This window comes from Colobus angolensis, unplaced genomic scaffold, assembly GCF_000951035.1.
Source record: "Colobus angolensis palliatus isolate OR3802 unplaced genomic scaffold, Cang.pa_1.0 Scaffold11, whole genome shotgun sequence".
Taxonomy (NCBI): domain Eukaryota; kingdom Metazoa; phylum Chordata; class Mammalia; order Primates; family Cercopithecidae; genus Colobus; species Colobus angolensis.
In genome coordinates this window covers 12252979-12325067 of record NW_012112030.1, presented here as the reverse complement: position 1 = coordinate 12325067, position 72089 = coordinate 12252979, and the positions used below count along the sequence as shown (strand labels likewise).

The 72089-nt window shown below is 38.1% G+C and overlaps 1 protein-coding gene across 4 annotated transcripts; it reads right to left on the bottom strand.

The window, feature by feature from the left end:
• Positions 1-26029: 26029 nt before the first annotated feature.
• On the bottom strand, positions 26030-47489 carry MGST1 (microsomal glutathione S-transferase 1). Of its 4 annotated transcripts, XR_001003172.1 has the most exons (5): positions 47399-47489; positions 40583-40730; positions 36971-37065; positions 30419-30924; positions 26030-26058 (listed from the first exon to the last, which is right to left on the bottom strand). XR_001003172.1 is itself a non-coding variant. In XM_011954517.1 (4 exons), the coding sequence occupies exons 2-4, from the start codon at positions 40706-40708 to the stop codon at positions 30678-30680; spliced, it is 468 nt and encodes a 155-aa protein (XP_011809907.1). In that variant the 5' UTR covers positions 40709-40730; positions 47399-47489; the 3' UTR covers positions 30308-30677. The 4 variants fall into 4 exon arrangements, 3 of the variants coding, with proteins under 3 accessions (XP_011809907.1, XP_011809929.1, XP_011809920.1); XM_011954517.1 differs by lacking the exon at positions 26030-26058 and having other exon boundaries at positions 30308-30924; XM_011954539.1 differs by lacking the exon at positions 26030-26058 and having other exon boundaries at positions 30308-30924; positions 40583-40723; positions 47399-47460.
• Positions 47490-72089: the final 24600 nt, after the last annotated feature.

Sequence of the window (72089 nt, the reverse complement as noted above, 5' to 3'; positions counted from 1 at the left end):
AGTTTTACTTTTAAGTCTTTAATCCATCTTGAGTCGATTTTTGTATATGATGTAAGAAAGGGGTCCAGTTTCAATCTTCTGCACATAGCTAGCCAGTTATCCCAGCACCATTTACTGAACAGGGAGTCCTTTTCCCAATGTTTGTCAGCTTTGTCAAACATCAGATGTCATAAGTGTGAAGCTTTACTTCTGAGTTCTCTATTTTATTCCATTGATCTGTGTGTCTGTTTTTGTACCAGTCCATGCTGTTTTGGTTTCTGTAGCCCTGTAGCATAGTTTGAAGTCCAGTAGTACAATGCCTCCAGCTTTTTGCTTAGGATTGCCTTGGCAATTCACGCTCTTTTTTTGGTTCCATATGAACTTTAAAACAGTTTTTTCTAGTTCTGTGAAAAAAAAATTATTGATAGTTTGATAGGAATGGCATTGAATCTATAAATTGCTTTTGGCATTATGGTCATTGTAATGATATTGATTCTTCCTATCCATGAGAATGGAATGTTTTTCCATTTGTTTGTGTTATCTCTGATTTCCTTGAGCAGTGTTTTGTAATTCTCACTGTAGACATCTTTCACCTCCCTGGTTAGCTGTATTCCTAGATATTGTATTATTCTGTGGCAATTGAGAATGAGATTTTGTTCCTGATTTGGCTCTCAACTTGGCTGTTACTGGTTTATAGGAATGCTAGTGACTTTTGTACATTGATTTTGTATCCTGACGTTTTGCTGAGATTGTTTAAGAGCTTACTGAGCTTTTGGGCTGAGACTGTGGGGTTTTCTACATGTAGAATTATGTCAGCTGCAAACAGGGATAGCCAGTTATTTGGATGGCTTTCTATTAGGATGTCCTTTTTTCTTTCTCTTGCTTGAATGCTCTGGCCAGGACTTCCAATACTACGTAAAATAGTAGTGGTGAGAGAGGGCATCCTTGCCTTCTACCAGTTTTCAAGGGGAATGTTTTCAGTTTTTGCCCATTCAGTATGATGTTGGCTGTGAGTCTGTCATAGATGGCTCTTATTATTTTGAGGTATGTTTCTTCAATACCTAGTTTATTAAGAGTTTTTAACATGAAGGGATGTTGAATTTTATCAAAAGCCTTTTCTACATCTATTTAGATGATCTTATGGTTTTTGTCTTTACTTCTGTTTATGTGATGAATCACATTTATTGATTTGTATATGTTAAACCAACCTTGCATCTCAGAGATACAGTCTATTTAATCGTGGTGGATTGGCTTTTGGATATGCTGTTGGATTTGGTTTGCTAGTATTTTGTTGAGGATTTTTGCTCAATGTTCATCAAGGATATTGGTGTGAGGTTTCTTTGTTTTTCCTTCTGTTTCTGCCAAGTTTTGGTATCAAGATGATGCTGCACTCATAGAATGATTTGGAGAGGAGTCCCTCCTCCTCCTCAATTTTTTGGAATAGTTTCAGTAGGAATGATACCAGCTCTTCTCTGTAGATCTGGTAGAATTTAGCTATGAATCCCTCTAGCCTTGGGCTTTTTTTAGTTGGTGGGCTGTTTATTACTGATTCAATTTTGGAGCTCATTATTGATCTGTTAAGAGATTTAATTTCTTCCTGGTTCAGTCATGAGAGGGTGGATGTGTCCAGGAATGTATCTATTTCTTCTAGATTTTCTAGTTTGTGTGTGTAGGGGTGCATAGAGGTGTATCTTATTAATTTCTCCAGAAAACCAGCTCCTAGATTTGCTAATCTTTTTAATTTTGTGTGTGTGTGTGTGTGTGTGTGTGTGTGTGTCACAGTCTCCTTTGGTTCAGCTCTGATTTTGATTATTTCTTCTCTTTTGTTAGCTTTGAGGTCGGTTTACCATTGGTTCTCTAATTCTTTTAGTTATGATATTAGGTTGTTAGGTTGAGATCTTTCTAACTTTTTGATGTGTATGTTCTATTAATATAAACTTCCCTCTTAACACTGCCTTAACTGTGTCCCAGAGATTATGGTATGCTGTATCTTTGTTCTCATTAGTTTCAAAGAACTTCTTGATTTCTGCCTTAATTTCATTATTTACCAGACAGTTCTTAGAAGACAAAAACTGAGAGAGTTTGCCACCAGTAGATCCACACTCAAGGCAACTGTAAAAAATATATCTCAGAACCAGAGGAAAGCAATTCCATCTGGAAGGTCTGAGAAAAATGAAGAAATAAAGAGCAAAATAAAGTGGCAATGAGGATGCAAAGCTAGAAGACCACTGATTGAATAAAATAATATCTCTAGAGTTTTAAAAAGTATTAAAATAGACAAAGACAATAACACAAAAATAGGGAAATGAAAAAATGAAGCAAAATCTCCTATGGTCCTTGAAATGTCCCAGAGAAGGTTAAAAATATTGGTTAAATTCAGACTTTGATTAGTTAAGTGTGCCTGTAGAAATTTACAGAATAACTATCTTAAAATATCGTATAGTATATAGTTTCTATACTAATAGAGAAAAAAGAACAAATAATTAATAATACAAAAAGAAAACTTGAATTATAGGTATAAATTCAAGTATATCAGCAGTTGCATTAAATAAAAATGAACTAAATGCACTGTAAAAGACAAAGACTGCCATACTGGGCCAGGCGCGGTGGCTCAAGCCTGTAATCCCAGCACTTTGGGAGGCCGAGACGGGCGGATCACGAGGTCAGGAGTTTGAGACCATCCTGGCTAACACGGTGAAACCCCGTCTCTACTAAAAATACAAAAAAAAAAAAACTAGCCGGGCGAGGTGGCAGGCACCTGTAGTCCCAGCTACTCAGGAGGCTGAGGCAGGAGAATGGCGTAAACCCGGGAGGCGGAGCTTGCAGTGAGCTGAGATCCGGCCACTGCACTCCAGTCTGGGCGACAGAGCGAGACTCCATCTCAAAAAAATTAAAAAAAAATAAAAAAATACAAAATAAAAAAAATAAAAAATAAAAAAAAAAGACTGCCATACTGAATTTTTAAAAAGAATCTAATTATATGCAATTTATTAGAAATAGATCTAACACATAATGATTTAGACAAGGTGAAAGTAAAAGAATGGAAAAAATATATCAAGTAAACCAACTAAAAGGAAGCTAATGTCACTTTATTAATATTACACAAGATAGACTATAAAGCTGAAATAATTGCTTGGGAGAAAGAGGATCAAGTTGTTAGGACAAAAGGTACAATTCAAATAGATATACTTGTAGATATTATTTTGTATCTATCTAAAACATGACTTCAAAATGCATGACATAAAATTAATTGAATTATAAGGAGAAAAGAACAATTCTACAATCAGAGCACTAGACTTCAACACGTTTTTCTCATAATTGATATTAAAAATCAGACAAAATATTTACAGCATTGATATAATTAGGCTTAGTTCCACCCAAATCTCATCTTGAATTATAATCCCCATAATCCCTATCTGTCAAGGGAGAGATCAGTAGGGGTAATTGAATCATGGGGGTGGTTTTCCCCATGCCGTCCTCATGATAGTGAGTGAGTTCTCACAAGATCTGATGGTTTGATAAGAGGCTCTTCCTCCTTCGCTCAGCATGTCTCCTTCCTGCTGCCTGTGAAGAAGGTGCCTTGCTTCCCCTTCACCTTCTGCCATGATTATAAGTTTCCTGAGGCCTCCTTAGTTATGCTGAACTGTGAGTCAATTAAACCTCTTTCCTTTATAAATTACCCAATCTCAAGCAGTTCTTTATAGCAGTATGAAAACAGACTAATGCAAGCATAATGAAAATTTTGATATTAGGCTGGTGCAAAAGTAATTGCAGTTTTGACATTAAAAACAATGACAAAAACAGCAATTACTTTTCACCAATCTAATACATGTAGAACATTCTATCCAATAATTGCAAAACACACCTTTTCAAATACCTTTAGAACATTTGCAGAACATTTGCAAAATAGACTACGCAATGGTCAGTAAAGAAAATTTAAATACACATCAAAGGACTGAAATCATACATGGCATATCTTCTAACCTCAGTGCTCTTAAGCCAGAAACTTAAAAAAAAACAACAAAGCAGACTAAAAAGGGGAATAACTTCACACATTTAGTGTTTAACAACACATGTCTATATCATCTATGGGTCAAAAAAAGTTGAATTAAAATTTAAACCATTTAACTAAATTTTTAATATGCAGGATAATAAAAATCCTACATGTTAACACTTGTAGGGTGCAGCTAAAGCTGTACTTCTTGGAAACTTATAGTCTTAGATATTAATATTAGAAAGTTGAAAGGATAAAAATGATTAAGTCAAGGATAAAAATGATTATATCAAATCAAAGTTGAGAGGATAAAAATGATTAAGTTGAAAGGATAAACATGATTAAGTTGAAAGGATAAAAATGATTAAGTCTAACTACTAGATAATTTATTTGATAATAATAAATATACAGAGAATATATTAAATATATTTTATTTTTATTTTTAAATATATATTAAAAAGTAGAAAATAAAACCCACAATAGTTCTTTCTATAAGGGAAGAAGAAAGGACATAGTGTAGCAAACAGTGGAAATTAATAATATAAATAACATATATATAATGAAGGAGATGAATACAAGTGGAAGTTGGATTTTTAAAAGAACAAGAAAAATACAAATGTCTGGTTAGACTAGTCAAGAAAAAGCTGAGAAGGTGAAAGTAAATGGAAAAAGCAAAAGAATCTGTTGTATTAATAGGGGACATAAGCAACTTTTCTAGATGCCAAATTATATATAAAACGCAACTCCAGTTATGTAACTCAGCAAACAAACAGAAAAATTAGAAAATGGTACTACATAATTTATGGTAGCATAAGAAGTGTTAGTAGCTGATTATAAATCTCATCAAGAATGGAAAAAAAAAACTCTATAAGGAAAGTAAAATATACGTGAAAGATGTCGGTGCACATGTAAGTAAATGGAGAAATCATTGTGATCATGAATTAGAAGACCGAGCATGTAAAGATATTTACCTATAGATGTATTATAATCCTAATCAAAATCTTAATAAGTGTGTATGTTTGGAACTAAATATATACATATTTAGTTTAGTTGACAGTAAAATATATATTAAATATTATTAAATATATATTAAATATTTTAGTTGACACTAAAATATATACAGTGATAACAACAACAAAAAAGATACTCTTGATTAAGAAGTTCAGGGTAAAGGAAAATGCCCAAATATATATAAAGACATTTCCCTGATCATTAGTGATGTTGAGCATTTTTTCAGATGTTTGTTGGCCATTTGTATATCTTTTATTGAGAATTGTCTATTCATGTCCTTAGCCCACTTTTTGATGGGACTCTTTGTTGTTTGTTTTTTTGCTAATTTGTTTGAGTTCCTTGATATTAGTTCTTTGTCGGATGGACAGATTGTGAAGGTTTTCTCCCATCCTCTGGATTGTCTGTTTACTCTGTTGATGGCTCCTTTAGCTGTGGAGAAGCTCTTTAGTTTAATTAATTCCCACCTATTTATCTTTGCTATTGTTGCATTTGCTTTTGGGTTCTTGGTCATAAAGTCTTTGCCTAAGCCAATGTCTAAAAGGGTTTTCCTGACATTATCTTCTAGAATTTTTATACTTTCAGGTCTTACGTTTAGGTCCTTGATCCATCTTGAGTTGATTTTTCTGTAAGGTGAGAGATGAGGATCTTCTTTCATTCTCCTACATGTGACTTGCCAATTATCCCAGCAGCATTTGCTGAACAGGATGTCCTTTCTCCACTTTATGTTTTTGTTTCTTTTGTCAAAGAGCAGTTGGCTTTAAGTATTTGTGTTTACTGGTGGGTTTTCTGTTCTGTTCCATTGGTGTATGTGTCTATTTTTATACCAGTACCATGCTGTTTTAGTGACTATGGCGTTATAGTATAGTTTGAAGTCAGGTAATGTGATGTCTCCAGACTTGGTTTTTTTTTTTTTTTTTTTTTTTTTTTTTGTTTTGTTTTGCTTTGGTTATGCAGGCTGTTTTATGGTTCCATATGAATTTTAAGATTGTTTTTTCCTAGTTCTGTGAAGAATAATGGTGGTATTCTGATGGGAATTGCATGGAATTTGTAGATTGCTTTTGGCAGTATGGTCATTTTCACAATATTGATTCTACCCATCTGTGAACATGGGATGTGTTTCCATTTGTTTGTGTTAGCTATGAAGTCTTTCAACATTGTTTTGTAGTTTTCCTTGTAGAGGTCTTTCACTTCCTTGGTTGGGTATATTCCTAAGTATTTTTTATTTTTTTGCAGCTATTGTAAGAGGGATTGAGTTCTTTTTTTGACTCTCAGCTTGGTTGCTGTTGGTGCGTAGAAGAGCTACTGATTTATGTATATTAATTTTGTATCCTGAAACTTTGCTGAATTTATGTATTAGTTCTAGGAGCTATTTGGAGGAGTCTTTAGGATTTTCTAGGTATACAATCATATCATTAGCAAACAGCTACAGTTTGACTTCCTCTTTACCAATTTGGATACCCTTTATTTCTTTCTCTTGTCTGATTGTTCTAAGATTTCCAGTACTACATTGAATAGAAGTGGTGAGAGTGGGCATCTTTGTCTTGTTCCAGTTCTCAGAGGGAATGCTTTCAACTTTTCCCCATTCAGCATTATGTTAGCTGTGGATTTGTCATAGATGGCTTTTACTACATTGAGGTATGTCCCTTCTGTGCCAGTTTTGCTGAGGGTTTTAATCATAGAGGGACGCTGGATTTTTCAAATGATTTTTCTGCATCTATTGAGATGATCAGAGAAATGCAAATCAAAACCACAATGCAATACCACCTTACTCCTGCAAGAATAGTCATAATAAAAAAATAATAGACGTTGGTGTGGATGCAGTGAAAAGGGAACACTTCTGTTGGTGGGAACATAAGCTAGTACAATCACTATGGAAAACAGTGTGGAGATTCCTTAAAGAACTAAAGGTAGAACTCCCGTTTGATCCAACAATTTCACTACCGGGTATCTACCCAGAGGAAAAGAAGTAATTATATGAAAAAAGATACTTGCATGTGAATGTTTATAGCAGCACAATTCTCAATTGCTTTCTCCTTGCACCTTTGCTGCTACTACTGTCACCACAGTGGCAGTGATCCCAGACTCACTGCTTTTGTGTGAGCAGCCTCTCATTGCAGGTTTTGCCTGCCCTGAAAGGCTCTGAAAGCGTGGGTTATTCCTCCCATAACCTCCTCTTTTACTTTACTCTTTTGGGAATGAGGAAGGAAGCTGCAGGAAGCTAAAGCTGCTTCTCTTTCATATGACAGGGTAGGTTTCTCTACTCTTGACATTTTTGGGGAAAACTCTCCTACCGTTGTCACCATTCACAGATTGACTGTGAAGCTGAGGAAGCAAAAACATCAGGGCCCCCTTATTTGCACAGGCATCTTCCAAAGACCTGGCAGGGGCTCTGGCAATGTGTTTATGTGGTCATATGTCTCTATACAATTTACAAAACTAAAAACAGGAGCGAGTTAAGACCACTGTCTGTTTTCATTTTAACTCCCCCCTTATAAAACTTCAACTCATGACGAGTGACATTAGAATGGCCAAGAGCATTTTCTATATATGGTTAAGGGGAAGTTGAGCTGGGAGTACGTTTCTAAGGGGTTTTAGTGGGATATAGATAAATATCTATAGCTATCTACCTACTATCTCTCTAGGTCACTCTAGATAGATACCGATATAAGTAATTATATAATAGATATAGACAGTTATATATATATATATATATATACAAAAATGTATATTTCAATCTATCTATCCATGTGTATACAGATATATCTTTGTGTATATCTCTTTAGATAGACATATCTTTGTATATATTCAGATAGATATATCTTTGTATATATCTAGATAGATATAGAGGCATATAGAGATATAGAGACAGGAAAATAAGTTGGCCATATCCCAAAATGACTGTAAGACCGTAAAGCCATATCCCAAAATGACTATAAGACTATAAACAATATCTGTTTTTCTTATTTCTGGAACAAAAGTGAAGGATTGGAGTTGAGATTATGACTTGAACATATATGATTGTGTTAGGCATTCAGACTATGTACATACTGGGAGAAAAATGAAGCTGAAATGTATGGAATTACCAGTTAGTCTGGGGAACATTCTTCCAGAAAGTTTATAGATAAAGAAATTTGATAGAAATATTTCTAAATTTGTCAACAGTCCTAAAAGTTTGCATGATATTACTGAGAAAGTAATAAAACAAAACTTTGTGAAAGTATCAATGAAATTTTTTAATTAACCATGCTAGAGGCTAGAGGAAAGTATTATCTTGTTCTCACTATAGGAAATCAAATTACACAATCATTGTCATGTGAAGAGGTAATCAAAGAAAATGCAATGGAAATATGCAAAAAAAAAAGTATAGGGATAAGATTGACAAGTAAAAATATTGTTCTTCAAAGCATCACATCACCCGACTTCAAATGATATTTCAGGGCTACAGTAATCAAAACAGCATGGTACTGGTACAAAAACAGACACATAGACCAATGGAACAGAATAGAGAGCCCAGAGAAAAGGCTGCACACCTACAACCATTTGATCTTTGACAAAGCTGACAAAAACTAGCAATGGGAAATAATTCCCTATTCAGTAAATGAGGCTAAGATAACTGGCTATCCATATACAAAAGATTGAAATTGGACCCCTTCCTTATGCCATATACAAAAATCAACTCAAGATGGATTAAAGATTTAAATGTAAAACTCTAAACAATGAGAACTTTGGAAGACAACCTAGGCAATACCATTCTGGATATAAGAACGAGCAAAAAATTTCATGACGAAGATGCCAAAAGCAATTGCAACAAAAGCAAAAATTGACAAATTCGATCTAATTAAACTTAAGAGCTTCTGCATGGCAAAAGAAACTATCAACAGAGTAAACAGACAATTTGCAGAATGGGAGAAAATATTTGCAAACTGCATCTGACAAAGGTCTAATATCAAGCATCTGTAAGAAACTTAAACAAATTTACAAGAGAAAAACAAACAACCCCATTAAGAAGTGGGTAAAGGCATCAGTGATACACTGGATAAAGAAAATGTGGCACATAGACTCCCATTTGATCCTCTGTGGAATACTATGCAGCCATAAAAAAGAATGAGTTCATGTCCTTTGCAGGAACATGGGTGAAGCTGGAAACTATCATTCTCAGCAAACTAACACAGGAACAGAAAACCAAACACCACATGTTCTCACTCATAAGTGGGAGTTGAACAATGAGAACACATGGACACAGGGAGGGGAACATCGCACACTGGGGCCTGTCGGGGGTTGGGGGAAAGCAAAGGGGAGGGAGAGCATTAGGACAAATATATAATGCATGTGGGGCTTAAAACCTAGATGATGGGTTAATAGGTGCAGCAAACCACCATAGCACATGTATACCTATGTAACAAACCTGCATGTTCTGTACATGTATCCCAGAACTTAAAGTAAAATTTAAAAAAAAAAGTGGGCAAAGGACATGAACAGACATTTTTTAAAAGTAGACATACATCTGGCCAACAAGCATATGAAAAAAAGCTCAATATCACTGATCATTAGAGAAATGCAAATCAAAACCACAATGGGCTATCACCTCACACCAGTCATAATGACTATTAATAAAAAGTCAAAAAATAAAAGATGCTGGAGAAGTTGTGGAGAAAAAGGAACACTTATGCGCTCTTGGTGGGAATGTAAGTTCAACCATTGTGGAAAGAAGTGTGGCACTTCCTCAAAGAGCTAAAAACAGAAATACCATTTGACCCAGCAATCCTATTCCTGGGTCTATACCCAGAACAATATAAATAATTCTACTATAAAGACATACATGTGAATGTTCTTTGCAGCACTCTTTACAATAGCAATGACAAGGGATCAACCTAAATGCTCATCAATGACAGATTGGATAAGGAAAATGTGTACATATACACCATGGAATGATGTACATTATGTAGCCATAAAAAGGAATAAGAACAAGATTATGTCTTTTATTGGCACATGGATGGAGCTGGAGGCCATTATTCCTGTCAAACTAGCACAGGAACAGAAAACTAAATACCACATATCCTCACTTATAAGTGGGAGCTAAATGAGGAGAATACGTGGACTCATAGAAAGGAACAACAGACACTGGGGCCTACTTGAGGGTGGAGGGTGGCAGGAGGGAGAGCAGCAGAAAAGAATAACTATTGAATACTAGGTTTAGTGCCTGGGTGACAAAATAATCTGAACAACAAACCCCCAAGACATGAGTTTGCCTATATAGCAAACCTGCATATGTTTAAAGTTAAAAAAAATACTGGCTTTTTTCTATAATTTGTAGCATGTGTTAGCTTTTTAAAACGGATAATTTAAAAAAAATTTTCTCTACCCAATTTAATATTTTAAATTGTTCCCTTTTTCTCCCCTGAGGTACCCTCAAATTTTAAGGTTTAGGCCCCAGAAAACCTGTATATGCCCCTGCCTCTATTACATTTCCCAACCGGAGAAACAACATGTAAATGTCAGTCTTTGCTGGAGTTATTCTGAAAAGATGTATTTAGGACCTCCCTTTTGGAGCCCTTGCCACATAAATGTGAACATGTCAAAATGAGCCTTCATGTGTGAAATTTCAACCCTCTGACTGATGGAGCTGCAGTCTGTATTGCACTTCAACTCCCTTTTCACAAGAGCATTGCTCTCTTTCTCCTTTTCTGCTTATGCAATCCTGCCTCACTCTTCATTACAACTTCCCATTGGGAGCACCTGATCCAGTGCTTCTGGCTCTCATCACTCTATTTTGCCTTTACCAAGAGATCTCATGCCTCACTCCCAGTCACCTTTGTAAGCTCTTACTACAAAAATTCCAATATTGCTCACTAAACATGTGTTCATACTTCAAACCCCAATGAATCATCATCAGCTAATGACACCCTTCTTTCACATTCCAAACTCTTCCTCCATCTGGAATCGTTGCTTCTCTGTAGTCCTTCCTATGAGATACTCATATTACTGCACCTACCAGACCAAGGAAATCTGGGGAAACCCCATTTTTTCTACTGACTGTCCTAAGAAGGGCAGGAAAAACCCAACAGTATTTGAACTTGAAATGTCAAGAGTTTGGAATTTCAAGAGTAAGCAATGTTCTGTGCAGTCAATTTGATCTGACCCATGGAATCATAAAAAAGAGAAAAAGAGAGCTTACTTATTTTCATTCAACTATAGTCTGGTTTAAATGGTTTTCTATAAGCAAACAGGACACTTAACCACTATTCTCAACATTAAATTTTAGGCAAGTTGTGCTCTTGCATTACAAATATCTGGCTCAATAAATGACTGTTGAGACACAAACTGTTGATGCATCGAGTAAACAAACTATTTCTTTTCAGTTTGTGAAGCTAAAATTTCCTTCTGTTATTTCTGTAATTGGAGCTGGTTGCTGGGTGAGCCATCACATTATCTATCACCTAGGTGTCACTATGACTAATTATTAAAACGAATCCAAGTGCAAGGTATTTACCATCCATATGCCACCTTTATTTGTCTTCAGATATGCAAAGTGGCACTTTACAAGATTAACTTAATTTCCCCAAGAAGGTTCAGAAGCTGAAGTTCAGGAAGCATTCCTTCTCCACTGCTGTTGCTTCCTGGGATCATCCATTGTTTTCTGTTTTAAAGTAGCCTTCATCTGAGATTCAGTGTAGCTACTCAGTGGAAGCTCCAGGCCTGGCCTAGAGTAGGAGTTCTGGAAGGACATAGTACAGCTTCTGCCACATTGCAAGAGTCTCCATTCAAGTCTCCTAAAACTGCCTTAGGCCTCTCCAGTTCCTCATGGTCCATTAGTTTTAATTTAAGGATGTAGAACTCAGCCTGTGATAATGCCTAGGCCAGTGTCTCTGGAAGGGTAATTAATTCTCAAACCAGTGCTAGTCCACTAAGTGTTTCCAGTGTGTAACAAAATAAATACAGAAATTGAGAGTAAGCATTAAAAGGACACTTATAGTCAGCTGACATTGCTGTGACAACCAAGCATATAGTTAATTAACTGGTTTTATTAAACAGGGAATACAGTAGATGCCAGTTATCTGCAAGTGTATATTTCAAGAGCCCGACTGATGCCTGAAACTGTCAATAGTATCAAATCCTACTGGTAACAACTGGCCCCTGTCAGCTAGTGTGAGCCACCTTCAGCACTGTGACGATGCTGGTGTAAACCAACCCACTGGGTTGCAAGTCATAGGAAAGCGAACAAGTAATGTCCTAGGCCTCCACATTTACTCCCCACTCACTCACTGACACCCACGGCAACTTCTAATCCTGGCTCCATTCGTGATAAATGCCCTATACAGGTATACCATTTTTAATGTTTTCTACTGTATTTCACTGTACCTTTTCTATGTTTAGATACACAAATACTTACCACTGTGTTACAATTGCCTACAGTATTCAGTGTAGTAACATGGTTGGTGCAAAAGTAATTGCGATTTTTGTCATCACTTTTATGGCAAAAACCGCAATTACTTTTGCACCAACTTAATATGTCTATACACAGTCGTGTATTGCTTAACAACAGAGATACATTCTGAGAGATGGATTGGTAGGTGATTTTATCTTTGTGAAAACATCATGGTGTGTACTTGCACAAACCTAGATGGTACAGCCTACCACATACCTAGGCTATATGGTATAGGCTATTGCCCTTAGGCTACAACTCTGTAGCATGTTACTGTCCTGAATACTGCAGACAAATTATAATACAATGGTAAGTATTTGTGTATCTAGACATAGAAAAGGTACTGTGAAATACAGTAGAAAACATTAAAAATGATATACCTGTATAGGGCATTTATCATGAATGAAGCTTGCAGGATTGGAAGTTGTTCTGGGTGAGTCAGTGAGTGAGTGGTGAGTGAATGTGAAGGCCTAGGACATTACTTGTTCACTTTTCTATGACTTGCAATCCAGTAGGTTGGTTTACACCAGCATCGCCATAAAGAGGGGAGTAATGCTTTGCACTACAATGTTAGGACAGCTATGATGTCACTAGGTGATAGAAATTTTCCAGCTCTATTATTATCTTATGAGTCCATCATTGACCAAAATGTCATTATGCAATACATGACTGTACTGTTTTTTCCCATTTATACATGTATGTCATGCACTATGATAAAGTTTAATTTATAAATTAGGCACAATAAAAGAAAGTTTATAAAGTTTGTGAAGTTTAATTTCTAAATTAGGCACAGTAAAAGATTTAACAGCAATAACTAGTAACTAACAATAAAACAGAACAATTATAATATGCCAGCATTACTACTCTTGGGATTTGGGGCCATTATTAAGTAAAATACATGAACACAAACTGCAATGCCACTCCAATCGATCTGATCACCAAGCTGGCTACTAAGTGACTGACGGGGCAGACAGGATATATTGTGCAGAGACGCTTGATAAAAAGACAATTCACATCCCAGGCTGGATGGAGTTGGAGGTGAGATTTCATCACACTGCTTAGAGTGGCACACAATTTAAAACTTATGAGTTGCTTATTTCTGGAAATTTCCATTTAATATTTTCGAACTGCAAGTGACCATAGGTAACTGAAATTGCAGAAAGCAAAACTGAGACAAAGGGGGCCTACTTTACGCAGTTTGGATGTTATCATACTCACACAGTGAGTGGCATACTGGTCATATGCAGTAATATCAGGCATTGGCCTGCAAAAGATTAGAAGTGAAAACATATTTTTTTAAAAGCTAGTTCATAATTCTTCATGAGAGATTGTTTTAGAAGTTTTGGTCTCAGTATTAAGAGTAGGCTGGGAGGCAGGAAAAGTTTAATGATGCAAGTTGGAAAGACCCCGGGACCTCCATAGAGATAATTCTGATTTCTGCACAGTCTCAGAGTAATTTTTGGTTATTACCATACCCTTGTACTCTAAATCCACGTGCTAGGGTTAAGTTGTGCCGAGTCCCAGCTTGGATGACATGCTGCTATAAACTGCTTCTTCAGAGCCTGCGGAGCACTTTCCTTCTATCCAGCAGCGTAGAAATAACTTGCCGCGTGTACAGCACTGATGTCCAAAAGAAAAGCCACACAGGGACATCTAGTGGCAATGGGAAATCACCGATCTTCTTCGAAAGAGTCAAGAATTTCCAAACCACAAACAGCTTGGGTACTTGGGACTGGTTTATTGACCTCTACCTCGCAACCTAGCAAATTAGTCACTGCCTCTGAAGGCAAACAGGCATACAGGGAACTGAAATAGAGCTGGGTCGCCCTGGCCAAAAAGAGCTCACACCTAACAAGCCACTGTATGACCAAAGGAAGCTAAGAGTGAAGGCAGTGGGCAGATTCTTCAGGCAAGTGTGCTGAGAAGACGGTAGATAGGAGACTCTCATTCTATGGGCAATTACTTCAATACTCTCTTTCTAGTTGGCTGTCAAATAGACTTGACTCTTGAGAGGTAGAAAAGATGCAAAGTTCTAGAAGAAACTGTATGTATTAAAAGCAGCCCTCCAAACTTGCAGATCTATCAATTAGCATTTGCAGAACTGTTAATGAGAGTTACTTGTGACCTCCACAGTATGATGCCAAAGACAAATCAAAGTTAGCCACCTAGATAGAGGGAAAAAAAAAAAAAAAAGCCCTTGGAAAAGAGATGGCCTTCTCCTGGACTTTGATGGTAGGACTGAAACCAAAAGAGATACAGTTGCATCAGATTTTCATTGTTTCAAACAGACTCTTTCCCAGGCAGATGTGCAAATAAATTATTCGTAAAGTAAGTCTAAATTTAGCCGGTAAAAATTATAGTGGATTTTACTTGAGAAAAATATTGAAAGTGTATAACCACTGATTTTTGTCATTTCCATGTGTAATAAGATCAAATATTATATGCTACACTTCATGCACACAAATGTAGTTTTAAAGAAATCATGTGATTGATGTAACCTCAGCGTTCTTCCTTCACTTCCAACCTCCCTCCATCTAATGACAAAAAACATTTTAGACTTGCCCCGTTCACACTCACTAAATCTTTGATTGATTACGATGGTCCATTACAGTGGAACTCGTATTGCAGTTCAAACTATTTCTTATAACAGTTTCTCTTTGCAAGATTCTCCTCCTTTCCAAAATAAAATTTGGGCACACTAAGAAGTTTATACTGGGAAGGCGATCTTTAGTTCCAAATTATATGTCTTCCCTGGCTTCTGCTTCTCTGAGCTGTAAATAGTTTCTTCTGGTCTATCCTATCTAAATACATTCTAGCAAGTCCACGGTGGGTGAAATCCGTGGGCTGTTTTCTCAGTATATCTAGTACTTGATATTATTTCCCCTTTCCCACCTAATTCTTGTTCCTTCTTTGGCCTCCACTGCTACTCTATACCTCCACCTATAGTCTCTGCTGTAACCCCAGCTAGAGTTATCCCTCACTACAGGGATCTCTGTGATAGGCCTACTGCTTCTCAGCCATCAGCTGCCTTCTGCGTCCCACAAGGAGCATGTCAGAACTCCAGGAAGCTGTGTACGAAACTAAGTCAAGAGATACTTACATGTTTTCTCTCTGGACCTCACCCCTGCAAACTACCTGATGCCAATATTACTATGCTTTTGAGCATCTCCTGTTGCACTTAAGGTGCCCCGTGAGTGGGACTTCTCCCAGAGTTTGGTATAATAAGTGAGATATATTGGTTTTCTAGAGCAATCATACCAAATTACCACAAACTTAGTGGCTTAAAACATGAATTTATTATCTCCCAGTTCTGGAGGTCAGAAACCTGCAATCAAGATGTCAGCAGGGTTGGTTCTGTCTGGATTCTCCTTCAGGGCACCTGCTCCATGCCTTTCTGCTACCTTCTGGTTGCTTGCAACCCTTGGCATTCCTTGGCTTGGGGCTGTGTAACCCCACTCTCTGCGTCTGCCTCCCGTGGACCTCTCTCTGTGTCTCTGTGCCTGTTTCCCCTTCTCTTCTCTTATAAATATTTGCCATTGGATTTAGAGCCCAATCTAATCCAGAATAATCTCATCTAGATAACCTTACTTCTGTCTGCCCAAACCCCTTTTTCCACAGGAGGTCACATTTATAGGTTCCAAGGGTTAGAAGTTGGATACGTTTTGGGGGACTGGAGGGCACATTTACATCAAGTATATGGGGCATATCCTTCAATAGGGTCCCTATCTTCTCACAAAGGCCAGAGATGGGTAAGTTCCCTCAGGGGACCCCAGCAGCATCCCCACCCAAGATCCATTGTCTCTGAACCCACTCCTTTTGTACCAGAGGAATTTCTACTTTTTGTCCCTTTTCAATGAAGAATTCCCTGTTGCACCTGTGTTAATTCCTATTTGTGGACTTCTTGAATGGAAAATGCCTCCTCTCCTCTTGCCTTTGACAATAAAGTCTCAGGGCATGGTGTTAATGGAAAAAAAAAAAAAACAACAACAGAAAAAATGCAAAATCCTGTACGGATTAAGAAAGAGATTGTATCCTTTGTAATCATATTTTAAAATAGTGTCTCTATTATACATGTGCAGACACACACAGAATAGTTTGTTATATTATGATATTGGCCCCACATAGCAACATCTTAACACAAGCTTTAGGAAAGAAACTTGGGGCCCGGCGCGGTGACTCACGCCTGTAATCCCAGGACTTTGGGAGACCAAGGCGGACAGATCACCTCAGGTCAGGAGTTCGAGACCAGCCTGACCAACATTAGGAAACCCCATCCCTACTAAAAATACAAAATTAGCCAGGCGACATGGCACATACATGTAATCCAGCTAATCAAGAGACTGAGGCAGGAGAATCGCTTGAATCTGGGAGGCAGAGGTTGCAGTGAGCTGAGGTCGTGCCATTGCACTGTAGCCTGGACAACAAGAGCGAAACTCCATCTCAAAAAGGGGGAAAAAAAAAAAAGAAAGAAAGAAACTCAGACTTGGAAAAATATGTATAAATTTTTACCATGTATAAAAATGTAATCACATGCACCAACTGAAAACAACTCAGAAAAACAAAACTCAGGCTTATACATGAAACCTTCCTCTGTGGAGTACAAAATATTTCAAAAGTATTAGCTCAACAGGCAGCATCTAATTCATGTAAGTTTTGATAAGCTATATTTAGGTCTTGGAGGAATTTGCTCAACTTTACACTCTATGCTTTAACTTTTAATTCTGAACATTTCAAACATAAATAAAAGGAATGAGAACAGTATAATAATTATCCATGTACCTATTGTGCAGTGTCAACAATTAACAATTCATGCTAACCTTACTTTATTCTGATGATCTGATGTATATAACATCATCTGATATACAGATATTATATCACCTGTATTTCAGGGGTATTTCTTTAAAAACAGACTCTTTTTTACATCCTCAATGCCATTATCATATCTGAAAATATTTAACACATTTCATTAATATTAAATATTCTATCATTGTTCACATTTCCCCAATTGTTTACCATTTTCTATTTTGGTTTTTGAATTAGAATTCACATCGCATCCATACATTGCAACTGAATGCTGACAAATCGCTCAAGTTTCTTCTAATCTCTAGGTTCTCCCTATGTCTCTGCTCTCTTGGTCAATCTCTGCCTGCAAGCTTTTGCAGAAGAAATGGGTTTCTGGTCCTAGAGCATTTTTCTCTATCTGAATTTCTCTGACTTCATCATGGTCTTTTTTAATCCTTTGCATTTTCTTTAAATTTGTATTCAAAATTAGAGATTCATGGAGATTTTTGTCAGCGTTTTTGTCCAGACAGCTTCATAGATGGTATTGGGTACTTCCCTCAGTAATAACTAATTTTCGATTGTCTTCTTTTTGTGTTGTTATCAGCGATGGATAATCTTTGCTTGAATCCATTAACTCATTAGATGTTGAAAAGATAAATTATTTCTTCAATTATTCACTGGTTTACTTCCACAAAGAAACATTTTTCTTCTTCATCAGCTATTGGTTATGCTGAGTTAAAGTTTATATAGAAGAGGCAAGATAAATGCTCAGGGTTTGATTCTAAACATTTAAAAAAAAAATAAGATTCCTAATATCATTCAAATACTATATACATACATGTGCACACATAAAATACATTTATATATATATATAAAGTCTGTGTGTGTACACATAGGTGTGTAGGTGTTGTGTGTGTATATATCTTATGAGCTCATAGATTTAAACATCTTTCGCATCTTGAAATTTACTGGCATGGGAGCATATTCATTGAGTCTTGAGTCCTTTTGACACAACACTAGTTGTATTGAATAGCATCATTATTTTCTAATATGGTAAGTTATATTCCAGGTTCATCTCGTATTGCCTACATCTGTTTGCTAATTCCTTTCAGTAGACGTAGATACAAATAATTATCTTTGTTTTGTTTTAGATAAAACACATCATCAGTTGAAACTAATACTTCCAATTCAAATTCAGGAGTACAGAGTTCCTATTTATTTGATTTGGTATGTGTATCTTCTTTCTGCCATGCACCAAATCCTAATTTTCAGTGATATTAATATATTTACTCATTTGTTTCATGCCACGCTACCCAGATTACAGTCTCAGAATAATATCAACACTACTACCAATAACAATATTATTACTGAAAAGATTGTTTTTATGTTCTGTTGTCCTGCCGTTTATGTACAATCAAATTGTCATGTTTTAAGGCCACTTGGGATAGTTCCTCTGCGGAAGGTTATGTCATCAATAGGATACGCATTGAGGTTTCTTTGTTTCTTTTTACTCTCAATGCTTAGGCACTGCTCTTTGTGTTTAATTAATTTAATCATTATGTAAAATATTTATGTTTTCAAAGTGACGTCTTTAAAACAAGATACTTTAAAAAATCGTTTCTATCTCTTTTCCTTTTATTCTATTGCCTCCTTCCCTCTATAGTTAACTATTTTTTTTTAACTTTATGGTTTGCCTTTTCGTTGATTTTAAAATATAAACACAGTCAGGGTGCAGTGGCTCAGTCCTTCAATTCCAGCACTTCAGGAGGCCAAGGCAGGAGGATCACTTGAAGCCAGGATTTCAAGACCAGCCTGGGCAACACAGCAAGACCTTAACTCTACAAAAAATTTGAAAATTATCCAGGCATGGTGGTGTATGCCGGTAGTCCTAGCTACTCACGAGGCTGCAGAGGGAGGATTGCTTGAGCCCAGGAGTTTGAGGTTACAGTGAGCTACGATTGTCTCACTGCACTTCAGCATGGGCAACAGAGTGAGACTTGTCTCTAAAACAAACCAATAATAAATTAAATAAAACATAAGCACAAATACACACTCACACACATACAAGAATATATGTATCCTAAAGTTGATTCCACAGTAACCATAGTAACAGAGATTTTTTTCGAATTCTTTTTAGAGTTATATATAATTCTAAATTATATATAATTCTGCATAGTAATCTATTGTGTTAATTGTCATAGTTTATTTAACCATTCTCTGTTAACGAACATTTGAATTATTTACAATCGCTTGCTATTGAAAGTGGTGTTTCAATAAATAGCCTGGTTTGCAAGTACTTTCATACATTTATCTATTGCATCCTTGGGGTAGGTTCCTAAAAATAGTAATCTATGAAGTTTTTCTTCTTCATATTTTAAAATATAGTTCAGAATGCTAATTCAGGATCCTAAACATAATGGCTTTTGTTTTTGGTTTTGGTAAAGGGATTTGGGGTGATTTTTGGATTTGGGTGGGTTTAAATTTTGTTTGTGTGGCAGAGCAATGAGACACCGTGATGCTCCTGGTGGAACAATATGCTATCTCTCCATAAAACAGTAATAAATTTAAATCCATCAAAGAAACTAGGAGCAATTTTAAAAGCAATAACCATGACTATATTATATGTGTGCAATATAAAATCACCACCGTGAGCATAAATGTCCCAGGAAAAAAACAAAGATGTTAAATTAGACATCATCAGCTGTTTCTGAGTTTTCCATTTAGTTTCATTTGGCCTTAGCATATTCTGCTCCCTGTTAATGTAAACTACTTGGCATTGGCTATGAAGTGATTAAACATTAATGGTTTTAGCTACCGTTTCTGAGAAGTGAGTGATTTAATGGTGCTACACTGGATGTATCATGATTTCTGTATATCCACTCCAAACAAAAAGAGACCTTTCCAACCAAAGGGACTTTGAAACCTCAATTTCTGCTGGGCGCAGTGACTCACGCCTGTAATCCCAGCACTTTGGGAGGCCGAGACGGGTGGATCACGAGGTCAGGAGATCGAGACCATCCTGACTAACACGGTGAAACCCCGTCTCTACTAAAAATACAAAAAATTAGCCGGGGAGGTGGCGGGCACCTGTAGTCCCAGCTACTCGGGAGGCTGAGGCAGGAGAATGGCGTGAACCTGGGAGGCGGAGTTTGCAGTGAGCCGAGATTGCGCCCCTGCACTCCAGCCTGGGCAACAAAGCAAGACTCCGTCTCAAAAAAACAAAAAACAAAAAACAAAAAAAAAACCTCAGTTTCCATCACAGTGATGTCAAGAGAACTGATCTCATGGAAAAAAAAAAAAAAAATCAGCTACTAGGGAAAGCACATACAAGCTCAAAACATGCTGGTAAGAAGCTATGTTTTCATAGAACACAATTAACAATATTTCAATCCTTTAACAACTGAGAAAATTCTTGAAAAATTACTGAATATCCCACATGTACCATACCATATAGAATGTAATAATTAGAAACAAAAATGGATAATTTGGGCCAAATATAAGAGGACCAATGTTGAAATAAAGTGGTGTTCTTAGTCATTTTGATTAAATTCTGGCACCAGTTAGTCAATAAAAACTAATGAGAGAAATTTCAGTATCCATTTATATGCTTTTTATTCAATTGTATAGATCAGGAGTTGACAAACTTTGTAAAGGGCCAGAGTAAATATTTTATTTTATTTTTCTTTCTAAAAATTTGTATTTATTTTTATTCTTATGGATACAGATACATAAGAGTTATCACACAGGATACATATAATATTTTGATGCAACCATGCTATAATCAAATCAAGTTAATTGGAGTATTCATCACCTCAGGTATTTATCATTTCTTTGTGTTAGGAACACTCCAGTTGCATTCTTCTAGTTATTTTGAAATATACAATAAACTATTATTAACTCTAGTCATCTTATTGTGCTACCAAACACTAGATCTATTCCTTCCATCTAACTGTAATTTCAAACTCATTACTCAACCCCTCTTTATCCCCCACACCCCTACTATCCCTCCCAATCTCTCTAGTAACCATCATTTTACTCCCTATCTCCATGAGGTTATTTTTTTAAGCTCCCACATATAAGTGAGAACATGAGACATTTGTCTTTCGGTGCTTGGACTATTTCACTTACATAATATCCTCCAGTTCTATCCATGTTGTTTCAAATGACAGGATTTTATTTTTTTATAGCCAAATAATATTTTGTTTTATATAATATTCCATTATGTAACACATAGTATATATATGATAATATATAGTATGTAAATATAATATATAATACATAATATATGTAACATACAATATATAATGGAATATTATATTATACACACACACATCCCATTTTCTTTATCCATCCACCTGTTGATGGGCACTTAGGCTGATCTTGGCTATTGGTAATAGTGCTGTAATACACGTGAGAGTACAGATATCTCTTTGACATACTGATTTCCGTTCTTTTGAATATACACCCAGCAGTGAGATTGCTGGATCATATGGTAATTCTATTTTCAGTTCTTTGAGAAATCTTCATACTATTTTCCACAGTGGCTGTACTAATTTACATTAGTGTAAGAGGGCTCCCCTCTTGCCACATTCTCACTAGAATCTGTTACTCTCTGTCTTGGGTAAAAGCCATTTTAAATGGAGTGAGACGATACTTCATTGTGTTTTTGATTTGTATTTTCCTGATGATTAATGATGTTGAGTGTTTCTTCATATACTAGTTGGCCGTTTGTAGGTATTCTTTTGAGAATGTCTATTCAGATCTTTTACCCATTTTTAAGTGGATTACTTGGCTTTTGGCTATTGAGTTATTTGAGCTTCTTATATGTTCTTGTTATTCATCTCCTATCATATGGATATTTGTAAATCTTTTCTCCCGTTTTGTACGTTGTCTCTTTACTTTGTTGATTGTTTCCTTTGCTGGGCAGAAGGTCTTTAACCTGATGTGATACCATTTGTCCATTTCTGCTTTGGTCGTCTGTGTTTTTGAGGCTTTATTCAAGAAATCTTTGCCAGACCAAAATCCTGGAGTGTTTCTTCAATGTTTTCTTCTTACAATTTCATAGTCTCAGGTCTTAGATTTAAGCTTTTAATCCATTTTGATTTGATTTTTGTATATGGCAAGAGATAGAGGTCTAGTTTCCTTTTTCTGCACGTGGAGATCCAATTTTCCCAATAGCATTTATTGAAGAGACTGTTCTTTCCCTAATGCATGTTCTTGGTACCTTTGCTGAAAATGAGTTGACTGAAAATTCATGGATTTATTTCTGGGTTCTCTATTCTGTCCCATTGATCTATGTATCCATTTTTATGTCAGAGTAAGTATTTTAGACTTTGCGAGCTAAGAGGCAAAATCAAGTATATATTACGTAGGCACTTATAAAACAGGAGAGAAAATAAATTTCTGTATTTTTTAACTGAAGAAATTCAAAAGATAACAATAATGATGAAGTACCCTTTTTTTGTAACAAATATCTACTAATGAGAAGAATGGAATTTTTATTCAGGGGATTAACCTTTTGCTTAATTGGAGTTCAAGGTTAGTGTTTCTAGTCATCAAATCGATTGCAAATGTTCATCAGTAAAAACCATTGACCACTGTTAGCTTGTGGATACAAAAAGAGGTGGCACGTCAGATTTGGCCCACAGACCATAGCTGACTGACTTCTGGTATAGTATTAGTTCAGTCATTTCACCATCCTTCTTTCTTTACGAGCTCTAAGTTAAAGAATGTCCTTTGGAATGCAAACTTTTTCTCTGGTCTTTGTTGTATATCAAGCATCTACAATAGTGCTGGGCACATATGAGGCCCTCAATAAATATTTCTTTATGAAGAAATGAATAAACATTTTTCCTTTATTTTACGTGTAGACATTTGGACTAGGTGGAACCTAACTAATTTATAGAGTCAAGATTCTGAGAACCAAGAATGATGATTAGACCAAGAAACCCTGTTTCATTTACTTCCGAGCATTCTATTTGTCCCACCATCAGCTACTAGTACAAGTCACTGGTCTATTCAAGTGATAGTACGTTCACTGTCTGAAGAAAATTATTAAATGGAGGTAATTCAATGCATTTATTGAATTTTTTTGAAAAGTAACAATCATTTCGTGTTGGTGACATCACATCAGTGATTCAGAGAAAATTAAAGATTTTTATTCTGAGACACTAAACCCACAAAATGCTATTTAACTCAAATTGAGCTTGACCTCATTAACAGAGGCTATAAGCTTTCTGCTATAATTATTTCTACATCTTGATATTCATATTTTATCACTGGAGAAAGAGTAGACCAACACCTGCCTCCAGAGTAAATAGAATTTTTAGAGTCATGGAATATTTCAAAAATTGTTCTAATTCAATGTATTCATTTGAAATGTGAAGAAATGAAGAGAGCATAAGTAGATGACTCGCCTGGGTTTCTCGTGTGTGTCAGTGGCAAAAACTATTATTAGAATCAATTCTAGGATCCAATCTCTAACTATGTTGTCATGAAAGATGAGTTACAAACAAGAAGTAAATTATATTCCTCATGCTATCAAGTTATAAATTGGGTAGCTCAAACAAGAACTTAGCACAGCTTTATTTTCATGATTAATGCAACCCATAGAAGATAATATACAATTATTTCAGCAAACACTATCACAAAAATTTTACGTTTGGGCCAGCAATATTCTCTGGTCTACATTTAATATGCCAATAATCAGAAACTGATTAAATTTGATGAAACACTTGGTTGGGAGCAGGGTGCATATTATAATTTCAAGAGAACAGACTGGGCACAGTTTGGGAACCAACTTGGTTATAGAGGCAATAAGGCTGTCCAAATATTTGTTCCTTGTCCCATCTGTCTTCCTAAGGCAGCACATTGCAAATGAGAGGGAGAAGGCCAAGTTCACACACCCTGTATTGTGTTTTTACTTAGTTTGTAACTATTGCTCTCATACTGAGCATATCACAGATTACCACTAATCTGATGAAATTATGACACATTAGAATAAATGCTGCTTTAATTGCATAATGTCATAAAGTTTATAAAATGCTTTTATATGTGTCTGAATTGAAACTCATACTACTATCACAAAATGGACAAGTGCAATAGATTGATTGTAAAAATGGCCTAAATCTTCATCCTCCTGTGCATCCATGTCCCTGTGCCATGTGACTTTGCAGTTCATCTCCCTGAGGGGGTTGGGTCCATTTCCCAGCACTATAATTCTGAGGCCAACCCTGTGACTTTCTCTAGCCAAGGGCCTGTAGGTGGATGTAATGATTGCAGACTCTTGAAAAGACACCTACAGAGTTCCATTTCCTCTCTTGCTCCTATGCCATGGCAGCACAGTCAGGCTAACCTACTAGAGCAAGAAGCAGAAAACTTTCTGTAAAACACCAGAGAGTAAATATTTTTGGTTTTGTGAGTCATGTGGTCTCCACTGCAACAATTCAACTATGCCACTCTGCCATTGTGACACAAAAGCAGTTGCAGGAAATATAAAAATAAGTAAGTACTGCTGTGTTCCAATAAAACATTATTTATAAAAACAGCCCGTGGGCTGGATTTGGTCCACAGTCCATAATTTGCTGAGCACTGTACTAGAGGATAAGACACATGGGATAGAACTGAGTTGCCCAAGTAACCCTAGTTGAGGTCTTTCTGAATCAGCCAAGTTTCAGCCAATTTCCAGATTCCTTAGAGAACCCAGACACACATCCAGCAGGACCACCTGGCTAACCTATAACTTACAGCAGACACATGAGCAAACACAGTCAAGATCAGCTCAACCCTGCCGAATCATTAGCAAAGCCACTGAGTCACAGGATGATTTCTCATGCAGAATTATTGTGGCTATTAGTACAGTAGGTAAAGTATTAATTTTGCCCCTTTAGAATTAAGGATGGGGCATAAAGCCTCAGTCATTATCGTAGGCAGCCAGAAAGCCTCAAGACTCAAGACTCAAATATAGATGTTTTTCAAATCCAGTATCTATTCACTATACCACACTGCTTCAGTCCTTCACTATTCTCTTTAATTTGGGTGGTTTTGCTTATATAAAGATATACGTATAGATACGAATGACTTAGGCTGAAAGACTAAAAACTTTAAGCAGCCTCTAACTCTCCACTGATGTCCCTCTTAGTATTGGGTCATTAAAAATTATGTCTGGCTTAAAGTTTGGATTATTTGGATTATTTCCTTGAACTTACTAATACAGATCTCTTCGTGGTATATCAGAGTCTATATTGTCCTGGTTCATGTTTTCCAAAACTTCAGTAAAAGGAAATAACTTAAATGGTCTACTCTTGCACACAGCTCCTATCTCTCCATTTTACGGCTCACATTTTATGCAGGGCTGTCAGGGCTTTCTGAATTAAATGTGACTTAGGGCCTGTGTTTGCTGACTGAGGAGGCTCATAGGTCCTATAGCTCATCCACAATCTTGTACATGAGCTGTCAAGTATGAGAGATTGGTGCCAAATTCAACCCAACACGGCCCCTTCCCAGTAGTCTGCCTTCGACAACTCCTCCTTGTCAAATCCAACAGTTTACACAGAATATACAGTGAATAAAGTACCCTGAAAGGTATGAATGTAGAGGTGCCGCTTTGGCTGATGGCAGGAACACCTATCAGCTTCCCACAGGGCTGACATTTCAGGCTGGCAGGGGGGAGATGATCATAGGATTTTTGTGCTGCTGTTTCTAAATGGATTGTAAAGACTCCCAAGGCAAATTGCCTCACTTCTCACCATCTGCCTCTATGAAGAATCAGTGTGACGCAACCATGCAACTCAGAAAACTTTCTTTTTGGTTTCTTTATTTGTAAAGTAGAGCTCTCAGGTGAATGGTTGACAGAACCCATCAGGATTCCCTAGGACTGGGCTTTATTGCATTAAAATTTAACACTTTGGTCGTGAGAAACTCCATGCCCTTCTCCTCGCTGCCTAGCAAAACTTCTGGCCTTAGAATCATTGAATGTTAGATCGGGAAAGTAGTAGTCAGAAGTGCTCAGGGGTTTTGAGAGGTCTCCCTAATAACTAGGGATCCGAGATTGTACAATTACCTTTTGATCGTTAACCTCCTAGCTAAACTCAGCATAGACATGCCAAGTCACTTCCTGATTGGTAAGATCCAAGAAGTAGCCTCTTTGAGTTTTAATATAGTGAAAGGGAGAATGTATCAGTCAGAAGAGTGGATAGCCCAAGAAACAGGGAAAAAAAAATACAAAGATAAGCGTTGACTATACCCATCCAAGCACCCACAGTAGTGAGGGTCCTGTGTCATCAGACTTGGCCTTGCCAGTCCCAATTGCAGAGTCATTCCAAGTGTAAAGATGAATTGAATGTGGGGTGCTGTGGCCAACAGACTGTGTGAGGTTTTTCGTTTCACTGAAGAGATACTATCTCCATCTTGAAGTGAATAATGGATGTGTCAGATTATCTTAGTTGTATGCCATTTAATATTTGATTCCTCTAACTCTGTTTGGTTTAAACCCACACTCACAAACATGCTGTTTCGCCACACAAGCCAACATACGGCAACGTACAGAACACTGGGACGTGGAGTGACTCTGGGATCTTTAGCAGTGATCCCATAGAGAGAACCAACAGAAGCCTCTCTTATGACTTAGCTTCCGGGGCAGCTTGACCACAGCAAGAGAAGCGACTACTCTCTGGGATTCGGACAACCAGGCCATGGGACAGTCTGTTTCCATGCATTTCCTGCCATTCTCATTTCCACTCCAGTCTCATTTACATTTAGGTTCATCTGAATCTGGCTTTCTGGGCCTAAGAAGTCCTGTGCCCTCAAAGAGTCAGTTTCTCAGTCTTCAAAACAGAAGGACTCGTCTACCTGACATTAATTCAACAAGGATTTCTCAGCCTTGTTTAAACCACAGAGGCTTTCGATGTACATAAAAATCTCATGACCTACCCCCTCCATCAACATGCCCAAGACAGTGCATCTTACAGATGTTCCCACCTATTACGAAGATTCTACATCATGTAGTATTATATAAAAATATAAAGTTTTGTCCAGTATAATACAGATTTAATATCTCTATACATATACGTTTGCCCTTGCTACAGTAATTCTGGTAAAATCTACCCCTCTCCAATTTCATTTGAGAGTCGCTGAACCCTGCCCCCAAAACTCCCGTCATTGCCCTAGATGATGACTCTATAAGAAATACAGATAAATATCTTCCAGTTTCAGTGGATCTTGAACTGCTTGTGATAGAGTTGGCTTAGGATAGGTGAGGACAGAACGAGGCCTGAATGAAGGGAGATGGTGGTGTTTCAAAAAGTAGCAATGTTATCCGATTACTAAGCATTCATAATGGTTAGTACTGGTGATGGGTGTGTGTGTGTATGTGTACACAGATATGCATGCAGATACAAAGATAACCACAATCTTTGTTTTCAAATTAAGTAGCAGAAATATGAAAACAAACCCATCCTGTTCCTCACAGGAATAGTGTTAAGGCAAGCTGTACGATTCCACCTGCGTCCCATCAGCAGTTAAAGTCACTTAGCGCACAGATTTTACTCTAGAGCCAATTCTGTCTTACAGTCAGGTGGGGAATCCTCGATGCAGGAGAGACTAGACTAGTAAATAGCTTTCCCCTTCATCCATCCTCCTTCACAAAAGCAGTTTCACTAATAAATCCCCCTGTATCTAAAGCTTCTCTTGTGAGTAAAAGTATAGTTAGAAAGTATTCTAAATTGTTTTTACAACTTTTACTTAAATTTAGAAACTAAACTGGGTAATTCCTAGACTTTCATTTTTCCTTAAGTGTGTTCTGCTCATATACATAGTTCCTATACCTCTGAGAATATAAAATTTAAATGTCCTTTTCCCTAATAATTGTCTACTAATGAATATCAAATATTAATAGCTAAATGGGTAACTGCTACAATAACCACCATCCGTTCTGCTTCTGCTCAGAGAAGCATTACCAAGTGAGAAGAAAATTTGAGAAAACAATGGAAGACGTGATAATGGTTCAACAAAGATCTGATCCAAAACTAGGAGGAACTCAGTTATCTGAATCTTTATCATTGAGAGATTACTGAAATAATTTACACATGGGAAACACTTAATGGCTTAAAATGTATTTTTTTCAAAAGCTTCACATACAGAAAACATATGACCTTCAAAAAATCTTGTCAAGTTTGAGAAACTGCAGATCAGATAGCGTAAGCCAGTTGCCCAAATCGAGAGAGCAGGGTGTGTGTGTGTGTGTATGTGTGTGTGTGTATGTGTGTGTGTGTGTATGTGTGTGTGTGTATGTGTGTGTGTGTCTGTATGTGCGTGTTCATGCAGGCAGACCCAACTCATGGGTTTCAGACTTTTCCCTCCTGAGTTCATGGTCTTTTCTATTAATTACACCACAAAGAGTTCCTAAGGCCAAGATCCACAGTATGCAAAGCTGCTTTTTAACATTAGGAAAAGAAGTAAAAAGAAACTTGTATGGAATTCTACATAGTCAATTGTCTAATAGGTTTTGTTTATGGACTTCAGAGTTGCTCAAACTATGAAACCTAAAATACAACGCAGTGACTTTTCTCTTGAATGACACATCTAAATGAACAATTCACAAATGCCATTCAAAGTACTGTTTAAGAAATACATATTTAAAATTAAAATGCATCAAAAGATATGAAAATCAAAAACTAATATAAATTAGATGGCTGGCATATATAAGAAAAATACTGATATTTTAAAAGCTCACCCTTTGGTTTGGACGAACGGAGGCAGGATGGCGCATTTCCGGGTTCTTCTTCACTAACTTTTCCCGCGTGCGCGCAAATGCAGCCAGCGCCCAGGGAGGGTGCAGACCAACCGGGCATGCGCCCGGTGAATGCGCCAGGTGACGTCAATTTGAAGAGACCAAGATTTACCTGGTCGCACCTGCGGAACGCCCCGGACAGGCCCGTGCCCTGCCTATTGTGCTCCCACTCCTAGAAAAGCCGCTCTCGGCCAGCGGGCCACCCCGCCTTCCTGAGTCCCTTGCTCCGGTTGGGACTGTAGGAACTCCGTGGGAGAGCTTCACCGGGGGACTCTGTGGGCCTTCTTTGCCGGAGGCTGACAGACCTCCTCCCCGCACCTTAGGTGACCAAAAGAAATTTGCAGTTTTGCTCCTACCCTTTGCCTAGTCGCTGGTTCTTTTGTGCCCGCTCTGGTGGTCTTAGAAAAACAAATCACCTTTATTATAGAGACTTGAGTACACATTCCATGTAAGACCAAAAACAATCTAAATGTGTGTGATTTACGTGCTACATATTTATATGTAGAAACCAAACAACATCTGGGTGCTAAATCTGTTAAGTGAAAATTTGTAGGGGGACAGGATATGCATACAGTCTCAAGTTATGATCCCACATATGATTATAAAAATAAAAGGATCCCTTTAAAATGGACAGATTTGGTTGACACTACCTTACTAAATTGATCAAATTTAATATCACCAATAACAGGGCAAATTGATATCCTATGCCTGTTGATGTTGTATAACGTGAAGGACACACCACCAAAAATGGTTAATCTGAATCTAAGAACAAGAAAATCCTAGATAAAGCAAATCCAGATTAAGGGTCATTCTGTAAAACAACTTGTCTGTACTCTTCAAAAAATGCCAAGGTTAGACAAAAGCAAAAGTAAGTGAAAGAACTCTCTGATTTAAGTGAAAGCCAAACAGAAATGATAACAGAAAGCAATGTTTGGTCTTGGATTCCTGGATCAAAAATAAAGCAGTTATACAGAATATTACTGAGGGAATTGGAAAAATTGGAATAAAGACTATGTATATGAAATGTTCTTATATTAATACTAAATGTCTTGGGTGTAATAATGGTACTGTGGTTATTTGGAGAATGCCTTGTTCATAAGAAAAACATGCTGAAGTATTAAAGAGTGACGTGTCATGATAGCTGCCACTTACTCTCAGATGTTTCAGAGAAAAAGAAAATAGAGAAAGAAGGAAAGCAAACATGCAAAATGTTAACAACGGGTGAGTCTAAGCAAAGGGTATAGAGAGGTTCTTTGTAGTATTTTTCAACTTTACCCTAGGTTTGAAACTTTTGAAAACAAAATACTGGGAAAAAGAAAACCAAACAAAATCATTCTTTAAATTCTTTATTTCATGTCCGTTTCAGCAGTATTGAAATATAGGTTTCTCATACACACAATTATTTTATAGATTCAGAAGTGAAGTGCTGCATGAATGTTACAAATCATAACATGATCCAAATTTATAAGAAAGTACTTTAAAAATCAGACAAAAGACTTAAGAATTATTATGCTAAATTTCTAATCCAAATGTAAAAACAAGAATAGAGGATATTGGCAATGCTAATACTCAAAACGGGTTTACCCCAGTTTGTAATTCCTCTGTTCCTCTCCTACCTAAAACCTAAGAAAGTATTCATTATAAATTGGAAGTAGAGAATTCTTAAAAAACCAACTGGATAATGAGTTGGATGATTCTCTTTACAGGTACAATTTATTTTTCAGCAACCTGTAAGCCATGGAAAGAGTAACTCCATATCCAATAAAAAAACTCAAACCTCTATTTGGCTGGGGAAGGGGTGTCAAATATGAAATGGTGTGGTAGATCCGTGCTCCGACAAAGAGTCTGAAGTGCAGGATGGCTGTAGAGAGGTCGGGACCGCTCAAGGAATACAGGAGGCCAATTCCAAGAAATGGAACAATATTTTCAAGGTCATTCAGGTGGGCTCTGTGGAAAAAGATAACCGTTAAAGACACTAATTACAAAGTAGTAGATATGTATCCTTTCTTCTGTCTCTTCTAAAAACTAAATCTGAGTACTAATGGATCCTTAAATTTCAAAGTAAGATTTATTTTTCTCTCTCAAATTATCTTGTTTCCTTACCCACTTGACTTTTATTTAGAATCTCTCATTATTTTTGCTTCTTTTTACTTTTAGTGTATCTTTAAATATCACAGAAGGCATTTTGTAGTTCCTAGAATATCAAAACAACATCTATCTAATAGAACTCATTTCATTTTTGTAAATACAAGATACTTTTTTCCTGTGAGGTTCATAACAATTAGCAATTCAAGATTCTTTTTATAAAAATTCTTTTTCACAAAGGAAGAAAACCTTTTTGGTGTTGATTTTTCTTAAGACTCCTCCTTAGATTCTGCTACTCTACCAATGATTATTGAGAGAATCCTTGCCAACCCAAACCACTAGGTTGCTAATAATTAATTTACCAATTTAATATCAAGAATCTCATGCTCTCATGTCTAAATAACAGAATACATAACTAGCCTTTCAAATATAGTAAAATTTTGGCTAACTTATCTTCCAAATGCCAAATAAATTTGTTAAGAATGATGGTGCAAAACTACAAAGGACACACAAAAAGTGGGACAGGTGAAAGAGAGAAAGAGAGAGAGAATTTCCTAAATGTTTTCTTTATAACAGAACTGGAAGAAAACAAAAAGCATGTTTTAGCCACAGTTTTGCTCCAAGCCATGGCATCTTAGGTTTCTCTGGCTAAGACCGAATACAAAACACTTCTACTGTTGACTTGACATTTTTATCATTATTGTTGTTGCTGTTGTTTTTAGAAATGAGGTCTTGCTCTGTTGCGCAAGCTGAAGTGCGGTGGCACAGTCACAGCTCACTGCAGCCTCAAACTCCTGAGTCTCAGCCTCATGAGTAGCTGGGACTACAGGCCTCACCACCATGCCTGGCTTAATTTTTAAATTTTCTTTTTAGAGATGGGATCTTGCTATGTTGCCCAGTCTTGTCTTGAACACCTGGTCTCAAGCAGTCCTCTAGCCTCAGCCTCCCAAAACACTGGGTTTCCAGGTGCAAGCCACCATGCCCAGCAACATTTTTGAAAATACTTAATTTTAAAATGTCATGTCCCTTAAGTCTACAGAATTAGAAATTGCTTTAGAATCTAGGATAGAAATGGAGAGTTTGATAGAGTTTGTCAGCTACTGATACATATTTCAGAATGAAAACTATTTCTGCTTTATGTTACTCTCTTCTATAGCATAAACATATAATTATTACATATTGCCTGCTCAATGATCATCACTCTCCTCCTCTCCTTTCCTTTCTCCTGTTTCCCCTAGATTATCTCTAAGTTTGCCTCACAAAGACGATGACTACCTAGAGACATGAAGAAGACAGCAGCAGCCCAGATAAGTAATGATTTGAAAAAGCTTCAATAGAGAATAAAAGCAAAGAGAGGAAGGTGTGAGTGTTCCTGTGCCCTGTCTTTCATGGAGCAATGCAAGTACCACTGAGAATGAGATGGGCAAGAAAAGACAGGAATACCATTTTCTATTAAAGAAGGGCCCACTTTGTCAATGACACCAAGAGTATTTGTTTTTGTCCTCTGATTTCTCCTGCAGTATCACAGAGACATCTTCGCCTCCAATCTTAGGCACGTTAGTGTCCTCCTTCACAACATGCCAAAAGGACAGAAATTTTAAGGTTGAGGAAGAAACTATAAAAAGGAGACTCTCTGGAAAACAATGTCCACTTCTACGCCTGTGTTAAGCAATTGACAAATGGAATGGAAGGTTAAAGCAGAGAAGAAAGTCAAGGACAGTAAGAGGACCATGAGGGTAGAGGGAAGGAAGGTCAGGGGCAAGGGTTCCTTTACCTTTCTAGCTCCTGCGTGTTTTTCTAGCCTCTTTCTCTTTATCTTATTCTCCCTTTTGAGCTCTCTTTCTCTTTCGTCAAAATGTTCTCAAAGATAACACTCCTCATTATGCTAGTAAGACCTGTTTTCCACAGTCCCTCATACTTATGCCAATTTATGCTGTATTTTGTACTTCTTTTGAGACTCTGTTCCAGGCATAGGGTTCCTAGCTCTCCCTGTGAGCACGTGCTGCAGGGCACTCTCACCCTTTGGTCCCAACCCTCCCCTCTGCTCCAATGACAGACTTCTTCTTGGAGCGGCAGCTTCCTTCATGTTAGCGCCATTTATGGACAGCTGCCAAAATCTATCACCAGGTGAACATCAGCTTCCTAAGAGACCACTTTCTACCTGGGTCTATTACCCTTCTCCCCCCGATTACATTTTCTCATTTTTCTTTTTCCTTTGGACAGACATTCCCTGGCACACATTTGCTCTGTGACGGGCCTTCCCACCATCTCCGTGCTCTTGAGGCCACAGCCGCGCCTCCTACTCTCAGATCAGAATTATTTGGATCCCAGCATCCGCCTGACCTGGACAGACGTCGCTACATGTATCTGGGGATTGTCAGGCTGTGAACAACTACAAAAAGAGCTGCACAGCAGGCTTTTCCTGACACCCTCATCTCAGCCAAAGCTCTTCACCCTCAGCACACAGCCATGTGTTCACATTCTCACAAAGGAATTTTCCCAAATTGACGAGACTTCTTCTCTCCTCTTCCTCCTTTCAAATCCTAATACTCTTCAAGATCTTCCTTTATGAAATATTCCTTGGAACTAATGGAACATGGCTTCATATCATTCTCCCATTTCTATATGCATGTGGGTCTTACGGGGGGGGGGGACACATTATAAACCCCTGAGGGTCAGGAACTCAGTCTTAAAGCTGTTTGATAGCATCCCAGTAGAAGAAATGACAGTGATACATACACAATCATCTCTCCTTATATGTGTGTTCATACACTGGGGCCACAAGGGACATCATCCAGTTCAACCCCTAGCCTATGTTCTACTCTCCTGACAGAGTCCCCAGCAAGTGTCACTTAGACTCCATGGAACACTCTCAGTGAAGGGGTATTCTTTACCTTTAAAGGGAATATATTCTAAATGTCTCTCCTGTCCCTAAATACCAACCTCAAGCGTTTATTTTGTCTTTCAGATGACTCCCTGTATTTCACCAGCTGGTCTGTCTGCCTTTCAACTTTCTTTTTATCTTTTTGTGTTGAATGTATATGGTCTTGAATGCTTCCTAGATAATGTAAGAGAGTATTAAATAAATAAATATGTCAAGTGCTTTCTAACCATCACCGTTTCTGCCTGTCCAGAACTTTAAGTCACATATCTTGGTATTTCAACACATATTACTTTAAGTTTTTAATTAATTGTTCCACATGTGTATGTATTAAATTTCTCTATTGTTGCACACGGTAAAGCATACTTTTCACTGCATTTATAGCCCCATTCTGTCCCTGCCAAATATGCTAATTGTAACAGCTTTACAATTACTGAAGTAATGAGAGAGGTGAAAAAAAAAAGTCTAGCTTAAAAATCGAAAAGGAAGATTCTGGAAACACTCTCTCTGAAAAATGTCTCCAAAAGCGTGTTATTAGGCACTTTTTCGATGAAACAGGTACTATCTCAAAAAGCATTTTGCAACTGGAAACTCCACTCTGTCGGAGACACTCTTCTTACTATGCTAAAAAGCCAGTGTCTCATCACGAGGGGGCGCTGTGCACACAGTCGCTGCACCTCCTCCAGGACGCGGAACCTTTTCAGAACCAGGGTCAATTGTTCTTCCTAACATTTATTTGCAACCTGACTAGCAGATCAATTTAGGTAACGTCGTTCTCCTCTAAAAGTACAATCCCATGGGCAGGGAGTAAGGATGGAAGGTCGGAAAGAATAGTAGGGAGGAATCTAAAATCCCCAAATAAAATATCTTTTGTTATGCTTTCACACAGGAGACTTACTTGGATTTTCATTTCAGTCTTACTACTACTACTGAGGGTCTAATTGCTTCTGATCACTTTCTAGTTCTGGGCAATTTTATAAATACAGGACCATGACTAGCATCATGCAGGCGGCTGCCTGCTCTAAAAGGGGAAGTGCATAAAGGACAAGACAATACTAAACGGTTTCAGGTCTCCTTGCTGGTTTTGAAAACTTCAAGCTTCACTCACTTTTTTTAATTTTATTTTTTTTCATCTAACACATAATTTTTCCTTTGATATTGTTCTACTCTTGTTTGAAATGGCCACAGTGATTCCTTGTCCTGAAACTATTTTATATCCGTATTCCTGACACAATCCATTTTCAAGACTCACTGATTTACTCAGCAGGGCTGCCGAATTAACAAGTATATAACTAAGTGAGACAGAAAGTGAAATTTTGTGCTAAGTATCTGCACAGACTTTTTCTTAGAAGAGAAACATTCTTGCTTGATGAATAGCTTGCGGGTAGAATTGTTTTGCATGAGCAAGAAGGTACTTTTAATTTTAGTGCTGAAAGGTTGAAGAGTCTGTGGGGCTAGAGGGGAGCCTCAAACATGGTGTAACACTGGGCGTTGCTTGAGTGAAGGAGGTACAGCTACGAGGCATATTCCCGAAGAGAGGATGCTGAAGGTCATTGTCAGACAGAGAAATAACATACAACTTGAAATGTTTGTGTTGCCACAGTGTAAATGCCTCTGCACTTCCACTTACTCAAGTCTATTTTTAGCCACTTTTTTTTTTTCAGTTAATTTGTGTAAGGAACTGACTAAAGGGCTGGATTAACATCCAGCATAACCAACTGCAGAATATAGAAACATGCATAGAAGTGGAAATCCAGATCCAGAGTTAACCTGGAGATGATATGCCGTAGGGGAATCTGCAGAAAACTTAGGAGGGGCTTCAGATTTTCACAGAGAATCACAAAAGGGATAATGTAACCCAGGTGTCCATCAATATGAATTGGATAAAGACAATGTGATAGCACACACCATGGAATACTACAAAGCTGTAAAAAAAAAAAAAAAAAGAATGAAACTGGGTCAGGCACGGTGGCTCACACCTGTAATCCCATGTAATCCCAGCACTTTGGGAGGCCAAGGTGGGTGGATCACCTGAGGTCAGGAGTTCAAGATCAGCCTGGCCAGCATGGTGAAACCCAGCCTCTCCTAAAACTACAAAAAATTAGCTGGGCATGGTGGCACATGCCTGTAGTCCCAGCTACTCAGGGAGGCTGAGGCAGGAGAATGGTTTAAACCCAGGAGAAGAAGGTTGCAGTGAGCCGAGATCATGCCATTGCACTCCAGCCTAGGTGACAGAAAAAAAAAAAAGAGAATGAAATCATGTCCTTTGCAGCAACATGGATGCAGCTGTAGGCAATTACCCTAAAAAAATTAACACAGGAAAAGAAAAACGAATACCACAAGTTCTCACTTATAAATGGGAGCTAAACATTGGGTACATAAACACAAAGACAGCAACAATAGATACTGGGGACTATTAGAGGGGGCAGAGAAGGGGAGACAAAGGTTGAAAAACTAACAGGTACTATGCTCACTACCTGGGTGATAGGAACAATCATACCCCAATAGTATCTTGGCTTATTGCTTTTCATTGTTCATTGAATTCCCAGTACATTAAAACATAATATCTAAAAAGAGATGGCAGTGGGGAGAGGGACAGAGAGAAACAGGTTCCTACTCCTCCAGAGTGTCAACATTCTTATTTTGAATCTTACACAAAAATACCTAATTCTTCAACCTTTTACATGAATTGACAGTCTCACGTATGGAGAAGATGATAAAACTGTAAGAATCTACTGTTCCCATTTTACCTCCTCCCTGCCATTACTTTTGATACATCCCTATATAAAGCAATGTCATTAACCCCAAGAAAGTGCAGATAAAAGTACAGTATTACAAAATTGGCAATACATACAACTGCAGTGATACTTGGAGACTTTCAGATGTCCAGTTTTCTGTAATTGTCATGTGGAGTAGGTAAGAGGCCTCACTTTTTTTGTTCAGTCTCCAAGACCCTGAGGCATCTTCACTGAGCTCCTTGCCAAAATTGTTTCACAAAGTAAGTAATTTCAAGAGACACTGGTTTACCTGCGTACACGTTCTACTCTGTCATCTGTTCGAAGATACTTCTTGGCATTTTCTCCTTTGCCAAATGTTACACAGTCTTCTGGATTGGCAAAAACCTATTCCAAATACCAAGGAAAAAAAAATTTATTTCAAATACTGGCCAGAAGTAATAGCTCACACCTGTAATTCCAGCACTCCGTGAGTCTCAGGCAGGATTGCTTGAGCCCAAGAATTCAAGACCAGCCCGGGCAACATAGGGAGCCCCTGTATCTACAAAAATTTGTTTTAAATAGCTGGGCATGGTGGTGGACCACATGCCTGCGGTCCTAGCTACTCACAAGGTTGTGGTGGGAGGATCACTTGAACCTGAGAGGTTGAGGCCGCAGTGAGCTGTGATTGCGCCACTACAAGCTAGTCTGGGTGACAGAGCAAGACTCTGTCTCAAAAAAAAGAAAACAAACAAACCAGGAAATAACATAGGGATATTCTACCTAGTAAGTTATTTGCATTTTAGTGGAAGAAATATAGACATCCAGGTTGGCCCATTTGGAGCAATAAATCAAACACAAGAGGAGAAGAAGGCATCTATAGTTAAAACTGAATTTTTATTAACAATGCAAAGTTGTAAAAAGAGAAGCATAAAAAAGAACTCGAACAAAAACCAGTGAATAAAAACAGTGAAAAGGGCCGGGTGCGGTGGCTCAAGCCTGTAATCCCAGCACTTTGGGAGGCCGAGACGGGTGGATCCCGAGGTCAGGAAATCGAGACCATCCTGGATAACAGGATGAAACCCCGTCTCTACCAAAAAATACAAAAAACTAGCTGGGCGAGGTGACGGGCACCTGTAGTCCCAGCTACTCAGGAGGCTGAGGCAGGAGTATGGCGTAAACCCGGGAGGCGGAGCTTGCAGTGAGCTGAGATCCGGCCACTGCGCTCCAGCCTGGGTGACAGAGCGAGACTCCCTCACAAACAGTGAAAAGGAAGCAAATATGGGGAAAGGCATAATTCTAAGTCATCACTGACCATTACTATGGTTCACTGGTATCTTTTTCACAGTGATGTTGACATACCTTCCCTCAAGTGTATTAACATTTCCAAGTGATTGGCTCATCTGAAAGTAATATGTTTACCTGCCAAAGGTTTTAGAGAACCAGCAAGAAGCATGAAAGAGTAAGGGATGGGAAAGGTGTCTTGTACTTTGTCAGAACATGTGTACCTCTTTTCTTTTTCTAAAGCAGATAAAACTTTGGGTTGAAGAATACTGTATAATAAAATTTGAGAAGCTGAATTGAATTCCTGGGAATAAGAAGTACACATTCATGTATTTCTTCCTGCAATTATTATGCTCTTTGAAAGAGTTTCGCCATCCCTTGAAACTTGAAATCTGCATTTAAAAAATATTTAAGCATGAGCCACTATTTAATAATTTATGGCAGATAAAAACACAAACTGCAAAATTAATCTCATATGTTTTCTATTTTTTCTTAATAGGATGTGAACATTATATTAGAGATAAAGATGTTGAGAACTGATGCACAGGGCTGGGATACTGCTCATCAGTTTTCCTCAACATCTTTATCTGGAATAAGTATTCCAGATAAGTTTCTTAAGGTCAGGCCTGTCTGTCTTGTTTATCATAGTGCTCCCCTAAATAACTGCCTGGAACACACTAGATGTACAACAAATATATGTTGAATAAAGAAATAAATCTATTACAATGGAAAGAGCATGAGATTGGATTTAATGCAATTTCAGTTTGAATCTCAGTTTCACTCTTTATTTGTATGTAACCTTGGGTAAGCTACTGCTAAGGATTGAATGTTTGTGGTCCCCCTAGATTTGTATGTTAAAGCCTAATGTTCAACACGATAGTATCTGGGATATGAGGCCTTTGGGAGGTAATTAGATCAAGAGAGTGGAGTCCTCATGAATGGAATTAAAGTCTTTACAAGAAGAGGAAGGAGAGAGTTTGCTTCCTTCTCTCTCTCTCTCTCTCTCTGCTCTGCCAGTGTGAGGATACAATGAGAAGATGGCCATCTGCAAGTCAGGAACTGGGTCCTCACTGAACACCAGATCTGCTGGCATCTTGATTTTGGACTCACCAGACTCCAGAACTGTGAGACAAATGTTTGTTGCTGAAGCCACCCAGTCTATGGCATTTCATAAGAGCAGCCCAAACGGATTCAGACAGCTACTTAGCCTCTAAGTTCCCCTTCTATATAATGGAAAGACGAATCCTCCTTTCACCTGACGATGCTAACAATTGCGTAAAATGACTCCATGACCAAGTACACATAAAAAGCATTGTGGCTTCTAGCACTCTACAAATGTGAATTCCCTTCATCTTTTCTTATGAGACAGGGTACATTTCCTTGATGACATTCTGTTCCTAGGAGTCAGCGTGGACCTGGAAGCAGACAGGCACTTTGTTGCCTGATGCTGCAACACATCAGCGAGTGACAGACTTAACCATGTGGGTATGTGCCCTCCATTAAAATGCAAACATCCTTCCATTATACCGCAAAGTAGTAGGCCAGGCCCATGCCTGTAAACCTAGCACTTCGGGAGGCCGAGGTGGGCGGATCACCTGAGATCAGGAGTTTCAGACCCACCTGGTCAACATGGCAAAACCTCATCTCTACTAAAAATACAAAAATTAACTGGCCTGGTGGTGCGTGCCTATAATCTCAGGTACTTGGGAGGCTGAGGCATGAGAATTACTTGAACCCGGGAGGCAGAGGTTGCAGTAAGCCAAGATCCTGCCACTGCACTCCAGCCTGGGCAACAGAGTGAGACTCTGTCTCAAAAAAAAAAGACAGTAACAAGGAAACACCTTAGGGAAGACTGTGACCTCTGAATAAAATCAAGGCTCTAGAGGACAAATCTCAGGACAGGTCCTAAGAGAGAAACAGATGGTCTCCAGGAAGAAGTTGCTGAATGGGCACAGGGACTACACCAGTGAAAATATTTTAACTTTGCAAAGGGAGCCTTGCTCTATGCACTTCAAGCAGGCATAAATCCTGCTTGAATACAGAATATACGCTTCAGAATCTGTCTACCACCTTCCCTACATCTGCACTTAAAAAAAAAAAAAGTCATTCTTATAATGCTGGGTAGAAATAGTATCCACTTAAAAAGTCAGAAGTACACAAAATTCAAAAGGTTCATATCATATGAGGCTCACTTTGAAAGTAAGAACTTTAGTTCTCAGCCTTTTTCTTCTTTTTGTTTCTTCTTTTTTATTTTTCTTTTTTTTACCAAAATCATACCCTTGACCTGTGCTAGCGCTGAAAATACCAGTTAACTGTCTGGAAAATGATTGTTTTCTAAACCCGCATTGGCAAAATTAATTCCAAAATGTGAAAACTTTGATACTCCAGAATATCTCATCTGCTTAGCATAATGACAAAAGGTAAAAGTCATTATGAAAAAACCATTTACTAGTTTCTAGGAGAAAGCGACTGTTCCATAAATACATCAGATCCACCTGCGCCAAACGATTGCATACTTCATTTACAGCATAAAATAGTGTGATATTGGGCTTTACCAAAAATAAAAAAAGGAAATTAAGAAAACTGCTCTCCAGAATTCCAACTCCTAAAAGTAAGAAAATATTATCTCCAAATTTCTTACCTTTCTTGTCATTCTATAGAATGCAGTTGTAGCACTCATAAGCATCATTTTTGAAAGAATAATTGTTGCATAGGAGGCAAAAGCCATGAATACTTCATCGTCCATTATCTGGGTGAGGTCAACCATTTTCTCAATTTTGGTCTGGACTCTTAAAAAGACTTAAATAAAATGGGAAAAAGCAGACATAAATACCCAAAATAACTGGAAGATCATTTGATGTTCTTATATTGCTGCATTAACTATACTGTTCTTAAAAATATCTTGGACTATTTGCAGAAGAAATGATCGTTTAGTTTCTAAAATATCAAAGTAAATAGGGGCTGAATGCAGTGGCTTATACCTGTAATCCCAGCACTTTGGGAGGCCGAGGCAGGTGGATCACTTGAGGTCGGGAGTTTGAGACCAGCCTGGCCAACATGGTGAAACTCCATCTCTACTAAAAATACAAAAATTAGCCAGACGCAGTGGCGTGTGCCTGTAATCCCAGCTACTTGGGAGACTGAGGCAGGAGAATTGCTTAAATTCAGGAGGCGGAGGTTGCACTGAGCCAAGATAGGGCTACTGCACTCCAACTTGGGCGACAGAGAGACTCTGTCTCAAAAAAAAAAAGTAAACAATGTTATATTTTATCCAGTTCTATATTATTAAGTTTGAAGACATCAAACAAGTACTACTTGAAAAAAAGGGTGCAGTATAAGCAAAAATAAATAGCAAAAATGCCCTAAACATAGACTAACATCACATACTTGCATTGAGATTAACTGTAAGTAGGTTGAAAGCAAAAGACTAGAGGTCATAGACTGATCTCTTTGGAAACGTCAAACTATGTATCTAGTAGCAGCACTGAACTTAGGAAAGCCTCAGTTCTTATATATCCTGCTTTGGAGATCCAACTTACAACTTGTTGTCATTTTAGTAGTATTCAAAACTGTAGACTTCAGGACTTGAATTCCAGTCCCACCATTTAGCTATTAACCTTGCTTGAGGGATTCAGACTCTGAGACTAAATTTCTTCATTCTCAAAAATCAAAATAGTAGGCCTGGGGCTGTGACTCATGCCTATAATCCCAACACTTTGGGAGGCTGAGGTGGGTGGATCATGAGGTCAGGAGATCAAGACCATCCTAACACGGTGAAACCCCATCTCCACTAATAATACAAAAAATTATTAGTGCCTGTAGACCCAGCTACTCGGGAGGCTGAGGCAGGAGAATGGCATGAACCCAGGAGGTGGAGCTTGCAGTGAGCCAAGATTACACCACTGCACTCCAGCCTGGGCGACAGAGCAAGACTCTGTCTCAAAAATAAATAAATAATTAAATAAATAAATAATCAATCGAAATGGTAATAGTTTCTAACAATGGGTTGTTGTTTAATGTAATTGAGATAAAATATGGACTGGCCCAAGAAAAACCCTCAATAAAGTTTATGATATCCTCATCATGATCATCATCATGATCACCATCATCATCAATTCCAAGACAAGTGAAGAAGGAGAAGAAGGATAATGGAAACATCAAAAAAACAGGCTTGCAAATGCAAGGTAAGGAACTACCATTTATGGTACTTTCATCAGTGTAATAGGGAAGGTGAATTAGCTTTTTGTGATCCTCGAGTCATTTTGCATTCCAAAGTTACATTCAATTAAAAGTTGTTGAGTAGAGGAATGTAGCTATCTGTGTCTGGAGTTGGAAATATAATTGGGAATGTGCTGAAGAGGAAAGCCAAGACACATTGGTGATACTGAAGTCAAAACAGGTAGGAATTTAGGGTAAACTTTAAAATGTAGATTTCCAGTCCTCTGACGTTATTCTTTGTAACCTCCTCTTGTTCTTTCATCAGCCCTGCTATCTACTTCTCTCTCTTCCACAGAAACACACATCTTTTCTCAGACCCAAGCTTACATGCTATTTATCCTGCTTAGCATATAGTACTATCTCTTCTAGATGATGACCATTCCCGCCTTTAAAGTTCAACCCTTGCGTGTGTCCTTATTAGCCTGACATCTATCAGATGCAATCTTTCTATCCATCTTACCAGTAATCTATATACATTTATACGTATCATTATTGGTCATATAGCCATCTTTGTATTGCTGGTGAATGTGATTAAAAACCATATAAATATATCTAGCTTTATTAGAGTTTGCTATGTGTTCAACTATACTATGCACGTTATGTACACTTTCATCACCCTTGTTAATCTATTACAATTGTCATAACTGTACCCATTTCAAAAGAAGAAAAAGGAAATTCGAGTTGTAAAGCTGCCAAGCTGGAACACAAACACCCCATACACTTACTACACTATACTCTCTCTTTCAAGAGACTTGATTAATTCTGCTCTCGACTCTTTAATTCTGCTTAATTCTAATTCAATTGATGTTAAGTGAATGCCTACTCTGTGCCTGGCACAAGTAGGCACCCCTTATATCTGTCATCTTCTTTGTTTTTCCAGTTATGTGGTGAGGTAGGTGTTATTCCCATTTTGCAGATAAAGAAATCAAAGCTACCTAAGTAACCCCTATTTTTGTTTTCTTTTCTTTTCTTGAGATGGAGTCTCACTCTGTCGCCCAGGCTGGAGTGTAGTGGTGCAATCTTGGCTGACTGCAACCTCTGCCTTCTGGGTTCAAGCCATTCTCCTGCCTCAGCCTCTCAAGTAGCTGGGATTACAGGTGCCCACCACCACACCTGGCTAACTTTTGTATTTTTAGTAGAGATGGGTTTCACTATATTTGTCAGGCTGGTCTTGAACTCCTGACCTCAGGTGATCTGCCCGCCTCAGCCTCCCAAAGTGCTGGGATTACAGGCATGAGCCACCATGCCCGGCCCCCCTATTTTTGTTTTCTTAGACTAAAAATGTACAGCTTGGATTTAGGCAAACAGAAACTACATGTGCAAGGTTTTTGAAAAATCCCCTAGATAGCAAATTAATCAACCTCCACAAGTCTCTAGTCTTGAAAGCACAGTATGTTAGATGAGCTCTCAGTGCAAGATAATATTTTCAGTAACATTTAATGTGTCTGCTTTTGTTCTAGTATTGAAGGGGTGAAAGTCATGAATAAACTGCACTGTCCTTCAGAGTGTAGGTAAAGTAATTAACTTAATAAAGGATCCCTAAGTCCCAGGCCTCTGTACAGAGATCTGAAGAAATACAGCAAGCATGTGAAGTTTTTTAAAATTAAGGTAAGTTTATCAAATAGAAACTTGCTACTTAACAATAATTTTAAAACTAAAACATTCTCTGTAGGCCTCTACAAATGTTCCCAGAATGAAATTTATTTATTGATGCAACAAAAGTCCAGAGAACTTTTTTCCCCCCTCAGTGAAATTGGTATTGAAAGAGTAGAGAAAAAAATGGCAGCCTCCCAGGAATGTTGGTAGGAAAGTACATAAAGAAGTCAGTGGCTGGGAAAAAGTGCAATGGGAGGCCTTTTCTTTAAAAATGGACAACACACAGCGCACTTTACACAGAGTTTCTCAATCATGAAGAATGTGGCTTAACTCCTAAAGTCTGTGGTTTTGGGAGACAGGCCAGCACCAAGCTTCTGACACACACTTGTTGAGTCAATGAACCACCTCTCCAGGGTAACATCTTCTATTTCACAGGTACCCGAGAGCCAGGTAATGAGCAGTAAAGGTAAGAACGTTAAGAAATAGTAGTTGTTTATGGCATGGATTAAGGCAATGCTGGTGTAGACTTTTTTTTCCCCCAAAGCTGATTTATCAATAAATTGCCATGAGTTTGCTGCACAAAACTGGAGCCGTTATCATGGTTGGTTCTGCAGTCAAAACAAAATTACTGAAAGCCTTTTACCAGGAAAGGTTGTCAGAAGAGAGAAGAGTGGTGCAGTATAATAATAACAGGATGAAATGTCAAGTGGTTTGAGGATTCAAGGAATGAAGGAGAAATAATCTAAGAAAAGTAAGCAGGGAAAAACACTAATTTGGTTATGAATTATAGAAAATATTTACAATGATGAATCATGTTTGCACAGTGGTTTGTTTGCTCATTGTATTCTCCATTCATTGGCCAGCATGGTAATAAATATCTCAACCTCTCTTACGAGAGATCAGAGCTCTGTCTCCTAATGTGGAGGTGACTTCCTCATAAGAGGACATGGGGTAGAGTGTCAAGTATTCAAAACTCTGGAACTAGATTGGCATTCGGGTGGATCTCGATCCTGCCACTTAATAACTGTGACTTAACTTCTCTGGGACCTCTTCACCTTACCTGTAAAAGGAGGTGAATAAGAACTCCTATTTCACCGGATTCTTGTGAGTCTTAACTGAGTGAAGTTAAAAAAGTGGGGGCCGGGCACAGTGGCTCACGCCTGTAATCCCAGCACTTTGGGAGGCCAAGGTGGGCAGATCACGAGGTCAGGAGATCGAGATCATCCTGGCTAACACGGTGAGACCCCCGTCTCTACTAAAACTACAAAAAATTAGCCGCGCTTGGTGGCGGGCGCCTGTAGTCCCAGCTACTTGGGAGGCTGAGGCAGGAGAATGGCGTGAACCTGGGAGCGGGAATTGCAGTGAGCAGACATCGTGCCACTGCACTCCAGCCTGGGCAACAGAGCAAGACTCTGTCTCAAAAAAAAAAATAATAATAGTAATAATAATAATAAATTAAATAGAGATACAGATGCATGGGGAATATATATATATATAATGTATAGTTTATGGGACATATCTGGCATTCGGAATGTTTAAACCTTTTTCAGTTTTTTTTTTTTTGAGACTGCCTCACGAAAAAAAAAAGCGTTGGGACTCGTTAAGTGCTGCGTGTTTGGTAAATAAAAATGCTCGACTTTGGCGCTGTTCTAGGCACTGAAGATTTTAGAATTTTCAGAAAGCTTTTGCATATTTTATCTCGCTTGACCTGAAAAACCCCGAGGTAGAGCAAATAATATCTTTTTCTACCTTTAGTATATAAGGAAATCAAGGCCCAGAAAGGTAGTGAGTAATATGACCCAAATTCACAGTGGAGAGACCAAGACTGCTACTTAAGTTTTCTCAAGTGTTTAACTCTGGGCTACCCACCATCAAGGCTAAGAATTCCCAACAGCTCTGGTCTTCTGGAGGCCTTTCCTTGTCAAATCTCATTCCTGTTTTGTACCCCTCCCCCAAAACCCCGGTACTGTCTATCAGAGAAGAATCTTCACTTCTCAGTTGAGGACCTCCCTTTCCCTTTATAGGCTTTTGGCCAAAACGAGCAAAGTTCTCTTCTTAGGATGAGGTGGTCAGCCTTTCTACACCAATATTGTGAAACACATGAATAATCTGGGCACACATCCCCAGGGCCATGACTCTGCAATTTTGTACCTTCTGAAACTAACAAACACTACACATGAGACAAAGAAAACAGATAATTTGGTGGCCATGTTGCTGGTTACTTTAATCTGGAACTCTAAATTAATTCTAGAATTTCCTGAAGGCATTGTGGTGGCTGCAGACTCAGCCCGCTATGCAGTCTCATGCAAAGTGGGGTTCAGAGTCCAGGGGCTGGGAGTGAAATGCTGGTGCCTCTCGGGGGAGTGGTGGGGTATAAGGCCTTTCTCAGGAAACTGTGCTGACCTCCTTTTCCAATCTCAGGGATTAACACACACCACTCTAAAACAAACCCATAGAAAAATTTTACTTGTCTGCCACAGGGAGTAATATCCAAATTTGGCCTGATTTGCCTTTTTTTTTTTTTTTTTTTTAAATTACCAAAGAGAATCAGCACACACAGCCCTCTTATTTTGGAAACAGAAGAAGACAAGAAAGTCCAGCACTATCCTAAGGCCAAGGAGAGCATATGCAAAAGGCAGGTGTAGGCTGGGATTCACAGCAGGCTGGTACCCCAAGAAAACTGGGCTTTGATGATTGCTCGCTGAGAGACCGGGGTGTCATACAGCAAGGCTTGCTGGGCACCCACTCAGCATTCACTGGGAAAGAAATCAGGGAGAGGAAATAGGGGAATATAAATGCGGAGCTCAGACTGCCACATTTCAAGAGAAGCAGAGAGACTAGAAGACTTACAGGCACTCCTCTCTCCTCTGTCCCAGGCCAGCTAGAGCAATATATGAGACCTTAATTCTCGAAAAAAGAGCTCCTTTCTCCTTTTCTCCTTCCACATGGCTTCCTCCTCCAGACTGGGGCAGTGGGGCACAGGTGAGAACCCTCCCAACGGGTTCACCCTTAGCTCTCCTGTCACTGGCTATAATATCACACAAAAATATTATCATCTAACCCACATCCTCCTGTTTCGATAGCTAACATCATTATTAGTAGTATTATTTAGTATTACTTTAAAACTTGCTGATGTTTCTCCTATCAAAGTGAGCTCAGAAGAGTAAATCCTGCCTTACAATAGGCATAAAGGTCATTATGCCCATGAAAACTGGGACACCGCAGGCTTTTGCACTCTTGGGGAGAACAGCAGTCGCTTAAACTACAGGCATTTCCTCCATTACTAAAACTTGCACGTGCCTTTTCCTCCTTCCCCAGAGTTCAAGGGACCCTTTCAAAGAGGAGGCTACTTTGGCTTGAAAAGGAAAAGTTTGGAAATCATCACTCAAGCATGAAAAGACTTATTCTCTCGTTTCAGTCTTGGAGTTTGAGAAATGGGAAAACTTTCACACGGGGACAGAAACACAATTCCCTTTCAAAAGCGATCGATCGATTGAAAGGCCGCTAACGTTTAGCGGCTAAGTGGAGCCAAGGACTTTCGGGCTGGCAGAGATCCCCCCAAGTCTTCCATCTGCCACCCACCCTGGCCCTCCCTGCCCGCCACCCTCTGCATGCCGTCCGCTTCTCCCCTCCCAGTACGCACGGTGAGGCCGAGGAGGAGGAAGCAGCAAGCCTGTCCCGCCGCCGGGTCGCGCGCACTGCAGGAACTGTCGCCGCGCAGGCCGGACGCAGGCGCCGCCCCTCTCCAGTTAATCTCCTATTAATTAGTCCTCCCGCGTTTAAAGCCTGACCCCAACCTCGCCAAACCCCTCCTCTAAATCACCTGATTTCCCCGCCCAGAGTAACCAGCGTCTGCTGATTCCCTTTGAGCCCTTCTATTTGGCGCCCTTAGAAGCTCTGCTTCCTGAAATGCTAATTCCCCTAATCAGTGGGAAGGGGGACATTAGCCATTGTCTAGGAACTCTGAATCCTCCAACATTTCAGGATTGGGAGAGGGGAAGGAAGGGGAAGGCGGTAAACTTTTAGTTATCTGAAAACGATGAAAAAGATCACGCGGAGTTTTGAAAGTTTTTTTAAAAAAACTTAAAACTTTTTTTCAAAGAAGTTAAAATCTCCACGGTAAAACTAATTGGCAGGCATTGAGAAAATTACCTTCCCTTAGACTTCACCTCCCCTGCACTGGTGGCAAGGCCTCCTTAAAAGGCTGACAATGACAGAATGTAACTTTCAGTAAAGATCACTTGCTGTGTTCCAAATTCATGACACCAGACAACTTGCTTTGTCACGATGTCCCCTCCCGTTCAGGGTCCAGAATGAAACTGGAGGCAGTTGTACTGGATCAGTTCATTACACAATCAGCTTAGTATGTTTTTTTACAGGGAGGTTTAGAGGAATGTTTTGGGAAGCCGTCGATATTTAGTCTACTATCAATATCTAGATTAGGGATACTTCCAAGCTTCCTAGTCCCCATAGTCCGCACAATATTTATGGATCTATCTTCCATGAGTTTATACGAGAAATGTTTCAGGATTTCTGTTTTCAATCTATATTATTTCTCTTCTAGTGCTATATCTCAGACACTCACCACCTGTTGCAATGTCTACTTCCTTTTCTTGCTCTTAATTTACTCCTTTAGGCTTTAAGGGATATCTCTAGGACTAACTTTCTAGGATCTGATGGACAAGTTCATGTTCTATTAAAGAAAGAAATAACTACCAGTTTGCTCTAGGAACAGAAATTAATCTAAGGCAGGTCTGAGAATGATTTATATATAAGCATAACAATGGGAGTTTTGGAAAATCTAGCATCAGAAGGCATCTGTTCTTCATTTTTATGTCTGTATCTTTTCAAAACTCTACTTACTCACCTATCTTTGTAAAGTATACTAGAATCTGTCTGTAACACTAACTGGAATAGGTTAGAATTTGAGATGAAATAAACCTATTCTGAATTCTCTCCAAAGGAGTTTGGTATTATAAGTATTTAAGATGTTCTTCATTTATTATAAGGTGATACAGGCCAAATCTTATGAATAACATTGCAGGAAAAGGAAGAGGAGAGCTATTATTTAAATAATTTGGTCTACAGAATGCTAGTTGAATGGTTCTAACATTTTTTTAAAAAAGAAAGTAGCACTTGACTCATCTAATGCTCTAAATATAAAATGTGTCCAAACTATTAATTAATCAATGAATACTGTGTTCCTACGATCACTAAATCATGATCACTAAATCACATATGTGTGTGTGTATCAAGCAATATATATATATGACACTGTACTGGGTAGAATATCAGCACTTGATTTAATTGAATAAGCATTTATTAAATGAATGCAATGTACTTTGTTTGAGGCTAAAATCTAAAACTGAGATAAATAACATCAAAGAGTTGTCCTCCAGGATTTTACAATCTAGTAAACACAAAGGCCAAAAAGGTAAAAAGTTGCCATTAAGCTTGTGGAAGAAAAGTTTCCATTTAGAAATAAGAATGACAATTGGGGTGTGAACTAGGGCGATAACAGGTAGAAGTTGTAAAAGAATTGACCCTTTTTATTCATCTTTGTTATAGGCTCTTAGATGATTGAGGAAGAGAAGGAGTTGTTACTCAGCTTAGTTTAGTCTGGGTAAAAGAATGGATTCAGCTTTTCAACCCTTCCTCTCACCATCATTTAAATTCTAGAATACCATCTTTTAGAGAAACTCAGTCCAAGCCTCAGAACAAGTAATTCCCTAGTAAATATTAAAACAGTTTAAAAGGTCATTGATTTGGGGTGAGGAGAGCAAAGGTCATTCATCTGAAAAATGTCAGAAAGAATTGCCATCACCCTCTGTTAAGGCTTACTGTAAATAGGAAGAAAACAGGTGCCTATCTCTCCTCTCAACTATATTGGGCCTTTGTTTTTCCCTAAATCCACAGAACAGGTGCCCTGCCACAATCTGAAACTTACAGTGCAGACCCTACTGGGGGATTTCAGTAAATGTATGTAAGAATATGTTTTAAGGTCAAGAGAGCAAAAAGTGAAAAAAAATAAGCAACATTCTAAACCTTAAGGGTTATTTTAGAATTATAATACACTTTAAACATGTATACCAGATTGTTTATTTCTCCCAATAACCCTATAAGGGAGTTCTTATTTTTTCTAATTTTTAGATAGACACTCTGAGATACACAGCAGTTTGAAAGCTGTGCTAACTTCTGAAATAAACTCTTAACCTAATGTCGGCAAGTGGCAAAAGTAGCCACGATGAAAGGAACAGAACTAAAAAATGATAAAAATTATTGAAGCTAATCGAGAGTATAGTAAGGGTATAAGGATAGACAAGTGGGTCAAAAGAATAGAATAGAATCCAGAAATAGAACTATATTTAATTGGCCAATTGATTTTCAACAAGGTGCCAAGACAATTCAATGAAGAAAGGAAAGCTTTCAACAAAAAGGACTGGAACCACTGAATAGCCACATGGGAAAAAAATGAACTTTAACCCTTAACTGACACCATACACAAAAATTAATTCAAGCTGAATCACAGACCTCAAGGCTAATACTATAAAGCCTCTGGAAGAAAACCTCGATTATCTTCACAACCTTGGAGTAGGTAAAGATGTTTTAGACAGGACACAAAAAATTATCTATAAAACAAAAAAATCGATAAGCTGAACTTCATCAAAAGACATCATTAAGAAAATAAATAGGCAAGCCAGAGACTGAGAGAAAATATTCTCAATACCACGTATCTGACAAAAAACTGGTATGCAAAAGAACATCTATGACAATAATTGAGACAAAAGTAGAAAATTAAAAACAGAAAATATTCAAAATATCTGAACACTCAGAAAAGAAGATATACGAATGACTAAGAAGCACATGAAAAGGTATTTAATGTCATTAGTCTTCACAAATAGGCAAATCAAAACCACAATGATTTGCTTCTTCCCCAAAATTGGAAAGGCAAGAATTAAAGACAAACAAAATCAAATATTGGCAAAGCTGTGGAGCAAATGAAACTCTCATACATGGCCAGTGAGAGTATAAAACGGAATCAAATAGTAAAACTATCTCATAGTTTGTTATGAAATAAACATAGAACTGTTTTATAAACCAACAATTCTGCTTCTAAATACAATATTCACCCAAGAGAAATGAAAGCATATGGCCACCAAAAAGATTGTTCAAGAATGATTTTAATAGTTTTATTCATACTTACCAAAACCTGGTAAAACCGTAATGTTCAACAGCAGAAGAGTGTAAAGACAAGTTGCGGTATATTCATACAAGGAAACATTAACTACATCACATAAAAAAGTAATAAACTACTGCTATACACAAAAATATCCAACTAAATTTCAACATTACACCAAGCAAAAGAAAGTAGACACAAAAGAGTATGATTTCATTTACATTAAAAAAAAAAAAACTAATGTATAATAATCAAAATGATAATAGTGGTTGTTTCTAATGGAATGGGGGCAGTGATTAGCTGGAAAGGAGCATGGCTTAGTTTGCTCAGGCTGCTATAATAAAATATCTTAGACTGGGTAATTTATAAACAACAGAAAATTTATTTCTCCCAGTTCAACAGGCTGGGAAGTCCAAGATCAAGGCACCAGCAGATTTGGTGTGCGCCAGGGCTGCTCTTTGCTTGTGAGATTGCTCCTTCCTGCTGCTTCCTCACATGATGGGAGGGGCAAGGCAGCTCCCTTCAATCTCTTTTATAAAGGTATTAATCCCATTCATGACAGCTCCACCTTCACGACTTAATCAGTCCTCAAAAAGCCCCACTTCCTAAGACCATCACAATGGGGATTAAGTTTCAACATCAATTTTGGAGGGACACAAACATTCAGACCATAGCGGAGCATAAGAGAACTTTCTGGAGTGATGGAAATGTTCAGGGTATTGGTTACATGGGAGTATACATTGGTCAAAACTCATTGACCTATACATTTACAATTTGTGCAATTCACTATATACAAATTATATCCCAATAACAAATTCATTTTTTAAGATGCACGAGTTTCCCACTTCACCTAGAAAGATACACAAAGGTTGAAAGTGAAAGAGTAGAAAAAGATATTCCATGAAACTGGAAACCAAAAAAGAGCGAGAGTAACTATACTTATATCAGATAAAATAGACTACAAATTAAAAACAAACAGAAACAAAGAGGTCACTGTATAATGATAAAGGGGACAATTCAGCAAGAGAAAACAATTATAAATATCTATGCACCCAATACTGGCATTCCTATGTATATAAAACAAACATTAATAGATATAAATGGAGAGATAGACTGCAATACAATAATAGTAGGGATTTCAACACCTGACTGTCATTAACGGACAGATTATCTAGACAGAAAATCGACAAAGAAACCTCAAAGTTAAACTATACTCTAGACTAAATAGTTTTGACATTTACAGAACATTTCACCCAACTGCTGCAGAATACGCTGTCTTTTCATCAGCACATGTGTTCTCTAGAATAGACCATTTCTTTGACCACAAAACAAGTCTCAACAGATTCAAATAAGTAGAAAACATTCCAAGTATCTTTTCTGATCACAATGGAATAAAACTAGAAATCAATAACAAGAGGAATCTCAGAAAACACACAAACACATGAAACTTAAGCAACATGTTCCTGGATGACCAAAGGGTCAATGAAGTAATGTAGAAGGAAACAACAATTTCTTAAAACAAAGAAAACAGAAATACAACATAACAAAATCTATAGGATATAGCAAAAGCAGGATGAAGAAAAAAGGTTTATAGCAATAAACACGTATATCAAAAAAGTAGAAAGACTTTAAATAACGTAATGATTCACCTCAAGGAACTAGAAAAGAAAGAACAAACCAAACCTCAATGTAAGGACTGAGTATCATGTAAAAAGTAACATTTTTTTTTTTGAAACGGAGTCTCGCTCTGTCACCCAGGCTAGAGTGCAGTGGCCGGATCTCAGCTCACTGCAAGTTCCACCTCCCGGGTTTATGCCATTCTCCTGCCTCAGCCTCCCGTGTAGCTGGAACTACAGGCACCTGCCACTTTGCCTGGCTAGTTTTTTGTATTTTTTAGTAGAGATGGGGTTTCACGTGTTAGCCAAGATGGTCTCGATCTCCTGACCTCCTGATTCGCCCATCTCGGCCTCCCAAAGTGCTGGGAGTACAGGCTTGAGCCACCACACCCGGCCTAAAAAGTAACATTTTTTAAAAATTGAAAAATTTTATAAAATTCATTGAAGTTGACAATAAAAGAATAATAAGATAATTACATAATGATCTCAAGTACTTCCACCTTAATATTAGATTGAAAAGGTTGAAGGTAAATGTAGATAAATATGTCATAAAGGAGTCTGTGAAATTCCAATTTATTTCTGTGTTTTTGTCTCTTCCAGGGAAACAATCAATTTTATTATTTCCTTGTTTTTCCCAGAAGGGGGATAGTCTTAAATGCAATTGTGTACCGAGGATTAAGAACGAGGTTATCCTTTTCGCTCAAGCAGTCAAGCAGCAATCTTCCCAGAATTCCCTGGCAAATGTTTCAGGCAACATGGAGGCTAAATTATTTATTTGTTGGGTTAATCCTTTTCCAGGATATACTATTACACTGATTCGTGGAGCTTACCAAAGGTCCAGGGAGGGCATCCTGCCACTCTAGTTCCAAAACTGTAGCTCTTTAAGTTGATGTAATCAATCCCTTTAGTATAGGGGATGTATTGCTGGCTTTAAACACCAAATTTGCAGAAGCAAACCTGAAGATATGATTTCAAGTTAAGAAAATAAACACTATACACTATTTGCTAACATCTCCATAATTGCTCTCCTTCTTTTGAACTCACGTAAGCTTCCTGACCACAATTACCAGAATGGATTAATAAAAGTTAACATTTCTATTATGTAGTTTCTTTTAGAAAGATTAGAGCCTTCCATGTGCTGGAAGACATCACTTGGTATATCTTGTAGAATCTATTTTTTTCTTCCAAATCTGTTTAAAATTCTTCTTTTTCTCCGTTTCGATTTAGTAACTTTAGATCTCTGCATTATGTTGTGTTTTGCACAGAGCTATTGACTTCAGCTAAGGAACCGTGAACAATAATTATTTTGCATGACTAAGGTCTGGTACACCACTGTCAGACAGGCACTTTACAGTACCACTAGTTTCAAAATTTAGAACAGAACTGTCAAACAAGCAAATGCCTACACCAAAGACTTCTATTTTCAAGCTACAGGCATGAGGTCTATGATGTGCAATAATAGTGTGAATCTTTATGTTCTTGGGAAAACTTCTGATTTGACAGTCCTGGAAATGAAAGCCTGTTACTTTCTAGAACAGATACATCAGTGGTAGCAACAGAACACATTTTCAAGCAAGGCTGAAGTATGGCATAAGTGCTGGAAAGGCGCACTGAGATTATTAAGTGGTAAAGAGAACTGTTTTTATGATGAGCAGAGGACAACCTACCCCAAACTGAGAAATTCTGATTTGACTCACCTCAATTGGACATTTTTCCAACCACTTGAGAAAACTTCTATGGAGTTACCACTTTATATTCAATTACAATTTTTATCCTAGAAACATTATATATCTAATACCAGTGTTTCCCAACATTTTACAGAACCCAAGGGTGGAACACTCTCACACATTATTAATAGGCAGGAACATACATTTTATATAAGTTAAATGTCTTCTGTCTTTTCAGCACAGCCATGTATGTATGACCCGCTCAGAAACAGAAGGACAATTTCTGTTTACAAAGTTGACCTTTTATCCCTTTACATTTTTATAACACTTCAAATTTTTTTCTAGTGTCCTCTCTTCTACTGATAATTCGATTCTCAAAATAACACTTTAGGATAAGTATTATCTTCCTTTCATAGATAGGAAACTGAAGAACAGACTACATGACCTTAAAATGTTATATGGCAATTAAGAAATAAAGGGAAGGCGGGAAGTATGACTGACTAGAAGGTGAGTGGGCTGAAATGCTGAGCCTTCACAGATGTCTCTGTCTGTAAGTGTGAAAAATTTTTTAATATTTCCTTTTTATGGGCCTATGCAAGTCTTCAGAATGAATTCACACTCATATATTTATTATTACTGAATTATAAATCAGAATTCCAATTTAATCAGTAAAAAAGAGAAGTTTTGTCTTTCTGCTCATTAGCTATTTAATCTGCTTTATAAGGTACTTCCTTCTTAGGTGGAAACCCAAATAAGAAATAGCAAATTGTCCAGACTGAAAGTAATGTTTTTTCCAGGCTATGGTAGAACTAGGATAATTATCTCAGGTTTTTACCAGAGGACACCTTCTGGGTGACCATAGAAATATTGCTACAGTTTAGTAACTGGATTCTCTAGTTTTAGCTTCTCCTTCGTCACCCTCTACTTCCATAGAGCCTCCCCAGGACTGTCTGTTTGGATTTTCTGAAGCACAACTGGAAACCCTTAGTGGCTCCCCTTGTCTGGAATTTAAGAATTTAATGATTGCTGCCTAGTCTACCATTCCAATCTTATCTCTAGAATGTGTCATGTTGCAATAAAATTGAAGTGTTTGGGAAATGGAATGGGTCTTCTACCTGGTTTGGTCAATGTCTGAGGTGTCAAGATCTTGACTGCAAGATCTAGGTAAGATTCACCTGCACTCAGTGTTAACAGTACCGGAAGGGGTTATGTCACTCAAGCTTCCCTCTTTCAAGACAGTGTGGAATATTTGTTGAGAATCACTAAGCAGATATCTTGAAAATAAACATTATTCCTTAGAATACATATGGACAATTTAAAATTTCTACCTACAAAAATTAGTAATTTGCAATACCTGGCACCCTCAAAAGAAAGTGGCTACTGAAAATGAGAGAGTTTGGCCAGGTCTAGGTAAGATAGAAAGGAGATAAAAAGAGGAGATGGTTGCTAGAATAGAAACCTGGTAAGGCAGAGCCAGTGAGACTTCAGGAGCAGTTGGGGAAAGGGTTGAGACAGAGATGAAGTAGCTGGGGAGTAAGATGAACTTCAGAGGCAGAACAGATGTGACTTCAAAATAGATATGACTAAAGGAAGGAAGATGTTTTTGCACAGATGTATGGGGTACATGTACAATTTTGTTAAATGTATATAATGCATAGTGATCAAAGCAGGGTATTTAAGGTGTTCATATCCCAAGCACAATATATTGTTTTAACTATGGTCACCCTATTCTGCTATCAAACACTGAATTTATCTGTATGTTTGTAGCTTTAACTCACTTCTCTTTGTCCTCCCCACTCACCCCTCCCAGTCTCTCTTTTCTAACGGAGATTTTCATTAAGATGTTAGACATAATGTCTAATATAATCCTCCTCTCCTTTCCCCATACTGTCTTTAGTAAAGTATTCTACTCTCTGAAAAGTCTTAGGGAATCAATTTTCTTTTTATTGACCTAGGCAAGTCTAGTCTATTGGCCTAGGCGAATCATGAGAGTGCAGAGTTGGGCTTCAACAGATGGATTGAGAACAGAGGGTTCTCTCAAGCACAGCCACATCTTGCTTAAACAATGTACAATAAACATATAGCAGGTTTCGATCACAGTTCCAGTTCTCCTTGGGAAGAAACTGGCAATCATTTGATTCAATAACTCAATAACTGAAAATAACTCGAGTCAAGTGGATTTTTCTTCTGTGTGTTCTACTGTTTTCATGCCAGCAAAACCAATGCTACATCTTACTACAGAACCAGTATTGGGAAATCTCAATCTTTAATTGGAGATTTGCTCATAGGGCAGTCTGTTTATGGAAGTCTATTTGTGACTTATATAGAAAGGTTTTTCTTTTCAGTATCATCTTTAAATGCTGACTGGCTGTGAAAAATTATGCCCTCCTTGTCTGTCATCTTTTTGTAAGAGCAAAATCCTTTTCTTCTGTTCTCTTTTTTAAAGAGGATTGGAAATATAGGGATAGAGTTTTAAGCTCCTATCCTGATTAAAAAAAAAAAAAAAAGAATTGCTTCTTTCTTCAAATGAGATCTGTAAATAGGGTGCGTCATGTTAACAGTGATGGAACCTTTTCCTGTGAACACTATGAAGACTCGCTCTTTCACAATCCCTGTGAACAAGGGCTTAGGAAGGACAAAATAGGTATTATGGGGTCAGTAGAAAAATTATTGCTATCTTGACTGTATATGAAATTCATGATGAGGCAGACAAAGTAGAATAGGTTGAGAGGATAAATGTGTGGAGGTGGTTAATTTACACATGTTCCGCCTACTCCCATTGCCATACCTGTCCTCTGTCCTGACTAAGAGTGTCTTCTTTCTTATATCAGTCTCTCTAAAATCCAGACAGCCTAACGCAGCTCTTACTGCTTCTTAATTCTGAAGCTCTCACCCAGTTAAAGGTGATGTCATTCTCTGCTGAACTTTTGTAGTAAATTATATTTACCTATTTTACAGCATGTTTACATTATCTTGTAATTTGATTACTTTTGTAATCTTAACACTCCTACCAGACCATCCTAACTCACTCTTGAATATAAACCATGGCCCTAAGTTTGTTAAAAAACTAAACACACACACACACATATATACATACATACATGAATATGTGTATATTTATGTATCCATATTCTTCCTTATCTCTATTTTTGAAAATGTTCATTATGATATGTATTATTTATATATACAATGGAATAATAAATATATGTGATCAGAAATACAAATATTGTATTATGCCCTTTATTTAGGCCCTTTACTCCCAAGATCCTCTCAAGTGGTATCAACAAAACTTACAAATCTCTTACCACCTAGGATTATTTGCTAGAATAGATCATCTCAATTTTCATATTCATACCACAGAAACATATTCTGCTAGATTAGATGGGTTTTCAAACTGTATTTTCCCATAGGATTCTGTGTTCAAATAAAATCTTAAAGATAATCTCAATATTTAAAACAATTTACAGCAATATGCAAGTCTTTCAGATGGTCTAAAATATTTAATGATTGGAGAAAATAAGTAATTTATTGGTTAGGAAATCCCTGAAGCATCTCCATGAAATCTTGGGGTTCATGTAGTCCAGCTCCCTCTTTTAACTGCAGAGGAAATTGAAGCATAGAGAGGCTATTGTAACCTGTCCTACATTACTCAGCTAGTAACTAGAACTTACATGTTCTCAGTCTAAGGACCTGCCTATTGTATCACTCTCCTAATTCTTCTTTGTGATTATTTTAGAGCATTACATTTCTTGGACCTAATTTCAGAGTGTGACATATGTCCCGTTTGAATCCTAGAGCTCCTACACTCTGCTTACACCCACTCTTCAAAGTCTAGGGTCCTGCTTCATTCCAGATCCCAGGAAAGGCTTTCCTACCAAGAACCCCTGTCACTCAATGGCTATGCTCCGGACCTCCTCAGGGCTTGTCCTCAATGTCTGGCCTGTTGTTCAGCCATCTTCTCATCACCTATATTGCTTCTCCTTTGACAGACAGTGAAGATTTATTTGAATCTGAAGATCCTTATATCTTTCCTGACTATTCCACCTTTGGCCTGATTTTGCAGTGAAAAGCACTCCAGCCTCCACATGCCTGTCTCTGAATTTACCACCTTCAGGCTGAGCAACAAATCTAGACTCTCCCCCTATTCTTCTGTTTTCTCTGTCTTGCTCAATGTACAGGGAATAGAGCTTGAATTCATTCCATCTTGGTCCTCTAAGAATCAGGTGGGGTGAAACCTCTCTTGCTTTCTCCTCCACACACACACACAAGTGTACAATGTACTAAGATGACAAATAACTACATGCTCATAAGCAGAACAGGTAATATCAACTTCAGTGGCTTAGAAAAAGGAAAGATCAACATTGGTGAAAATAAACAACAAAAAAAATGCTTTTGAAGAACATCTCTTCCCAGTACCACTGGATAGAAAGTCAGGGGAAGGAGCCATATCAGGGACAATATGAGCAAAAGAATCATCAGAAATATGGAGATAGACTTGGACTGAGAAAAAAGGTGAAGCATTTGTATAGGGGATTATTTCAAGACTATTTTTTATTGGAGTTTGCAATTAATGATTTTGTAGAGTCTATTACTATAACTTTGATCATAAATCTTTCAAGATTTCTGGTTTTGATTTAGTTGATTATGACCACATCCTTCTGTTTACTTGTTAGTCATTAGGTGGGTCTTAGGCAAAACTATGAAGTAGGTAATAATTCATCTGCCAGCAAAGGTCAACCAGACTTTTCCCTGCACATAGAAAAACAAGAAAATGTCTGCAATGCTATCATGGATCCAGCTAATAGTCAGCTGCCATGGTCTGAATATGAAAGACCATGGTAACTACCTGAATCCTGAAGCTGATCTCAAAGACGATGGGATCTTTCCCTGCCTGACTTCTCTCTGTATATTTGTTAAAACTTTTTATCTTGCAGGTATGACAATACCCCATACAAATTCAACTAAAATGGATTTATTGACTCATATAATTAGGTAGCCCACAGGTATGTCTAATTTTTGTAAGGGCTTGAATCAAGTGTCATAAAATGAAATTAGGATCTCTCCCCATTTCTCTGCCCTGCTTCATTGGTGTTGACTGCATTCCAGGCAAACTCTCTGCTCATGTTTGGAAGATAGATCTGACTCTAACAGCATACTAAGTCACAGAATTAAACCTTCTTGACCGTAATTTGTTTTAATTGGATCTGTTATCTATCTCTAAAATTAGATAAAATGCACTGAATATCTTACACTAGATGAGCCTACCTGGAAGGGCAGGGATGGAAGTGAATCTCAGTCACCTATCAGTTGGGAAACTTGGGAAGAGTTTTAAGAATGGGGTAAGGATGTTTGTATTCTAAGGGTATAAACATATGTCCACTAAGAAATAGCAATTTTCTATGACTCTTTGTTCCTCTGCTTCTTTTTACTGTTTATTTCTAGAACCAGGTGGTTGACTGGGGTTGAATTTCAGTTCTGCCATATATATGTGTGTGTGTATATATGTGTATATTTATCCATAGAATCTCAATTGTTAGTGGAAGAAGCTGGCTGTCAACGGAAGTCAGTGTGAGGTGACCTCAGGCAGATTATTTAACTCTACTAGGTTCCAGTTTCCTCATCTCTAAGGAAGAAATAATAATCCCTACCAAATAAAATTATTATGAGTATTAAATTAAATGAGAGAGATATATATATCTGCCATACACCCCCCCCAACACACACACATATGACCTTCAATAAGTTATTTGACCTCTCTATACCACATTTTTCCCTTCTGTAAACTAGAGATAACCAATGTACCTACCTCATGGGGTTTTTGTGATGATTAAATAAATACATAAATAAATAAATAGTGCTTAAAACAGGGCCTGGTGATAGGTGAAGCCCAGTGGACTTCCTGGGTCAAGTGGGGAGCTGGAGAACTTCAGACATTCCTTCAGATGTTCAGGTGTGTCCAGCTAGATGTTTCCACCTAACTAAAGGATTGTAAACATACCAATCAGCGCTCTGTGTCTAGCTAAAGGTTTGTAAATGCACCAATCAGCACTCTGTAAATACGGACCAATCAGCACTCTGTAAAATGGACCAATCCACACTTTGTAAAATGGACCAATCAACAGGATATGGTTGGGGCCAAATAAGAGACTAAAAGCTGGTCAGGGGCATCAGCAGATGCGACCGGCTAGGGTCCCCTTCCACGCTGTGGAAGCTTTGTTCTTTTGCTCTTCACAATAAATCTTGCTGCGGCTCACTCTTTGGGTCCGCACTACCTTTATGAGCTGTAACACTCACTGCGAAGGTCTGTGGCTTCACTCCTGAAGTCAAGCGAGACCATGAACCCAACGGAAGGAAGAAACGCTGGACACATCTGAATGTCTGAAGCAATAAGCTCCAGACACACCATCTATAAGAACTGTAACACTCACCACGAGAGTCCGCGCTTCATTCTTGAAGTCAGCGAGACCAAGAACCCACCTGAAGGAGCCAATTCCAGGCACACTGGCACATGGAAAGTATTCTCTTGCATTTATCATTATTATTATTTGATTATATCACTTTCTGCGATTCTGACTTCTTTCTCATTTGTTGAGTTTCCAGTTCCTTCAAATTGCCTTACTCAGGGTTCCCAACAGAACTAATTTCTTGGTCCAGTTTTTCCAGTCTTCTCTGGCTTGTCAATACCTATGTCAATAACATTTTTATCAGTGCATTCTTTCTGTGATTTACAAAGCTGACCAGAAACCCTACAATCATACATACAGAACTTGTAGAAACCATGGAAGCCATCTATTCTAGTAGTCTCCAAAGTCGGGTGGACAGGAATCTTGATCCATTGATGTCAAGGGGAAAATCTATTAAAATTTATATGTCTATGAAAATCTATTAAAATTAAAATTTATATAAAATTTATAAATCTATTAAAATTTTTAGTGTAAAATTTGAAAGAAATTAGATAATTCTTAAATGAATGCATTCAAAATACTACATACTTATTATTTAAAATAGTCAATATATTAAAGGGCACATGCTCAGTTTTTTCTTTTTACTAATAAAATGGTACAATCACAAAAGTTGGAAGATGAGTGATTTCATCTACTCCTCTTACATCACAGAAAAGGCAAGGGACACAGAGAAGGGAAGCAACTTATCCAAGATCTCAACTGTTAGTGGAAGAAGCTGGTTGTCAACCGAAGTCAGTGTGAGATGACCTCAGGTAGGTTATTTAACTCCACTAGGTCCCAGTTTCCTCATCTCTAAGGAAGAAATAATCCCTACCGAATAAAATTATTATGAGTATTACATTAAATGAGAGAATATTTAAAGAGGGTAGTGCAGTGCTTGGCACAATCAAAGGTTCAATTAATGTTAGTTCTCTTTCTTTCCTCAGGGTAAATGTCTTCTTCATCGAATGACACTGCTTTTCAAAAACTAGATAGTAGTTTAGTTTTAGACATTCAAAAACTAAATAGTACTGCACTATTTCGTGGTGATAAGGTTATATGTTCCTAAGATCTTTGCAATTTAAAATAGATTTTTAAAGGCTGCAGACATAAGAATAAAACCAACAAACTCAAGCGTCACAGTAGGCTGGTGGCTGAGATGTAGGAGTAAGGGGCTTCTTTGCCACCTTTGGACCAATGCTGGTGTTGGTCCCAGAATTCTCTGTCAGAGCAGTTTAGGGGCAGTGCTCTGCTTGGGAAGGGGAATCAGGAACTTATCCTAAAGCTGGTTGCAAATATACCATTTACTTAGATGTATGTTTGTTTGGAGTAGTACTTTTAAGAGATGTTTCTATTGTCTCCCCTTAACCCCTGACCCCGCAAGTCCCCCAGCCATCACTGGTTGCAGCCACTGGCCATCACATATCTCTGAATTACTAGCTTAGTCTTTCTGTTCCTACTCAAAATCCTATGCAAACAACAATACATCTCCTTCGTATTCATATGTGCTCTAAATAGCCACTATACTATGCAAACTGTTCGCTTTCAATTTAGTAAGTCTTCTCATCCCTAAATCAAAACTAATTAGCTTTGTTTTTCAAATTGCTGACACTGGGGGTCTTTGCTATAACAAACCTGTGTGTGATTAGTGATATAACGGCTGGTGCTGAGCTTGGGCAAATATTTATAGAGTAATCATATTGGATAGGGTTGAATAACCTCTTGGATTAAATGTGAGCCTCTGCCAGGGGATACTGCAAAATTGTGCTAATTTAATGGTACAGTCCATTGTTCCGTCTGCCGATATAACCTCTGTAGACACTGATACAAATATAATCAAGGATATTAGGGCACAGTATGGCTCCTTTATTGGCACTCCTGGCAGTAATGTGCCAGAAGAATCCAAATATAAATTACGTGATAGGTAAATAGAAGTACATACAGGGAGCAGATCAAATATACACACACCCAGCACAGGGAGGAGCCTAAGGTAAGTAGTCACTGATTACATTGTTGTTGTGCCATTAGTATATTAGACACAAAAGGAACAATTTTGCTTTTATTTACTTTCAAGAGCATTAAACAGATCTTAATTGGGTAAATCAGCTGTAGAGTTAAAGGCGGATTGTTTCTAGATCAAGCTATATTGATATTAACTCCAACTTCTCACAGAGACAAGGAAATGAGCCTGAAGATACAGTGTTAATTCTTAATACGTAGCTCTTAATGTGTAGCCTGAAAGGAAACTCAGACCTTGGAAGAAAGAGATGAAGGCAATAGTTTTCCCAGATTTATACATGTAAGCAATGACCAAGTGGATACTAGAAATCCCATCTTCACACACCCTGCCCAGTGCTTTCTCAACCAGATTATAGGGATCCATAAAAGTAAAATACTGTAATAGTGACCTACAAATGACTTGAAGAACCTGGGTCATTTCCTTATGCATATTCATTACTCATCATGTTATACAATTTTTAATTTAATGAAAGTTATATATTTGATATGTATTGGTAAAAAGACCTTGATAGCTTTTTATTCACATTGATTAATTGCAATTGCACCATTTTAAAAATACAGCTTCACTGTCTGTCTGAGACATTCCAACCGGTTAGCTATATTTAGATGTGAGGGGGAGGCAGAGTAATTCTTAAAGGGTTCTATGTTTCTTACAACTGACTTGACTGACAGTCCTTAAGTGCTATTTCTTTCAAAGCAAATATGACTCACAGCCCTTAGGTAGAGTGTGTGCACAGGCTAGAAATATTGATCTGTCCACATCCTAGAAACATTCAAACACAATAAAAAAGAATTTTTAACTTAATTCTGAATAATGCAATAGCAAAAACATATGAACAGGACAAAATCGACAATGGTAATGTACCTGTAATGCTTTATAATGTCAAGGATTTAATTTAAACTCAAGAAACAGCAACTATCTTTCCAGCTCGAACTCGCCCTCTTCAGCTTAACTGTGACAGTTCTTAGAACAGGAGGTGCCTAAAGAAACTAATTTAAAGATATAAATAAATATGCATTTATTTAAGTCATTGAGTACAAAGTACCCACTTTATGAGTAACTCTAGTCACCAGCTTAAAATTTAGAAATGAGAGCAACCAGCAGGCAGTTTGGTTTGGTAAGACTTCCCTTTAGAGTTTACTGACAATGGATTGAAGAAATGTTCCCCATTACTCCACATCACCACTGGCCAGAGCTCTGTGGAGGAAGAGGCAGGTTTCAAATGGTAACCCAGGACCCTGAGGTTCCAGTCAATAGATGCTCCCCTCCCTTGTGTTTCCTGAGCTACTTGGAAACCCCTTTTTCTTCTTGCCCATGGCCAGCCTTCTTGCTACAATTATTTCTGGTTCCCACAGAAGGCAACAGAAAATAATCAATACTGCTGTGGGTTACAAAACATGAAGTTTTCTCAGATTTGGCACCACAGAGGTGCCAGCAGCTGGATTCTTCTTTCTTCCAGCAGTGGTTCAGTGACAGATTTGCAGGCTACACTTCTGTCACTCATTACCTTGAGTAGTATTGAGTAGTATTTTGTGGTTTTTTTTTTAAGTTAAGTTTTCTACAATTAGCTCTGTTTCCATTTAATAAATGTATATAATCCTTTCCTGGGGTAATGCAGATATGCTTCCATCCAGTTACATGACTTGGGGAGCAGATGTCATTGAATGAGAGAAAAATGGACTAGAGGCGGGAATTACTGGTGAGTGTGAGTTGACAAAGAATGACATCCCCAACAGGCAATTTCCATGCCTGCTGACTTCTGTTTTCCAGCCCAGTCCCTCTGCAGGTCATTGCCTTCCTTTCTGTATCCCCTAGCATTGTTTGGCTCTTCCCATATAGATCAGAGTAGCAGTTGGAAAAATATCTGCTTAGCCTTCATCTATACACTGTAATCAGCCCAATCCTTAGACACAGATAATTTCAGGGCTTGTATTTAAGAAGTTTAATCTCCATACTAAATCAATTTATTTTCTATCATAACACTGTGACTAGTGCAACCAAGTTTCCCCAAGACTGTGTTCCTGTCCCTGACCACCTTTATTAGCTGGGCGCTCACCTAATGGCAGAGACTGTATGTTTGCATGCCACCAAAATTCATTTGTTGAAGGCTAATCTTTAATGTAATCATATGTGGAATGGAGGTAATTAGGTCATGAGGGTGGAACCCTCATGATGGGATTAGTGTCTTCATAAGAAAAACACCAGAAAGATGATTTCTCAGTCCACTAAGAGGATATAGCAAGAAGGCATCCATTTGAAAACCGGGAAGAAGGCCTTAACCACAAACCGAATCAGCTGGCATAAACTTGGACTTCCCAGCCTCCAGAACTGCAAGGAATACATGTTTATGGTTTAAGTCATCTGGTCTATGATATTTGTTATAGCAGCTTAGACTGACTAAGACATCTAGTTTGATCCCAATCCCTACATCTGGGTTCTTGACATCTACTACTGAAGAGTAGAATACCTGCCTCTTTGATCTCTGCCAGTTGTCCACTGTGTATGGCCTGTAATAACTACCTGTTCCACCTCTGCTTAAGGTAACATGTGAGTTTCACTCAAACCTTGGTTTATATCATGTCTGTTCTTTCCCCTTTGACTCATCTCCCAATTTCAGATTCCTTTTCTATATTCACATTCTTGTCCTCCTATGGCCAGATTAATACTCTGGTTTTTACCCTATTTTAGAAGCCCTGGCGGTATCTATGAATTTATAGTCCTGGTCTTTGTCCCTTCAGCACTATACTCCAGGTATAACAAGTGCCATATAAGCAATAAAACCATAAAAGATAATAGTAACTTATACCTGTTAAATATCCGGTAGGTATTAGGAACTGTTTTTGTTTGTTTGTTTGTTTTTTGAGACTCAGTCTCGCTCTGTTATCCAGGCTGGAGTGCAGTGGCGCAATCTCAGCTCACTGCAAGCTCCGTCTCCCAGGTTCTCGCCATTCTCCTGCCTCAGCCACCCAAGGAGTTGGGACTACAGGCGCCCGCCACCACGCCCAGCTAATTTTTTGTATTTTTAGTAGAGGCGGGGTTTCACCGTGTTAGCCAGGATGGTCTCAATCTCCTGACCTTGTGATCCGCCCACCTCGGCCTCCCAAAATGCTGGGATTACAGCCATGAGCCACAGCGCCCAGCCGACTAGGAACTGTGTTTTTAAGTTTTATGTTAACATGTATAATCACCTTTTCATTTATGCAGGGCTGATAGCCAGCTGATGGGCATATGAATATAGCATTCCCAGCTGTGAAAATACTGCAATGCTTCCTCAGGGGTTAGTAAATATCCACTGCCCCAGTCTCCCAAAGACCTCCCACCTGACTTCCAAGTCTTCCAGGCTTTCTTACCATCAGCTGCTCCCAAGCCCCATAATCCAACAATCAAAAGGTTGATTCCTGGCACGGTTCTCTGGCCAGTGTTGATTCTGATTGGTTGCTGCCATGCCATGCTGGCTGTCAATTATGTTCAATATCAGCTCCTCACAATCCATATTATGCCTAATCCACATATCAGTAAATTGAAGCTCAGAGAAGTATACTCACTCAAATTCATAAATTAGTAAATGGTAAAGCACAGCCTCAAACCTATATCTTCCTATCCTTGTAGACTATTCTGTTTCTCCTATACCAGATAGTTCATAGATGCAAAGAGGAGTTCCCCAAACTTGCCTGATAGCAAGAGTTAAGTGTTTGTCGAAATTACAGCTTCCCGGGCCACTCCCCCTGGAGATTCTGATCCCAGCCAGTCTAGCTCAAGGCTAGAATTGGTGTTTTCAAAAAGGTGAATTTTATGGTTATACAACCTTTGAAACACTGCACAGGGGCATTTTTTTTTTTTTTTTTTTTTTTTTTTTTGAGACGGAGTCTTGCTCTGTCACCCAGGTTGGAGTGCTGTGGCCGGATCTCAGCTCACTGCAAGCTCCGCCTCCCGAGTTCACGCCATTCTCCTGCCTCAGCCTCCCGGGTAGCTGGGATTACAGGCGCCACCACCTCGCCTGGCTAGTTTTTTTTTTTTTTTTTGTAGTTTTTCGTAGAGACGGGGTTTCACCGTGTTAGCCAGGATGGTCTCGATCTCCTGACCTCGTGATCCGCCCGTCTCGGCCTCCCAAAGTGCTGGGATTACAGGCTTGAGCCACCGCGCCCGGCCAGCATTTTCTTTCAGAGTATAATTTCAGAGTATAATTTGAGAATGACTGGAAACATTGTAGTATCTTCATGTTTTAAGTGAGCATGTAAAGACTGTATCACAATTCCCAACTTGGAGGAAATGTTTTTTGAATAAAATGAGATGTGTGTTTCAGGCGGTAGGCTACTTGGTGGTTATTTTAGATGGGGTGGTATAATTTAAAAGTACAGGCAATCTTTGACAGGTCTGGAAATATCATTAGTGACAACCAGTGATGAGAATGAAGCAAGATTTTGGTTTACCAATAGGTCAAATGAAAAGGACAAAGAATGAAAGCTAAAGCTAAAATAAAAGCAATTTCATGAAATGTAGAAAGGGGGCACTGAGTTTACTGAGGAAAATTTTCTAACTCTAAAAACCATTAATTTACCCAAATAACAATACAGAATGTACTTTGCAGAACAATAACCTGTAAAAAAAGAACTTAAAGGAGATTACATGTATAATGTTACCTGTGATGGCCATTGGTGCTTTGTCTCTGTGTGTTGCCATCATTCTGCAGTGGTGTATTTTCTGTTAATGTCTCACAATATGGTTTGTCACATAAAGCCTTTTTAGTAGCATCCCTCTCTGGACACTTCTCTCCCATTTCTGCTGTTAGCCAAAGTTAATCATGAAACATAAAAAGGTATCCAGAAAAAGGCAAGTACAGTATCACATATTAATTGCACACAGCAGGTTTATGATGCAATTCTCTTTCACATGATGAAAAGGCTAAGAGAAAAAAAAAAAAAACAGAGAAAAAAGAGCAAAATAGATGAGCAATTGTCTCTAGTCTGGTCTTCTAATAGGCACTGATTCATTAAATATTTCTGAAGGCAACAGGGTCATCTAACCCAATAGAACTTCCTAAGATGTTCTTCCTGACATGTAAATCAGCAATAAGCAGGAGAAACCTACAATGGAGCTGAAATTTACTACCACAGGACGTGGCCCAAGCTGAGTTGGTTCTCTTCCAAGTGACAACCCCTGCCAAACGATTTAACACCTGCTGCAGTTATCAGCACACATATTTCCTTAGACAACTGAGAAACAACTCACTGGATAAACCAATAAGTAAAATACAGTGCCAAACATATCCTCAGCAGAGGCTGATAAAACATTTAAATAAATGTAACTGAATACTTCCAAATGGCACACCTGACAATGACAGGGAAGCATAGGAGTGGGAGCCTTAGGGAGGAAAACAATATATTAGGCTTTTTTTATTTTTCTATAATTCTACAAAGCCAAACCCATATCTAACCACACCCTCATCATCTGCAAACAATGTGACTTCATATCCTGGGGTGAAGAAATATGAAATGAAATAAAACAATAGCAATAGCAATGGCAAACCTTAGAATTGCATGGCACAGGGGACCTGGAATAAAGAATGTTGCCCTCCCTGATTTATTTGAGTAAAAATCAAAGCTTTTCTTCATTTATTTGTTAGTTGGATTTTTTTTCCCCTCTAGTACTTAACACCTGTACAAAAGTCCCTGACTCTAGAGGCAGGGCTTATCTAATGAGGTGTGTCTACACAATTGGAAGCCCAATTCTAAATGAAAATTGCACTGTGCTGTGAGCACAATCCCTCCAGGTTGGAGAGAGCATTTATAAAGCAGCAGGGTTGGTAGCCAGTGTTTTCTCTTTAAGAAGGGGCCTGTAGGGTTACCACAGTTGGGAGAGAGAGAGGCTGACCTAGAGCTATGGGCTAACGTGATAATTCTCCTCCAAATTAGTCATATTTCTCCAGGTTACCTTCATAGATAGTGAGCAAAGGCAGATATAATCCCTTTCCTAATTGTAAACCAGCACAAGCCTAATTATATTCCCATTTACCCCAGATACTCTAAAATCATAGGCTTTCTGTTTGCTAATTCCTCTTATTCATGGTTTTATGACTCTGGAGGAGGCTTTGGGGAGTACAAATGGAAAAACAGTGCAGTGAGTTAGTTCCACATAGACATTAACTATGAAAAAGTAATGGCATGGAGGAGAAAAGCGGGTGGAAAGAAAAAAATCTCATATTTAGTGTACTCTGATTCCAATCCAAACTGGACGAGTGTTTTGAAGCCTTGTCTAGTAAGCACAGTAGCTGAGGCCATAGTTGCAAGAGTGCACAGCAGTGTTTTAGTCATCGAGGCTGTATTTGTTAACAATTAAACAGCCTTTCTGTGAGAAACTTTACTCCCTTTGTCTTAGAATGCCTATTATCTTTACCTTAGTTGACATTTAAAATTTACGTAATTTTTGAGTATTTTTATGTCAACCTATTAACACTAGCCTGAGGAGGGCTCCATGCACCAAAGCTTATGGGGTCATGCTAAAGACCATAAGGTGTTAGGAACAGACAAGTAGGACAAAGGGTGATGGTTGCAGCGGCAACCAAATTCATTCAAGTCTTTCCAGATAATGTTACCTCCATGTTCCTTTCGCCCATCCTCATGCACTTACAGTGCACATGCGTGCATATGTGTGTATGTGTGTGTGTGTAAGAGAGGAAGAGAGAGTTATCAAAGTACATAATTCGTGATGGAAAAATGAACACTCTAAAATAGGTTTAGATGATTTATTCTGGGTTTTTGGTGTAAGCAAATAAAAATCTTCCAAGTTATTGCCAAGATCACACAATCTTTGTCTCTTAAGTTTTCCCAAGACCACACCTAAAAAGGGGGCTATGGCACCAGTGTTTGGTGTCAGTATCATGGAAGGCCAGGCATTATTTTAGTTTGTAGTTGCGAACATGTTCATTCCTGGTTGAACAGGTCAGTACCAGTTCACGAGATAGAGAAGGAACATGAATTAAGTTTGAACAGGTGCCAAGTAAGAATTCTGAAAGAAAAAGCGTTTGCAACTTCTGGAAATGCAGGCATTTCTGGTGGAGACACATTACTTCAAAGCCATATGGGCCCAGGATTTGTTCCTCCACTGCTACAGGTCAAGGAATTTAATGGTCAGCCAGCTCCTCCAGATGATAATAAGGCCCACATTTTTGCTGAAACAAACACAGCCTCACCTTACAAGTTTGTAAGCAAACTGAGAAGAGGGATGATGTTTCACTCATTTTTGTATTGCTCCTACAGCCTAGAAGGATTGCTTGCATAGGTTAAATACTCAAGCAGCATTACTCAAATTGGTAATAGAGAGCAAATTTAATGATTTTCCATGAAAATTTTGGCTTTAAAACAGACAGGTTGTTTGTGTTTTAGTTTTCGTTCCTTGGTGCTTTCTTGTCCATGTCAGGAAACACTGGGAAATTGAATCTAAATTTGAAGGTTGTTTGGTAAATATGGAATCAGAGAAATCGAAATCACTTGGTCTCAAAAGATGATATTTTTGTCAAGCTATGAAGGCTGGTGAGTCATTCCTCTTCACTAAGGGGTTATGGCTGCCAATGTAATCACGTATTTATATACCCTTGTCAAGTTACATTCTTTCTTTTGAATGCCATACTTCTGAAACACATTCATTCTTACCTGCTTTTTGTTTTTCTGGATTCCACAAAACTCTGTTATTTGTATTTATCGCCAGGTTCCACATTTTGATTTAATCTTTATCATTGTTTTCCTACCAATCTGCAGAATATTCTCCAAATAAGTTGTTAATTTTAATGTTTAACTTAGGACCTTTCTCTTCTCACCTATCCTGCTGACATTCTCAGACCCTTCAACATCTCATTCAATTTGATACACAACAGTCACAGGTAAGGCAATGGATTAAGGGCTAAATGGATACAAATATTTATAAGATAGGGCCCTTGCTTTCATCACGTGGTATCAAAGATGACTTGACGAACCTGTAAGAAACTCTAGGGTGGTCACGTGCATGGGCTCTGAAACCAAACTACTTGGATGTACCTGTCTTGACATTTGCTAGCCATGTGATCTTGAGCAAAAGTAACTCAACTCCTTTGTGACTATTTCCTCGTCTATAAAAGAAGAATGTTAGTAACAGTTTCTACTTTTTAGGATTGTAGTGATAATTTGATTAGTTAATATAGCTAAATTTCTTAGAAGTATCCCTGGTAAACAAACAAAGCTCAATGTATTTGCTATTATTATACACTTCTTTCTCAACTTTTAAAACCTTTGTATTTACTTCTTTTCAATGACCCATAGGCACACAGACACCTTATAAATTATCATCATGTGAGGGGTCTTCTTGTCACCGTATTCTCTGACTCTGCTAACCATGGAGATGTGGATGGGCAATAATTCTTCCTTATGTTCATTCTTTCATTCACTCAACAATTATTTATTGTCTACTCTGTGCTAGGCTCTTTTAACGTTGAAGATATAAAGATAAACAAGATAGATATAAAGTGTCTGGCCTCGTGAAGTTCTGCTAGAAGAGAGAAGCATATACAAATACAATAATAAAAAGGTAGTTAAAAATGTGATACCAGATCTGTGAAGAACATGAAAGGGGTACTTGCAGTAGGAAGATCATTCGTGAATGATCCAGACACATCATGAACTTTTCATCCTGATGAGATTAGTGAAAAAGCCCAAGAAAGAAGACCAAGAAGGAAACAAAAAGAGTTTGATGTTTTAAGGAACAGAATGAAGCCCTGTGAATGGTATAAAATGAGATGGGAGACCAGGCAAGGAATCTACTTATGTGAGTAAATGGAGACCATGGTTTGGGGTTTGAATTTTACTCTAACCCAAACAGGAATTCATTAAAATTGGATATCCATATGAGGAGAAGGAAACAGGGCTCCTACCTCCCATCACATAAAAACAAATCAAATAAAAAGGAATTGAAGACTTAAATCTAAGACCCCAAACTATGAAACTACTAGAAGAAAACATAAGGGAAACACTTCAGGCCATTGGTCAGGGGAAAGCTTTTATGAAGAAGACCTCAAAAACACAGAAAACAAAAATAGACAAATAAGATTATATCAAACTAACAAGTTTCTGCACAACAAAGGAAATAATTAACAAAGTGAAGAGACAACACACAGAATGGGAGCAAACATCTGCCAACTATTCATCCAACAGGAGTTAATATCCAGACTATACAAGAAACAAACAACTCCACAGCAAAAAATAATAAATAATAATAATAATCTTATTTTAAAGTGAGCAAATAAGCTGAACAGACATTTCTCATAAAAAGGGATACAAATGGCCAAGAAGCCTATGAAAAAATGTGCCACATTATGAATCATCAGGAAAATGCACATCAAAACCACAATGAGATGTTATTTCATCCCCATTAGAATGACTATAT

Excerpts from the sequence above, each read along its gene's own strand:
- MGST1 (XM_011954517.1), bottom strand. The coding sequence starts at position 40,708 with ATGGTTGACCTCACCCAGATAATGGACGATGAAGTATTCATGGCTTTT. Across the intron at positions 37,066-40,582 it reads TCTATAGAATGACAAGAAAG|GTTTTTGCCAATCCAGAAGA; the intron begins GTAAGAAATTTG and ends TATTTGGAATAG. Across the intron at positions 30,925-36,970 it reads AGAGTAGAACGTGTACGCAG|AGCCCACCTGAATGACCTTG; the intron begins GTAAACCAGTGT and ends CTTTTTCCACAG.